At 46.8% G+C, this 71754-nt stretch overlaps 4 protein-coding genes and 1 pseudogene across 4 annotated transcripts; 1 reads left to right on the forward strand and 4 right to left on the reverse strand.

The window, feature by feature from the left end:
• Positions 1 to 8274: 8274 nt before the first annotated feature.
• Positions 8275 to 9221, reverse strand: LOC120394215 (annotated as a pseudogene).
• A 14134-nt stretch (positions 9222 to 23355) lies between these two features.
• Positions 23356 to 24303, reverse strand: LOC120394218 (olfactory receptor 52R1-like). The gene has a single exon (XM_039518447.1). It carries the CDS (start codon positions 24301 to 24303, stop codon positions 23356 to 23358), a length of 948 nt encoding a protein of 315 aa, XP_039374381.1.
• A 14128-nt stretch (positions 24304 to 38431) lies between these two features.
• Positions 38432 to 39379, reverse strand: LOC120394217 (olfactory receptor 52R1-like). The gene has a single exon (XM_039518446.1). The coding sequence runs from the start codon at positions 39377 to 39379 to the stop codon at positions 38432 to 38434; it is 948 nt and encodes a 315-aa protein (XP_039374380.1).
• Positions 39380 to 52134: 12755 nt separating this feature from the next.
• Positions 52135 to 53081, reverse strand: LOC120394195 (olfactory receptor 52R1-like). The gene is given in 2 exon segments (XM_039518429.1): positions 52135 to 52958; positions 52961 to 53081. Coding segments are annotated over 2 exon segments (945 nt in total).
• A 14881-nt stretch (positions 53082 to 67962) lies between these two features.
• LOC120394220 (olfactory receptor 52M1-like) lies at positions 67963 to 68908 on the forward strand. The gene is given in 2 exon segments (XM_039518449.1): positions 67963 to 68150; positions 68152 to 68908. Coding segments are annotated over 2 exon segments (945 nt in total).
• The last annotated feature ends 2846 nt before the right edge of the window (positions 68909 to 71754 follow it).

Consider the following 71754-nt stretch of genomic DNA (forward strand, 5'->3'; position numbering starts at 1 on the left):
GATCTAAACTAGGATTTAAGTTTAGAGGAGCCCATGCAGGTCCCCATCTTGTGAACGCTAAAGTTCCAAGTGGGGAATAAACCTATGATAGCATCACAGTCACTGGCGTCTCTTTGGGGGAACAGACTCAGTAAAAGCAACACCAACAGAATGTTCCTGTGAATAGTGGGCAGCCGGGGGCCTGTCCTGGGGGCAAAGGCTTCACCCTCCACCCCAAAGCTGCTCCATGAAAACGGGGGCTCTTTAGGCAGGCTAGAGACTGGATCAGTGTTTGCACTGGATTTCTTCTCTCACTCTTGGTTCATTTCCTCCCAGTCTCTCCCAGGGGGAACTGAAATCGAATGTTCCAGGCTGAGTCAGACTTTCGAGCACTGCCCCGGCTGGAGGGCGCTTGGATTCCCACAGCTGAACTCGCTGCCTGCGCCTCTGGCTAATTGAGGGTATTCCTCCCCATGCGAACCACCTGGGCTTTTAAGCCCTGAAAGGCGACTGAATGAATTCTCCTGTCTGAGCCAAACAGGGGCAGCTTGTCAACCTGTGTGTAACAAACCAGAAAGGAAGTAGGCAGGAGATGGAGCAGTAACAGCAGTAAGAACGGCTGTTTCCATAGGCTGCTGGGTGGGTCTGAGAGAGGTAAAATGCACAGCCCTGCCCTGGCTCTGAGAAGCATGTCCTGGGCCGTTAAGAGCAGAGTGCATGTTCCAGGGCACTAGCTTAGGGTCAGGCATGAGTGCTGTTTTAAGCTGTGTAAAGGCCTTCTGACACTCTTCAGTCAAGTGAACTGCATGTGGCTGTGTCTTTCTGGTCAGGTCTGTCAGTGGGGCAGCGATTTGGTTGTAGTGTGGCACAAATCACCTGTAATATCTGGCCAGGCCTCAGAAGGATTGGACCTGTTTCTTTGACTTTGGGACAGGCCACGTTTGGATAGCATCTACCTTGGCCTGTAGGGGGTTGACAGTTCCTTGACTCACCTGGTGTCCAAGGTAAGTCACTCTGTTTAGGCCTATTTGACACTTTTCAGCCTTAACAGTGAGTCCTGCCTTCCTTAGGCACTGAAAGACTTTCCCGAGATGTTCCAGGTGTTCTGCCAATGAATCAGAAAATATGGCTGTAGCGGGGCGGTCACCCCGCTCCAGATCAGAAAGGGTTAAAATCCAGCCCTTGGAGAGGGCTGGGGCTGAGAGTAAAGGCGAGGCTACTGGGAAAGCAGCCACAGTTGGGCTGTGAACCAGCAGCTGAGTCAGTCTCTCTCCAGCTCTTGAGAGAGAAGGACCAGGCTGCCTGGGAGAGAAGGGTACATGAGACAGAGCAGGGCTGAGGAAAGGGATGGGGAGCTGGGGAGCTCCAGCCTGGGAAATCCCCAGGCTGTGAGCCTGTTTAAAGTCCAAACCAGGTACTGGAGTTGCAAAGGTGCAGCCCGGGGTTAGGCACAGGCAGCAGGTCCAAACCCTCCTTGCCAGTGATGAGTGGTTTACAGACCCCAGTCTGCCCCAGTAAGCGGGGGCTGGGGGCTGACTGGCAGTAGCCACTGAGGCAAGCTGTTACTGCTAGGGACAGAACCCTGAGATAAAGGGGCACCGGGCTCCAGGAAGGACACGGGGGCCAGAGGCAGGCGAGACACCAGCCAGGATAACTCCCAGAATAATTCCCAGGATAACCAGCAGGAGGCACCCCACTGGTGAGTCTCAACTTTGCTACATTGGCCACATCATCAAGATAGGTGACTGCAGATTCTCCCAATCCCGCTAGGAGACCATCTACATGTTTCTGGAAGGTGGCGAGTGCATTTTGCAGCCCAAAAGGGAGCACATTAAATTCATACACCCCTGCATGGGTGATGAAGGCTGACCTTTTCTTGGCAGGTTCATTTAGCGGTGCTAGCCAGTGCCGCTTGGTTAAGTCTAAGGTAGAGATGAACTGGGCACTTCCCAGTTTCTCCAATAGCTCATCTGTGCGTGGCATTGGATAGTTGTCTCAGTGAGTCACAGCATTTAGCTTACGATAGTCCATGCACAAGCGTATTTCCCCATCCAGTTTGGCAACTAGAACCACTGGAGATGCCCATGCACTGTTAGAGGGGTGGATTACACCCATTTGTAGCATGTCCTGAATCTCCTGTTTTATAGCAATTTTGGCTTGAGGAGTCACCCGGTCAGGTTGGGCTCTAATTGGGTGAACATTACCTGTGTCAATGGAGTAGGAGAGGGCTGGGGCTGTGAGCTAGAGGCTAGGCTGATGGGGAAGGCAGCCACAGATGGGGCCACGCTCCAATGAGGCCACAGGTGGCCTTATAAAAGCCTGTGAGCCAGGAGCTCAGACATTCTCTCTCTAGCTATTGAGAGAGACGGGCCTGGCTGCTGGGGAGCTCACCGGGGTACCTAGAGTGGAGCTGGGCTGGGGAAGGCCAGAGGAGCTGGGAAAATCCAGGCTGGAAAACCCCCAGGCTGCAGGCCTTGCTGATGGCCTAAAGCAGGTACTGGGGTTGCAGAGGGGCAGCCCAAAGGTAGGTCCAAACCCTCCTTGCCGACGATGAGTAATGCGGACTGCAGTCTGCCCCAGTGTGTGGGGCCTAGGTGAGGACTGGCAGGACAGGCTGAGGCAAGATGGGGATAGAGGGTGGGGATTCCCTGGGGAAGGGAGACTCAGACTGTGGGGGTATTGCAGGGGGCAGAACCCTGATGTAGAGAGACACTGGGGTCCGGGAGGGATGCGGGGCCTAAAGCAAGCGAGACACTGGACACCAGAGGGTGCTCCAGAGGCTGGAAAGCTAATTCCCAGGATAACCAGCAGGAAGCGCCGTGCTGGTGAGTCGTTGCTACACTACAGCACTGCTTTTCTCTGGGGGTCTTTTTCGGAAAAGGACTCAGAATATCCACAGCTACTCGCTGAAATGGAATCTCAATTATGGGGAGTGTCTGGAGAGGGGCTTTGACCTGGTCTTGGGGCTTTCCCACTCTTTGGCACACCTCACAAGACCGGACAAGAGTAGAAATGTCCATGCCCATCCCCTCCCAGTGGAAGGAGTTCCCCAAACCATCTTTGGTCCTGTTCACACCACCCTGGACACTAGGATGATCGTGGGATAAACTCGAGAGCTTAGTTGGAACTACCAACTGTCTCTGAGGATGCCAGTCTTCCCGGGGTCCACCAGAAAGAGTTTCCTTGTATAAAAGTCCTTGTTCTACAACAAACCTGGATTGATTAGAAGAGCGGAGAGGTGGTGGGTTGCTCTGTGCCACTGTCCAAGCTCCCTGGAGACTGTCATCTGCTTCCTGCTCAGCCTGGAACTGTTCCCTTGACACTGGAGACATCAGTTCCTCACTGGATTGTGGACATGGGCTTAGTCCCTCTGGAAGCGATGTAGCTGATGGGGCTGTTTCCATTGACTGTGAACCGCTCTCCGCTGGTGCATTATATTGTATTCCAGGCTCAGGCTGAGCCTCTTGCATAGGTTTATCTGCTGCTGCCAGAGCAGTCTCGGTGGTGCCCTCTGGCGTTGGAGTTTTAGATGGGGTTGCAAGCACTGGACTCAGTGCTGGCAATGGTTTTGGTGTTGGTTGCTCCACCAGTTCCAGTTCCAGGACTGGTTCTGGCTGGGTCTCTGCAACTGGATCCACTACTGCTGTCACAGATGTTGGCATGGGGTCTGGTTCCACCACCTCAGTCTGAGTCTCTGGTAACACAGATGGGGCCCTTGTAGAAAGCTCAGGAACAGGGATAGGAGTGAAGGCTTGCTTAGCCTGGCTGTGGGTGACCATTTCCACCCTCTTGGCTAACTTCACATGGTTGGCTAAGTCTTCCCCCAGCAGCCTGGGAATGGGATAATCATCATAGACTGCAAAAGTCCATGTTCCTGACCAGCCCTTGTACTGGACAGACAACTTGGCTGTAGGCAAGTCAAAAGAGTTTAACCTGAAGGGTTGAATCATCACTTGGGCCTCTGGGTTGATGTATTTGGGGTCCACTAAGGATTGGAGGCTAGCTTACACCTGTGCTCCAGCGTCCCAGTCTTCCCGCCCACGCTCACAGTTTCCCTTCGCTCTGAGGATATCTGGGAGGCATCTGGGCCTGAGGGCCTTTGGCATGACCCCAGTGCAATGAACTGTAATGTGTTGGGATTCTTGAGGCAGTTGGCCTTTACATGCCCCAGCTTGTTACATTTAAGACATCGCCCAGCTGACTGGTCACTGGGGCAAGGTGAGTTGCTGGAGAATTGTGTGGTGGGACGATAAGGTGTCTGGGTTTTCCTTGGGGTGTAAGTGGGGCATGGGACTGCCCCCGGTGGTAGGGTGTGGTCTCGAGGTGTCCCTTCCGGTAATCACCCAAACTGCGACCCAGGTTGTTCCTCTTTGCTACTTCCACCCGTTTTGTTCCGATTTGCTCCACCCCTCTGGCGGTCTGGGACTGGTCATATTGATCAGCATAAGAAGCAAGACTCTCTGCTGAGTCCATTTTCTTATCCCACAAACACTGTTTTACATCATCATTGATCATAGTCAGGAACTGCTCCTGGACAACCAAATCAGACATTCCTGCAAAGCTAGTTACACCCCTTCCTTTGACCCATTTATCCAAAAGACCCTTCATCTGATTGACATCAGCCACATTACTTAATACAGCCCCTCTCTGAAGGGTTCTAAATTTCACTCTGTAAGTGTCAGGTGTAACTTGAAATTGTTTTAAAACCAAATCTTTAAATCTACCCTCATCAGAAGCATCCTCAATAGGCATCTTGTTGACTATATCCAGAGCTCTTCCAGTCAATTTTGCTACCAATGTGGTCATCTTGTGATCTCGAGGCGTTGCATGGAGGGTGCACAGTCTCTCAAAGGTGATGAAATATTTGGCAGTATCACTGGATTCATCATATTGTGGACATAGTCGCTCCCATTTCTGGACTTTTGGGGACGTGGAGCCAGCTGCTGAAGGGTTCCGTCTTTTCAACTCCATAACAGCACGCTCAGGCTTCTGGGCCTCAGTCTGGGCCTAAGTCTGGGCCTGTATTACTCTGTCTTTTGACTCCAGGGCTCTTTTATGGGCAGCCTCTTCCCTGGCTGCCTCTGCCTCCAAGTGTTTTGCTTCCTTCGTCTCCTCTGAGTCCAACTTCAAGCCCTTTAAGACCAGAAAGATCCCCTCAGATTATATTCCACCAGTTTAGGTTAAAAACTTTCCCAAGGCACAAATTCCTTTCCTTGTCCTTTGATGGTATTGCTGCCACCACCAAGTGATTTAAACAAACATTCAGTGAGGGACCACTTGCAGCCCTATTCCCTCTAAAATATCCCCCCAATCCCCTTCACCCCCTTTCCTGGGGAGGCTTGAGAATAATACACCAACCAATAGGTTAACAAAGTGAGCACAGACCAAATCCCTGGTTTTTAGGACACTGAAAATCAATCAGGTTCTTAATAGAAGTTTTTTATTTAAAAAAAAAAAGGAAAAGAATCGCAAGTGTAAAATCAGGATGGAAGATAACTTTACACAGTAAATAAAAAGATTTAAAACTCAGAGGATTCCCCTCTGACTCCTTCCGAATTACAAAACTGGAATAAAATTACCTTTTAGCATAGAGAAAATTTACAAGCTAAAACAAAAGATAATCTATTGCATTTCCTTGCCTTCCTTACAATTTTTGTAATCTTAGATGCTTATTTCAGGTATGTTTTTAGGAGATTTTTTTTCTTGCTCTGGTTCCTCTCTGTCCAAGAGGGAACAAACAAAGAGAGCACAAACAAAATCTCCCCCACCCCCCAGATTTAAAAGTATCTTATTTTCCCATTGGTCTTTCTGGTCAGGTGCCAGCTAGGTTAATTGAACTGATTAACCCCTTACAGGTAAGGGGATTCTTTATATTTGGCCAGGATAGATTTTATGTTACTCCATACATAAAGGCTGTTACCCTACCCTTTATATTTCTGACAGCATATCTGGTCACCACATTTCAAAAATATATATTGGATTTGGAAAAGGTACAGAGAAGGGTAACAGAAATGATTAGGGGTATGGAACACCTTCCATGTGAGGAAAGATTGAAAAGACCGGGACTTTGACGTTTGGAAAAGGTATGATTAGGGGGAAGGGGGAGGAATTATAGAAATTCTATAAAACCATGAATGGTGTGGAAAAATAAATAAGGAGGGTTGGACTAGATGACCTCCTGAGGTCCTTCCAACCCTGAGATTCTATGAAAAGTTATTTACTCCTTCACATAACACAAAAACTAGGGGTCACCCAATGAAATTAATAGGCAGCAGGTTTAAAACAAAATAAAGTATTTCTTCATAGTCACCCTGTGGAATGCTTTGACAGGTGATGTTGAAAAGGCCAAAACTATAACAGGGGTCCAATAATAACTATATAAGTTAATGGACAATAGGTCCATTAATGGCTATTAGCCACGATGCGCATGGATCCAGCACCATGTTCTGAGTGTCCCTGGCCTCTGTTTTCCAAAAGCTGGGAGTGGGTGACAGGGGATGAATCACTTGATGATTTCCTGTTCTATTCATTCCCTCTAGAACACCTGCTATTGCTCACTGTCGGAAGACAGGATACTGGGCTAGATGGACCAATGGACCAATGGCCATACCCAGCATGGCCATTCTGATGTTCTTACATAGACCCCACTTTGCAGCCCAATGGGCTAGCTTCCCTTTATTATATTCACTGCTTTGCATTATATTCATGAGTTCTGATAAATGAAGGGGGTGGGGATAGCTCCATTTTATGGACCCAGCAAGCTAGTTAGCTCTAAAATCCGTCTTTGTAGCTGTTCGCTAAATTGCCTAGCTTCATACCCTTTTAAACTTAACAGGCACACTACAAATTGGAACTTGGAAAGAACCAAAATAACCACTTAGGACAAAAATGACAAATGTAATAGCTAACAACAAAAGGGCCATGGTAACAAACTGACATACATGATAATAAGTTAAAATCATTAATACTTTAGGAAAAAGACAACCCAACATTGGTAAGATGAGGAAATACAAAAAGCGAAAAAAATCCCCTACCGAATATGCATCAAACATTATCACATCATAATCACATCAGCATAACATATTGTAAAAGTAGCATTACAGCCTAGGGCCATTTTGAGAAGGAGATGTTGTCCTTAGGAGGTGTGAGAATGATGGCCACTGGTGATGGGGGGAACATGATGGTGTAACAATGCTGGTTCTGGCGGGACCCAACTGAGATTGCCAATTCAGGACAAATTGCTTAAAGGAAGGTAGTTACAGCCCAAGGCTGGGGTTTTTCCACCTCAACCAGGCAGACAAAGAGGACTTTGGTCTTACCCCACTGGCTAACCACAAGTCACACAAGCAATTCCTTCAGGCACTCCAGTTTCCCAGTATCACCACCAGTGCCACTCGTCATGGGGATGAATGGTTATGAAAACTAATACCCCAGTAAAAGAAAAAAGGTTCTCCTGATCCCAAAGGACCAAGCCCCAGACCCAGGTCAATATACAAATCAGATCTTGCACATAAATCACACTCTTGCCAATCCTTTAGAATCTAAAATATAAAGATTTATTCATAAAAGGAAAAAGATACAGATGAGAACAAGAATTGGTTAAATGGAATCAATTATATACAGTAATGGGAAAGTCCTTGGTTCAGGTTTGTAGCAGTGATAGAATAAACTGCAGGTTTAAAGCAAGTCTCTGGAATATCCCCAGCTGGGATGGGTCATTCAGTATTTTGTTCAGAGCTTCAGTTTGTAGCAAAGTCCCGCCAGAGGTAAGCAGGATTGAAGACAAGATGGAGAGGAGGCATCAGCCTTTTATAGTCTTTTCCAGGTGTAAGAACATCTCTTTGTTCTTACTGTGGAAAATTACAGCAAAATGGAGTCTGGAGTCACATGGGCAAGTCCCTGCATACTTTGCTTCTCTCCATGGGTCAATTGTGTAGCTGATGGTCCTTAATGGGCCATCAAGCAGGCTAGGCAGAGCTAACACCAACTTGTCTGGGGTGTTACCCAGAAGCATAGCAGAAGGAAGAGCAGGGGCAGAGCCTTGGGAGAAGAGATGGAGCAAGGGGTGGGTTTTCCGGGTGTCCAGTTACCAGCAAATAGAAAGGAGGCAACCCAGTGAATTGTAAATGAGCTGATTCCCCAGTCTGTCATGCTGACACAGCACAGTAATCTCAGGACAAGGTTCCATGTCTCTCTTACTATTCAACAAGTGTGTCAGGAAGAGGGCCCAGCAACATGTCCCTTGTTAGCTCTGCACAGAGCTCAATCTGAGAACCAGAGCACCAGGAGAAAGATTTAGGTTCCTTTATGAGTAAAGAGCCAGAGCAGCCTGTTCTGGATTGGTTTGGTTCTCACCCCGTAGATGATGGGGTTCAGCATGGGTGGCACGAGAAAGTACACGTTGGCCATGAGAATGTGGAAATGCAGGGGCACATTGTGGCCAAACCGGTGCGTGAGGAAGGAGAAGAGACCTGGGATGTAAAAGGCTAAAATGACACAGAGGTGGGAGCTGCAGGTCCCAAAAGTCTTAAGCCGGGCGTCCTTTGTGGGGAGGCTGAAAATGGCTCTCAGGATCTGGATGTAGGACACAGCGATAAAAATCATATCCAGACCCCTCACCAAGAATGCCACAAAGAGACCGTAGTAACTACTGACACTGATGTCGGCGCAGGCCAGCTTCACCACGGCTATGTGCTCACAGTACGAGTGGGGGATGATGTTGGTTCTGCAATATGGCCACCGTTTGCCCAGTAAGGGTTGGGGCAGTATGAGCACGATTCCACGCAGCATCACAGCCAGACCGATCTTGGCTACCACAGAATTTCTCAGGATGGTGGAATGTCTCAGGGGATGGCAGATGGCCACATAGCGATCAAAAGCCATGGCCATGAAGATCCCAGACTCTATCACTGAGAAGCAGTGAATGAAGTACATCTGGATGAAGCAGGCACTGAAATCAATCTCCCTGTAACTGAACCAGAAGATGCTCAGTGTTTTGGGCAGAATGGACGTGGACAGGACCAGGTCCGTGACGGCCAGCATGCAGAGGAAATAGTACATGGGCACATGGAGCTTTGGCTCCATCTTCACAATAAACAGAATGGTGATGTTCCCCAAGATGGCTATGGTGTACATGGTGCAGAAGGGATGGAAATCCAGACATGGGCCATCTCCAGGCCAGGAATGCCCAGCAGGATGAAGATGGAGGGGTTGGTGAAGTCAGTGGTGTTGTAATCTGACATGGAGTAGGGGAGAAGGTGTCCAACTCTGAGGCAGAACGGTGTCTCCTGCACGTACCGTATGTTCTCCTGACTTCCTGTATGTGCCCAGGCTCTAGGGTGATGATTGAAGTACAAATGCCTGGATGAAGAGACAATGTTAATGTGAGACACTACATGCACAACTGGAGGCTGTTCTCATGGGTAAAGCAGTTTTGTCACCTTCACACACTGAAAAATGACACTTTCATTATTCAGAGAAATGAAATGTGAAAAATTGACCCTACTAATGCCATTTCCCTATTTTATGGTGCTCCTAGCATTAATAATTCCTACACATCTGGGACTGTTTAGTTTAGAGAAGAGAGAAAGGATGGGGTATATGATAGATGAGAACAAAATAAAAGAATGGAATGGATTACATTGAAATGGAGAAAGAGAAAACAGTTTCCAACCGGTGCTATCTATAGACCCTTACTGCTCCGAAAGGGCTAACTCCCCAAAGCTGAGGCAAATTATCAGCAAAACTGACTGGGAGGAATATTAGAGAGAAAAATGGGAATGAAAATTGGGAATTTTTCAAGAAGAGTTTATTAGATAGCTAAAAATCCATGATTCCACCATCAAGAAAGTGGACAACTTTACCTAAAAGCCCAGTTCTGTGGCAAAGGGAAAGAAACAGGTTTTTGGGGTGGGAGGAAGCAGTATATAAAAATGGGGAAAAGGGAATATAGACAGCGAGCAATACGAATTGGAAGTTATGAAAATTGATAAGGGATGTTAAAGACATCAGAGAAAATCTATGCCTGGCAAGGCTAAAGGCAGGGTCGGGTCCAGGCAGCAGCCAAGTAAACAGGTGCTTGGGGCGGCCAATGGAAAGGGCAGCACGTCTGGGTCTTTGGCGGCTATGCGGCGGCGGGTGCCTCAGTCCCTCTCTTCCTCTATGATCTGCAGCCGAGGAGGAAGAGAGGGAGCAAAGGCCCACCACCAAATTGCCCCGAAGAATGAAGCGGCATGGTTGAGCTGCCACTGAAGTACTTCCGATCGGCTTCATCTTTTTCCCGGCTTCACCGCTTGAGGCGGCAAAAAAGCTGAAACCGGCCCTTACCTGAAAGTTTAGATGTGTTCATGAAATAGATTTGTTCTGTATTTGGAAAGAAGTAGTATGAGGCACTCCTATGACATGAGGGATGGAATACTTTCCAGTCCATCAGTTGTCAGGGAGGTTGTTTAACAGCATCTACAGTAGAACCTTAGAGAGACGAACACCAGAGTTATGCACTGACCGAACAACCACACATCTCACTCGGAACCGGAGGTATGTGATAAGGCAGCAGCAGAGCCAAAAAAAAAAAAAGGGCAAACTCAGGACAGTTCTGTGTCAATTTTTTTTTAATACTTTAAATTTAAGGTCAATTTAAAAAAAATTGAGAAGCTTAGTAAACAATGGAAAAGCTTTTAGGGGATTTGTTAAAAAAAGTCTAGGAATATGATTAATGCCAGTCAACAACATGGTTTATGAAAAACTTGTCTTGTCAAAAAAACCTTGATTTTGTCCTTTAATGAGCGTATATGATTGGTAGATCAAGGGAACAATGTAGATGCAAGAAACTTCAATTTCTCTCATGCATTTCATTGAGTAGTGGAAAATATTGAGATAAAAACTGAACACTGCACAATATCAGTAGGGTGTACAGGGTCAGTTTTAGGCCTGAAGCTATTCAATATTTTCATGAACGATATGGAAGCAAATATAAAATCACTGCAGATAACATTTGTGGATGAATCAAAGATTGGCAGAGTGTGTGCAATGAGGAGGCCAGGGCAGGCAGACAGATTCATCAGGAGCATTTGGTAAGCATGGCCCATGCAATCAAAATATTTTAATACAGTCACATGCAAGGTGATCCTCTTGGAACAGGGAATAAAGGCCCGACCCATAGACTACAGCAGTGTATTATGGAACTCAGGGACCCTGAAAAGGATTTTGGAGTCATTGTGGACAATCAACTCATCATGACCTACCTGTATGATGCTGTGGCCAAAAGGGCTAATGCGATCTTTGGATCTTTGGATCTTTGGAGTGGTGAGTTGGAGCAGAGAAAGTATTTTACCTCTGCACATGGCATTGGTAAAACTGACTGCATCCCGTTCTGGGGTCCACATTTCAAAATGGATGTTGAAATTTGGAGAGAGTGCAGAAAAGAGCCCCCCAAAAGAGTGGAGGCTGGAGAAAATGCTGGACAGTAAGAGACTTCAAGAGCTTCATCTATTTATCTTCTGAAAAAAAACCCAAAAAACAATCAAGCGAGACATTCCTGGTCAGAAAGAATGGGTCATAAAGGGTTCTTTATAAAAGGCAAAGAATGTAAGTCACGGGAGGTGATAGTATTCCTCTACTCAGTGTTGGTTAGGCCTCAGCAGGAGCACTGTGTCCAGTTTGGGTCACCACTGTACAGGAAGGATGTAAAGAAAATGGAAAGGATCCAGAGGCGACAGCCGAACATGGTCCAAGGGATGGAATACAAACCAGATGAGCAAAGACTGAGGGAACTGGATATGCTTAATTTGGAAAAGGAGAGATTGAGGGGGACATGACAACAGTCTTCAGCTGCTTGCAAGGCTGCCATAAAACAGATGGAGAAAAGTTGTTCTGTCTCACCACAGTGGGTGGGACAAGAGTCAATGGGTTCAAACTACAGCACAGCAGATTTAGATGAAATCTGAGGAAAAAACTTCCTAACTTTAAGAACAGGAGTAGAATGGTACAGATACCCCAGCAGGCCATGGAAGCACCTTCACTGGAGGTTTTCCAAAGGGGTGTGGATAGCCATTAGTCTTGGATGACTAAGACACAACAAATCCTGCATCTTGGCATGGGGTTAGAGTAACTGACCCTTGCCATCCGTTCTCTTTGGGCTCAATATCCTTCTACTCAGCTACTGGATCTGTGGATGAGGGGAAAGCAGTGGATGTGTTATTCCTTGATTTTAGCAAAGCTTTTTATATGGTCTCCCACAGTATTCTTGCCACTAAGTTAAAGAAGTATGGGCTGGATGAATGGACTATAAGGTGGATAGAAACCTGGCTAGATCATTGGGCTCAACGGGTAGTGATCAATGGCTCCATGTCTAGTTGGCAGCCAGCATCAAGCAGAGTGCCCCAAGGGTTGGTCCTGGGGCCGGTTTTGTTCAATATCTTTATTAATGATCTGGAGGATGGCGTGGACTGCACTCTCAGCAAGTTTGCAGATGACACTACGCTGGATGGTAGGGATAGGGTAGAGAGGGAATTAGAAAAATTAGAGAATTGGGCCAAAAGAAACCAGATGAGGTTCAACAAGGACAAGTGCAGAGTCCTGCACTTAGGACGGAAGAATCCCATTCACTGTTACAGATTAGGGACCGAATGGCTAGGAAGCAGTTCTGCAGAAAAAGACCTATGGGTTACAGTGGACGAGAAGTTGGATATGAGTCAACAGTGTGCCCTTGTTGCCAAGAAAGATAACATCATTTTGGGCTGTGTAAGTAGGGGCATTGCCAGCAGATTGAGGGACATGATCGTTGTCTTCCATTCGACATTGGTGAGGCCTCATCTGGACTATTGTGTCCAGTTTTGGGTCCCACACTACAAGAAGGATGTGGAAAAATTGGAAAGAGTCCAGCAGAGGGCAACAAAAATGATTAGTGAGCTGGAACACATGATTTATGAGGCGTGGCTGAGGGAACTAGGATTGTTTAATCTGCAGAAGAGAAGAATGAGGGCGGATTTGATAGCTGCTTTCAACTACCTGAAAGGTGGTTCCAAGGAGGATGAATCTAGACTTTTTTCAGTGTTACCAGACGACAGTACAAGGAGCAATGATCTCAAGTTGCAGTGGGGGAGGTTTAGGTTGGAAATTCAGGGAAAAAAATCACTAGGAGGGTGGCGAAGCACTGGAATGGGTTCCCTAGGGAGGTGTGGAATCTCCTTCCTTAGAGGTTTTTAAGGCCTGGCTTGACAAAGCCCTGGCTGGGATGATTTAGTTGGGTTTGGTCCTGCTTTGAGCAGGGGATTGGACTAGATGACCTGCTGAGGTCCCTTCCAACACTAATATTTTGAAGGCTCTTTGATTAGGCCTCCTTACTTTCCATCGGATACAAGTCAGGTAACAGCCCCCATGTTAACAGCCATAGCCCTGAAATTGAAGAGTAGGAGGTGGCAGTGTTTGTGCATTAAAACACAGCTGGCTTCTGCGATCTTTATTCAGTTCCTATTCCATGGGGAGATTTACCTCAGTGGGGTCTGAGCAAAGTAGGCTTGTGTCAGTGGAATGCAGCCACCTCGGGCTGGCGGCCATCAGCCGGGGAGGAACAAGAAAGAGGGACATATTTCCTCAGCATATTGGTGCAAACTCATCCCCTGTGGCCAGGGAACTGGGATGTTTAATGGCTGTGCAGAGCAGAAAGGACCACAAAATTACTCTCTATCCCATCATTCCCACGTTGCACTGGGTTTGTTGAGCAGGTGAGCTACTCAGCGAGAGACGGTACCTGTGAATCCTGCGACGGAAGTGTCTTCCCTGGGAATCCCCCTCAGGTAGCCGTGTCCCACACCTCTCTCGCCAGCACATCTGCAGCCACATCCCATGCCCAGAGCCGACACAGGGGCGTGCACCATTTATAATATAGCTCTGTGCAATCCCAGTGGGATTCACTCAACCTCTAGAGGCATCTGAATGTAAACAGGCTGGAGACAAACATTTCTGTGCTCCCCATTCCTGTGAGGTGTGAACTCCGAGATTCCACTTCTGCTGCCCCTCAGAGACCTGCCAACCCATCACAGTCACTGGGGTCGCTTTGGGGGAACAGACTCAGTAAAAGCAACACCAACAGAATGTTCCCGTGGACAGAGGGCAGCCGGGGGCCTGTCTTGGAGACAAAGGCCTCACCCTCCACCCCAAAGCTGCTCCATGAAAACGGGGGCTCTTTAGGCAGGATAGACACTGGTTCAGTGTTTGCACTGGATTTCTTCTCTCCCTCTCGGTTCATTTCCTCCCAGTCTCTCCCAGGTGGAATTGAAATCGAATGTTCCAGGCTGAGTCAGACTTTCCAGCACTGCCCTGTCTGGAGGGCACTTGGATTCCCACAATTGAACTCTCTGCCTGCTCCTCTGGCTAATTGAGGGTATTCCTCCCCATGCGAACCATCTGGGCTTTTAAGCTCTGAAAGGCGACTGAATGAATTATCCTGTCTGAACCAAACAAGGGCAGCTTGTCAACCTGTGTGTAACAAACCAGAAAGGAAGTAGGCAGGAGATGGAGCAGTACCAGCAGTAAGAACGGCTGTTTACATAGGCTGCTGGATGGGTCTGAGAGAGGTAAAATGCACAGCCCTGCCCTGACTCTGAGAACTATGTCCTGGGCCGTTAAGAGCAGAGTGCATGTTCCAGGGCACTAGCTTAGGGTCAGGCATGAGTGCTGTTTTAATCTGGTTAAAGGCCTTCTGACACTTTTCAGTCAAGTGAACTGCATGTGGCTGTGTCTTTCTGGTCAGGTCTGTCAGTGGGGCAGCGATTTGGCTGTAGTGTGGTACAAATCACCTGAAATATCTGGCCAGGCCTCAGAAGGATTGGACCTGTTTCTTTGACTTTGGACAGGCCATGTTTGGATAGCATCTACCTTGGCCTTTAGGGGGTTGATAGTTCCTTGACTCACCTGGTGTCCAAGGTAAGTCCCTCTGTTTAGGCCTATTTGACACTTTTCAGCCTTAACGGTGAGTCCTGCCTTTCTTATGCACTCGAAGACTTTCCCGAGATGTTCCAGGTGTTCTGCCAATGAATCAGAAAATATGGCTGTAGCGGGGCGGTCACCCCGCTCCAGATTAGAAGGGGTTAAAATCCAGCGCTTGGAGAGGGCTGGGGCTGAGAGTAAAGGCGAGGCTACTGGGAAAGGAGCCACAGTTGGGCTGTGAACCAGCAGCTGAGTCAGTCTGTCTCCAGCTCTTGAGAGAGAAGGACCAGGCTGCCGGGGAGAGAAGGGTACTTGAGACAGAGCAGGGCTGAGGAAAGGGAGTCCAAACCCTCCTTGCCAGTGATGAGTGGTTTACAGACCCCAGTCTGCCCCAGTAAGCGGGGGCTGGGGGCTGACTGGCAGTAGCCACTGAGGCAAGGTGTTACTGCTAGGGACAGAACCCTGAGATAAAGGGGCACCGGGCTCCGGGAAGGACACGGGGGCCAGAGGCAGGCGAGACACCAGCCAGGATAACTCCCAGAATAATTCCCAGGATAACCAGCAGGAGGCACCCCACTGGTGAGTCTCAACTTTGCTACATTGGCCACATCATCAAGATAGGTGACTGCAGATTCTCCCAATCCCGCTAGGAGACCATCTACATGTTTCTGGAAGGTGGCGAGTGCATTTTGCAGCCCAAAAGGGAGCACATTAAATTCATACACCCCTGCATGGGTGATGAAGGCTGACCTTTTCTTGGCAGGTTCATTTAGCGGTGCTAGCCAGTGCCGCTTGGTTAAGTCTAAGGTAGAGATGAACTGGGCACTTCCCAGTTTCTCCAATAGCTCATCTGTGCGTGGCATTGGATAGTTGTCTCAGTGAGTCACGGCATTTAGCTTACGATAGTCCATGCACAAGCGTATTTCCCCATCCAGTTTGGCAACTAGAACCACTGGAGATGCCCATGCACTGTTAGAGGGGTGGATTACACCCATTTGTAGCATGTCCTGAATCTCCTGTTTTATAGCAATTTTGGCTTGAGGAGTCACCCGGTCAGGTTGGGCTCTAATTGGGTGAACATTACCTGTGTCAATGGAGTAGGAGAGGGCTGGGGCTGTGAGCTAGAGGCTAGGCTGATGGGGAAGGCAGCCACAGATGGGGCCACGCTCCAATGAGGCCACAGGTGGCCTTATAAAAGCCTGTGAGCCAGGAGCTCAGACATTCTCTCTCTAGCTATTGAGAGAGACGGGCCTGGCTGCTGGGGAGCTCACTGGGGTACCTAGAGTGGAGCAGGGCTGGGGAAGGCCAGAGGAGCTGGGCAGCTCCAGGCAGAAAAACCCCCAGGCTGCAGGCCTTGCCAATGGCCTAAAGCAGCTACTGGGGGTTGCAGAGGGGCAGCCCGAAGGTAGGCAAGGGCAGTAGGTCCAAACCCTCCTTGCCGACGATGAGTGATGCGGACTGCACTCTGTCCCAGTGTGCGGGGCCTAGGTGAGGACTGGCAGGACAGGCTGAGGCAAGATGGGGATAGAGGGTGGGGATTCCCTGGGGAAGGGAGACCCAGACTGTGGGGGTATTGCAGGGGGCAGAACCCTGATGTAGAGAGACACTGGGGTCCGGGAGGGATGCGGGGCCTAAAGCAAGTGAGACACTGGACACCAGAGGTTGTTCCAGAGGCTGGAAAGCTAATTCCCAGGACAACCACCAGGAAGCGCCATGCCGGTGAGTCGTTGCTACACTACAGCACTGCTTTTCTCTGGGGGTCTTTTTCGGAAAAGGACTCAGAATATCCACAGCTACTCGCTGAAATGGAATCTCAATTATGGGGAGTGTCTGGAGAGGGGCTTTGACCTGGTCTTGGGGCTTCCCCACTCTTTGGCACACCTCACAAGACCGGACAAGAGTAGAAATGTCCTTGCCCATCCCCTCCCAGTGGAAGAACTTCCCCAAACCGTCTTCTGTCCTGTTCACCCTACCCTGGACACTAGGATGATCGTGTGATAAACTCGAGAGCTTAGTTTGAACTACCAACTGTCTCTGAGGATGCCAGTCTTCCCGGGGTCCACCAGAAAGAGTTTCCTTGTATAAAAGTCCTTGTTCTACAACAAACCTGGATTGATTAGAAGAGCGGAGAGGTGTTGGGTTGCTCTGTGCCACTGTCCAAGCTCCCTGGAGACTGTCATCTGCTTCCTGCTCGGCCACGAACTGTTCCCTTGATGCTGGAGACATCAGTTCCTCACTGGATTGTGGACATGGGCTTAGTCCCTCTGGAAGCGATGTAGCTGATGGGGCTCTCCGCTGGTGCATTATATTGTATTCCAGGATCAGGCTGAGGCTCTTGCATAGGTTTATCTGCTGCTGCCAGGGCAGGCTTGGTGGTGCCCTCTGGCGTTGGAGTTTTAGATGGGGTTGCAAGCGCTGGATTCAGTGCTGGCAATGGTTCTGGTGTTGGTTGCTCCACCAGTTCCAGTTCCAGGACTGGTTCTGGCTAGGTCTCTGCAACTGGATCCACTACTGCTGTCACAGATGTTGGCATGGGGTCTGGTTCCACCACCTCAGTCTGAGTCTCTGGTAACACAGATGGGGCCCTTGTAGAAAGCTCAGGAACAGGGATAGGAGTGAAGGCTTGCTTAGCCTGGCTGTGAGTGACCATTTCCACCCTCTTGGCTAACTTCACATGGTTGGCTACGTCTTCCCCCAGCAGCCTGGGAATGGGATAATCATCATAGACTGCAAAAGTCCACGTTCCTGACCAGCCCTTGTACTGGACAGGCAACTTGGCTGTAGGCAAGTCAAAAGAGTTTAACCTGAAGGGTTGAATCATCACTTGGGCCTCTGGGTTGATGTGTTTGAGGTCCACTAAGGACTGGAGGCTAGCTTACACCTGTGCTCCAGCGTCCCAGTCTTCCCGCCCACGCTCACAGTTTCCCTTCGCTCTGAGGATATCTGGGAGGCATCTGGGCCTGAGGGCCTTTGGCATGACCCCAGTGCAATGAACTGTAATGTGTTGGGATTCTTGAGGTAGTTGGCCTTTACATGCCCCAGCTTGTTACATTTAAGACATCGCCCAGCTGACTGGTCACTGGGGCAAGGTGAGTTGCTGGAGAATGGTGTGGTGGGACGATAAGGTGTCTGGGTTTTCCTTGGGGTGTAAGTGGGGCATGGGGCTGCCCCGGTGGTAGGGTGTGGTCTCAAGGTGTCCCTTCCGGTAATCACCCAAACTGCGACCCGGGTCATTCCTCTTTCCTACTTCCACCCGTTTTGTTCCGATTTGCTCCACCCCTCTGGCGGTCTGGGACTGGTCATATTGATCAGCATAAGAAGCAAGACTCTCTGCTGAGTCCATTTTCTTATCCCACAAACACTGTTTTACATCATCATTGATCATAGTCAGGAACTGCTCCTGGACAACCAAATCAGACATTCCTGCAAAGCTAGTTACACCCCTTCCTTTGACCCATTTATCCAAAAGACTCTTCATCTGGTTGACATCAGCCACATTACTTAATACAGCACCTCTCTGAAGGGTTCTAAATTTCACTCTGTAAGTGTCAGGTGTAACTTGAAATTGTTTTAAAACCAAATCTTTAAATCTACCCTCATCAGAAGCATCCTCAATAGGCATCTTGTTGACTATATCCAGAGCTCTTCCAGTCAATTTTGCTACCAATGTGGTCATCTTGTGATCTCGAGGCGTTGCATGGAGGGTGCACAGTCTCTCAAAGGTGATGAAATATTTGGCAGTATCACTGGATTCATCATATTGTGGACATAGTCGCTCCCATTTCTGGACTTTTGGGGATGTGGAGCCAGCTGCTGAAGGGTTCCGTCTTTTCAACTCCATAACAGCACATTCAGGCTTCTGGGCCTCAGTCTGGGCCTGTATTACTCTGTCTTTTGACTCCAGGGCTCTTTTATGGGCAGCCTCTTCCCTGGCTGCCTCTGCCTCCAAGTGTTTTGCTTCCTTCGTCTCCTCTGTGTCCAACTTCAAGCCCTTTAAGACCATTTGTTTCTTTCTGTTTCTCCTCAGCTTCTAATCTGGCTAAATCCAGCTTCTTTTTTACCTCATTTTCTGTCACTCCAGCAACCTCCAGCTGTTCTCACCTAAAAAAAAGTATCCTTTAAAAAAAACCTCCTTGTTTTTCAAGCAGCCAAAAGGAAAAAAAATGTGTCCTTTTAAAATCCTGCGGTCTTTGCTTCTGGTTCAAAATGATCCCACCGCGCTGCCACAATCTCAGGGTTCCTCCCCACTCTGAACTCTGGGGTACAGATGTGGGGACCCCCATGAAAGATCCCCTAAGATTATATTCCACCAGTTTAGGTTAAAAACTTTCCAAAAGCACAAATTCCTTTCCTTGTCCTTCGATGGTATTGCTGCCACCACCAAGTGATTTAAACAAACTTTCAGTGAGGGACCACTTGCAGCCATATTCCCTCTAAAATATCCCCCCAATCCGCTTCACCCCCTTTCCTGGGGAGGCTTGAGAATAATATACCAACCAATAGGTTAACAAAGTGAGCACAGACCAAATCCCTGGTTTTTAGGACACTGAAAATCAATCAGGTTCTTAATAGAAGTTTTTTATTTAAAAAAAAATAAGGAAAAGAATCACAAGTGTAAAATCAGGATGGAAGATAACTTTACACAGTAAATAAAATGATTTAAAACTCAGAGGATTCCCCTCTGACTCCTTCCGAATTACAAAACTGGAATAAAATTACCTTTTAGCATAGAGAAAATTTACAAGCTAAAACAAAAGATAATCTAGGGCATTTTCTTGCCTTCCTTACAATTTTTGTAATCTTAGATGCTTACTTCAGGTATGTTTTTAGGAGATTTTTTTTCTCGCTCTGGTTCCTCTCTGTCCAAGAGGGAACAAACAAAGAGAGCACAAACAAAATCTCCCCCACCCCCCAGATTTAAAAGTATCTTATTTTCCCATTGGTCTTTCTGGTCAGGTGCCAGCTAGGTTAATTGAACTGATTAACCCCTTACAGGTAAGGGGATTCTTTATATTTGGCCAGGATAGATTTTATGTTACTCCATACATAAAGGTTGTTACCCTACCCTTTATATTTCTGTCAGCATATCTGGTCACCACATTTCAAAAATATATATTGGATTTGGAAAAGGTACAGAGAAGGGCAATAGAAATGATTAGGTGTGTGGAACACCTTCCATGTGAGGAAAGATTGAAAAGACCGGGACTTTGATGTTTGGAAAAGGTATGATAAGGGGGAGGAATTATAGAAATTCTATAAAACCATGAATGGTGTGGAAAAATAAATAAGGAGGGTTGGACTAGATGACCTCCTGAGGTCCTTCCAACCCTAAGATTCTATGAAAAGTTATTTACTCCTTCACATAACACAAAAACTAGGGGTCACCCAATGAAATTAATAGGCAGCAGGTTTAAAACAAAATAAAGTATTTCTTCACAGTCACCCTGTGGAATGCTTTGACAGGTGATGTTGAAAAGGCCAAAACTATAACAGGGGTCCAATAATAACTATATAAGTTAATGGACAATAGGTCCATTAATGGCTATTAGCCACGATGCGCATGGATCCAGCACCATGTTCTGAGTGTCCCTGGCCTCTGTTTTCCAAAAGCTGGGAGTGGGTGACAGGGGATGAATCACTTGATGATTTCCTGTTCTATTCATTCCCTCTAGAACACCTGCTATTGCTCACTGTCGGAAGAGAGGATACTGGGCTAGATGAACCAATGGACCAATGGCCATACCCAGCATGGCCATTCTGATGTTCTTACATAGACCCCACTTTGCAGCCCAATGGGCTAGCTTCCCTTTATTATATTCACTGCTTTGCATTATATTCATGAGTTCTGATAAATGAAGGGGGTGGGGATAGCTCCATTTTATGGACCCAGCAAGCTAGTTAGCTCTAAAATCCCTCTTTGTAGCTGTTCGCTAAATTGCCTAGCTTCATACCCTTTTAAACTTAACAGGCACACTACAAATTGGAACTTGGAAAGAACCAAAATAACCGCTTAGGACAAAAATGACAAATGTAATAGCTAACAACAAAAGGGCCATGGTAACAAACTGACATACATGATAATAAGTTTAAATCATTAATACTTTAGGAAAAAGACAACCCAACATTGGTAAGATGAGGAAATACAAAAAGCGAAAAAAATCCCCTACCGAATATGCATCAAACATAATCACATCATAATCACATCAGCATAACATATTATAAAAGTAGCATTACAGCCTAGGGCCATTTTGAGAAGGAGATGTTGTCCTTCGGAGGTGTGAGAATGATGGCCACTGGTGATGGGGGGAACATGATGGTGTAACAATGCTGGTTCTGGCGGGACCCAACTGAGATTGCCAATTCAGGACAAATTGCTTAAAGGAAGGCAGTTACAGCCCAAGGCTGGGGTTTTCCCACCTCAACCAGGCAGACAACGAGGACTTTGGTCTTACCCCACTGGCTAACCACAAGTCACACAAGCAATTCCTTCAGGCACTCCAGTTTCCCAGTATCACCACCAGTGCCACTCGTCATGGGGATGAATGGTTATGAAAACTAATACCCCAGTAAAAGAAAAAAGGTTCTCCTGATCCCATAGGACCAAGCCCCAGACCCAGGTCAATATACAAATCAGATCTTGCACATAAATCACACTCTTGCCAATCCTTTAGAATCTAAAATATAAAGATTTATTCATAAAAAGGAAAAAGATACAGATGAGAGCAAGAATTGGTTAAATGGAATCAATTATATACAGTAATGGGAAAGTCCTTGGTTCAGGTTTGTAGCAGTGATAGAATAAACTGCAGGTTTAAAGCAAGTCTCTGGAACATCCCCAGCTGGGATGGGTCATTCAGTCCTTTGTTCAGAGCTTCAGTTTGTAGCAAAGTCCCGCCAGAGGTAAGCAGGATTGAAGACAAGATGGAGAGGAGGCATCAGCCTTTTATAGTCTTTTCCAGGTGTAAGAACATCTCTTTGTTCTTACTGTGGAAAATTACAGCAAAATGGAGTCTGGAGTCACATGGGCAAGTCCCTGCATACTTTGCTGAGTCACAAGGCATGTCTGCCTTCTCTCCATGGGTCAATTGTGTAGCTGATGGTCCTTAATGGGCCCTCAAGCAGGCTAGGCAGAGCTAACACCAACTTGTCTAGGGTGTTACCCAGAAGCACAGCAGAAGTTTGAAATACAGACAGTAATTTTAACTAGAAAAATGACACTCATATAAAGACAGCATAACCAGCAACCCATACCTTCTCTTAGACACCCTATTTGACCCTCTTTATAGAAGATTTGGTGCCACTACAGGACTTTGGTTGCAACAATGATCTATATGGTACCAGATTAGACTAATAACATCGCAAATGGTAATGAGGAAGGTGATGGCCAACATTTCAGGTTGTCGTACAGGAGAAGGTGTGAGTATATGGATGTGCAGATGTACATTCTGTAGTATCTCTATCTACTTTACTGAGCTGGGGTGTTTGTGACTGTGCTAAATGTATTAATAAAGTATATTTGTAAAAAAATAAAGAATTCCTATAGTTTGAGTGTTGCAACTGCGCACATTGGGGTTCTCCGCAATATAATAATTTGAATAATACCGGGCCTGATCTTGGGGCAAGAACCTGTCAACTCTCAAAGTGATATTTGGGGATTCTTAAATAATCAATATTATTAATATATAATCCAGAGATCGGGCAACAAGATGTATCTGCCCCTTGCTGTAACCAACTTGTCCCCACTCCCCTCCCAGAGCTGAGATAGAACCCAGGAGTCCTGATAGGGTCACTATCTCCACAAAGTAACTAATGAAGTAAGAATGTACATTAACATTTTAAAGCTAACCAATGTCCCTTAACTGATTTGCCACAGGATGTGAGAACAACTTAGTACTAGAGCTGAGTGAGTGTAATATATATTTTATTTTATTTCTTTGTTACAGGAATTAGACACAGTGCTCCTGTCAGCTGATTGCTCAGCTGTCTGCCAAAAAACTAGAGTTTTCAAAGGTCTAAGTAGCCACTGGAATCACGGTTAAAGTTGCCACCCCCACCAAAATCTGAAATGGCTCCTTTGTAGCTGGGGTGGAGGAGGGTTGTGGAAATGATCCAGCGAGTGACAGGGGGAGGGGAATAGAGGAGCAAGTGATAAGCGTGGGGCCTTGGGACGAAGAGGAAGAGCAGGGGCAGAGCCTTGGGAGAAGAGATGGAGCAAGGGGTGGGTTTTCCGGGTGTCCAGTTACCAGCAAATAGAAAGGAGGCAACCCAGTGAATTGTAAATGAGCTGATTCCCCAGTCTGTCATGCTGACACAGCACAGTAATCTCAGGACAAGGTTCCATGTCTCTCTTACTATTCAACAAGTGTGTCAGGAAGAGGGCCCAGCAACATGTCCCTTGTTAGCTCTGCACAGAGCTCAATCTGAGAACCAGAGCACCAGGAGAAAGATTTAGGTTCCTTTATGAGTAAAGAGCCAGAGCAGCCTGTTCTGGATTGGTTTGGTTCTCACCCCGTAGATGATGGGGTTCAGCATGGGTGGCACGAGAAAGTACACGTTGGCCATGAGAATGTGGAAATGCAGGGGCACATTGTGGCCAAACCGGTGCGTGAGGAAGGAGAAGAGACCTGGGATGTAAAAGGCTAAAATGACACAGAGGTGGGAGCTGCAGGTCCCAAAAGTCTTAAGCCGGGCGTCCTTTGTGGGGAGGCTGAAAATGGCTCTCAGGATCTGGATGTAGGACACAGCGATAAAAATCATATCCAGACCCCTCACCAAGAATGCCACAAAGAGACCGTAGTAACTACTGACACTGATGTCGGCGCAGGCCAGCTTCACCACGGCTATGTGCTCACAGTACGAGTGGGGGATGATGTTGGTTCTGCAATATGGCCACCGTTTGCCCAGAAAGTAATGGGGCAGTATGAGCACGATTCCACGCAGCATCACAGCCAGACCGATCTTGGCCACCACAGAATTTCTCAGGATGGTGGAATGTCTCAGGGGATGGCAGATGGCCACATAGCGATCAAAAGCCATGGCCCTGAAGATCCCAGACTCTATCACTGAGAAGCAGTGAATGAAGTACATCTGGATGAAGCAGGCACTGAAATCAATCTCCCTGTAACTGAACCAGAAGATGCTCAGTGTTTTGGGCAGAATGGACGTGGACAGGACCAGATCCGTGACGGCCAGCATGCAGAGGAAATAGTACATGGGCACATGGAGCTTTGGCTCCATCTTCACAATAAACAGAATGGTGATGTTCCCCAAGATGGCTATGGTGTACATGGTGCAGAAGGGGATGGAAATCCAGACATGGGCCATCTCCAGGCCAGGAATGCCCAGCAGGATGAAGATGGAGGGGTTGGTGAAGTCAGTGGTGTTGTAATCTGACATGGAGTAGGGGAGAAGGTGTCCAACTCTGAGGCAGAACGGTGTCTCCTGCACGTACCGTATGTTCTCCTGACTTCCTGTATGTGCCCAGGCTCTAGGGTGATGATTGAAGTACAAATGCCTGGATGAAGAGACAATGTTAATGTGAGACACTACATGCACAACTGGAGGCTGTTCTCATGGGTAAAGCAGTTTTGTCACCTTCACACACTGAAAAATGACACTTTCATTATTCAGAGAAATGAAATGTGAAAAATTGACCCTACTAATGCCATTTCCCTATTTTATGGTGCTCCTTGCATTAATAATTCCTACACATCTGGGACTGTTTAGTTTAGAGAAGAGAGAAAGGATGGGGTATATGATAGATGAGAACAAAATAAAAGAATGGAATGTATTACATTGAAATGGAGAAAGAGAAAACAGTTTCCAACCAGTGCTATCTATAGACCCTTACTGCTCCGAAAGGGCTAACTCCCCAAAGCTGAGGCAAATTATCAGCAAAACTGACTGGGAGGAATATTAGAGAGAAAAATGGGAATGAAAATTGGGAATTTTTCAAGAAGAGTTTATTAGATAGCTAAAAATCCATGATTCCACCATCAAGAAAGTGGACAACTTTACCTAAAAGCCCAGTTCTGTGGCAAAGGGAAAGAAACAGGTTTTTTGGGGTGGGAGGAAGCAGTATATAAAAATGGGGAAAAGGGAATATAGACAGCGAGCAATACGAATTGGAAGTTATGAAAATTGATAAGGGATGTTAAAGACATCAGAGAAAATCTATGCCTGGCAAGGCTAAAGGCAGGGTCAGGTCCAGGCAGCAGCCAAGTAAACAGGTGCTTGGGGCGGCCAATGGAAAGGGCAGCACGTCTGGGTCTTTGGCGGCTATGCGGCGGCGGGTGCCTCAGTCCCTCTCTTCCTCTATGATCTGCAGCCGAGGAGGAAGAGAGGGAGCAAAGGCCCACCACCAAATTGCCCCCGAAGAATGAAGCGGCATGGTTGAGCTGCCACTGAAGTACTTCCGATCGGCTTCATCTTTTTTTTTTCCCGGCTTCACCGCTTGAGGCGGCAAAAAAGCTGAAACCGGCCCTTACCTGAAAGTTTAGATGTGTTCATGAAATAGATTTGTTCTGTATTTGGAAAGAAGTCGTATAAGGCACTCCTATGACATGAGGGATGGAATACTTTCCAGTCCATCAGTTGTCAGGGAGGTTGTTTAACAGCATCTACAGTAGAACCTTAGAGAGACGAACACCAGAGTTATGCACTGACCGAACAACCACACATCTCACTCGGAACCGGAGGTATGTGATAAGGCAGCAGCAGAGCCAAAACAAAAAAAAAGGCAAACTCAGGACAGTTCTGTGTCAATTTTTTTTTTAATACTTTAAATTTAAGGTCAATTAAAAAAAATATTGAGAAGCTTAGTAAACAATGGAAAAGCTTTTAGGGGATTTGTTAAAAAAAGTCTAGGAATATGATTAATGTCAGTCAACAACATGGTTTATGAAAAACTTGTCTTGTCAAAAAAACCTTGATTTTGTCCTTTAATGAGTGTATATGATTGGTAGATCAAGGGAACAATGTAGATGCAAGAAACTTCAATTTCTCTCATGCATTTCATTGAGTAGTGGAAAATATTGAGATAAAAACTGAACACTGCACAATATCAGTAGGGTGTACAGGGTCAGTTTTAGGCCTGAAGCTATTCAATATTTTCATGAACGATATGGAAGCAAATATAAAATCACTGCAGATAACATTTGTGGATGAATCAAAGATTGGCAGAGTGTGTGCAATGAGGAGGCCAGGGCAGGCAGACAGATTCATCAGGAGCATTTGGTAAGCATGGCCCATGCAATCAAAATATTTTAATACAGTCACATGCAAGGTGATCCTCTTGGAACAGGGAATAAAGGCCCGACCCATAGACTACAGCAGTGTATTATGGAACTCAGGGACCCTGAAAAGGATTTTGGAGTCATTGTGGACAATCAACTCATCATGACCTACCTGTATGATGCTGTGGCCAAAAGGGCTAATGCGATCTTTGGATCTTTGGATCTTTGGAGTGGTGAGTTGGAGCAGAGAAAGTATTTTACCTCTGCATATGGCATTGGTAAAACTGACTGCATCCCGTTCTGGGGTCCACATTTCAAAATGGATGTTGAAATTTGGAGAGAGTGCAGAAAAGAGCCCCCCAAAAGAGTGGAGGCTGGAGAAAATGCTGGACAGTAAGAGACTTCAAGAGCTTCATCTATTTATCTTCTGAAAAAAAACCCAAAAAACAATCAAGCGAGACATTCCTGGTCAGAAAGAATGGGTCATAAAGGGTTCTTTATAAAAGGCAAAGAATGTAAGTCACGGGAGGTGATAGTATTCCTCTACTCAGTGTTGGTTAGGCCTCAGCAGGAGCACTGTGTCCAGTTTGGGTCACCAGTGTACAGGAAGGATGTAAAGAAAATGGAAAGGATCCAGAGGCGACAACCGAACATGGTCCAAGGGATGGAATACAAACCAGATGAGCAAAGACTGAGGGAACTGGATATGCTTAATTTGGAAAAGGAGAGATTGAGGGGGACATGACAACAGTCTTCAGCTGCTTGCAAGGCTGCCATAAAACAGATGGAGAAAAGTTGTTCTGTCTCACCACAGTGGGTGGGACAAGAGTCAATGGGTTCAAACTACAGCACAGCAGATTTAGATGAAATCTGAGGAAAAAACTTCCTAACTTTAAGAACAGGAGTAGAATGGTACAGATACCCCAGCAGGCCATGGAAGCACCTTCACTGGAGGTTTTCCAAAGGGGTGTGGATAGCCATTAGTCTTGGATGACTAAGACACAACAAATCCTGCATCTTGGCATGGGGTTAGAGTAACTGACCCTTGCCATCCGTTCTCTTTGGGCTCAATATCCTTCTACTCAGCTACTGGATCTGTGGATGAGGGGAAAGCAGTGGATGTGTTATTCCTTGATTTTAGCAAAGCTTTTTATATGGTCTCCCACAGTATTCTTGCCACCAAGTTAAAGAAGTATGGGCTGGATGAATGGACTATAAGGTGGATAGAAACCTGGCTAGATCATTGGGCTCAACGGGTAGTGATCAATGGCTCCATGTCTAGTTGGCAGCCAGCATCAAGCAGAGTGCCCCAAGGGTTGGTCCTGGGGCCGGTTTTGTTCAATATCTTTATTAATGATCTGGAGGATGGCGTGGACTGCACTCTCAGCAAGTTTGCAGATGACACTACGCTGGATGGTAAGGATAGGGTAGAGAGGGAATTAGAAAAATTAGAGAATTGGGCCAAAAGAAACCAGATGAGGTTCAACAAGGACAAGTGCAGAGTCCTGCACTTAGGACGGAAGAATCCCATTCACTGTTACAGACTAGGGACTGAATGGCTAGGAAGCAGTTCTGCAGAAAAAGACCTAGGGGTTACAGTGGACGAGAAGTTGGATATGAGTCAACAGTGTGCCCTTGTTGCCAAGAAAGATAACATCATTTTGGGCTGTGTAAGTAGGGGCATTGCCAGCAGATTGAGGGACATAATCGTTCTCTTCCATTCGACATTGGTGAGGCCTCATCTGGACTATTGTGTCCAGTTTTGGGTCCCACACTACAAGAAGGATGTGGAAAAATTTGAAAGAGTCCAGCGGAGGGCAACAAAAATGATTAGGGCGCTGGAACACATGACTTATGAGGAGAGGCTGAGGGAACTAGGATTGTTTAATCTGCAGAAGAGAAGAATGAGGGGGGATTTGATAGCTGCTTTCAACTACCTGAAAGGTGGTTCCAAGGAGGATGAATCTAGACTTTTTTCAGTGTTACCAGATGACAGTACAAGGAGCAATGATCTCAAGTTTCAGTGGGGGAGGTTTAGGTTGGAAATTCAGGGAAAAAAATCACTAGGAGGGTGGCGAAGCACTGGAATGGGTTCCCTAGGGAGGTGTGGAATCTCCTTCCTTAGAGGTTTTTAAGGCCTGGCTTGACAAAGCCCTGGATGGGATGATTTAGTTGGGAATTGGTCCTGCTTTGAGCAGGGGGCTGGACTAGATGACCTGCTGAGGTCCCTTCCAACACTAATATTTTTGAAGGCTCTTTGATTAGGCCTCCTTACTTTCCATCGGATACAAGTCAGGTAACAGCCCCCATGTTAACAGCCATAGCCCTGAAATTGAAGAGTAGGAGGTGGCAGTGTTTGTGCATTAAAACACAGCTGGCTTCTGCGATCTTTATTCAGTTCCTATTGCATGGGGAGATTTACCTCAGTGGGGTCTGAGCAAAGTAGGCTTGTGTCAGTGGAATGCAGCCACCTCGGGCTGGCGGCCATCAGCCGGGGAGGAACAAGAAAGAGGGACATATTTCCTCAGCATACTGGTGCAAACTCATCCCTGTGGCCAGGAAACTGGGATGTTTAATGGCTGTGCAGAGCAGAAAGGACCACAAAATTACTCTCTATCCCATCATTCCCACGTTGTATTGGGTTTGTTGAGCAGGTGAGCTACTCAGCAAGAGACGGTACCTGTGAATCCTGCGACGGAAGTGTCTTCCCTGGGAATCCCCCTCAGGTAGCCGTGTCCCACACCTCTCTCGCCAGCACATCTGCAGCCACATCCCATGCCCAGAGCCGACACAGGGGCGTGCACCATTTATAATATAGCTCTGTACAATCCCAGTGGGATTCGCTCAACCAATCTGAATGTAAACAGGCTGGAGACAAACATTTCTGTGCTGCTGCATTCTGAATCCTTCTTTAGGAGTAAACAGTAATTAAGGGACCTTCCCAAAGGGAGATGAGAACTCCTGGGCTCTGTGCTGAGTCACAAAGGAATTGCCTGTGTATCTGTGTATTTTTAAAAACTACAGTTAATTAGTAAAAAAAAAATTGTGGATAATTCCTGGATCTCTATAGGGTCTGAATCATGTAAATACCTAGGATGGCTCGGATGATAGTAGACAGACAGATCTGGAGACAGATGACTGAGGGGAGATGTGAACACTTTCTGCAGGCACACAGGGCTGTCGATCAGGGATCAGAGATTAATTATTCTCAGCAGTAACTATCATCATACTGTGCAGCACCTTCCATGGAAGGGTCTTCAAAACTCCTATCAAAGGAAAATCCCTATGAACATATCCCCATTATACAGATAGGTAAACTGAGGTACTGGGAGATATGAATGGGCCACGGTCGTATAGAGATTGGGTGGCAGGATGCGAGACAGAACCCAGGAGTCCTGACTTCCCTGCCATAACCATGGTCTGTCCATTACAGCAAGAGGGAAATTGACTCCTGCTCTGGCTTGGACTGTTCGTTGGGTGGGACGCAGTGGAAAGGCTGGAAAAGGAGCCTGAGCCTTCGCCATAGTCTCAAGGTGAATCTGAGGCTTTCAGAACTAGTTGGAGTTTGTGAGCTCCCCACTCCTGTGAGGTGTGAACTCCGAGATTCCACTTCTGCTGCCCCTCAGAAACCTGCCAACCCATCACAGTCACTGGGGTCGCTTTGGGGGAACAGACTCAGTAAAAGCAACACCAACAGAATGTTCCCGTGGACAGAGGGCAGCCGGGGGCCTGTCTTGGAGACAAAGGCCTCACCCTCCACCCCAAAGCTGCTCCATGAAAACGGGGGCTCTTTAGGCAGGATAAACACTGGTTCAGTGTTTGCACTGGATTTCTTCTCTCCCTCTCGCTTCATTTCCTCCCAGTCTCTCCCAGGTGGAAGTGAAATCGAATGTTCCAGGCTGAGTCAGACTTTCCAGCACTGCCCCGTCTGGAGGGCACTTGGATTCCCACAATTGAACTCTCTGCCTGCTCCTCTGGCTAATTGAGGGTATTCCTCCCCAGCTGAGTCAGTCTGTCTCCAGCTCTTGAGAGAGAAGGACCATGGCTGCCGGGGAGAGAAGGGTACTTGAGACAGAGCAGGGCTGAGGAAAGGGACGGGGAGCTGGGGAGCTCCAGCCTGGGAAATGCCCAGGCTGTGAGCCTGTTTAAAGCCAAACTAGGTACTGGGGGTTACAGAGGGCAGCCCGGGGTTAGGCAAAGGCAGCAGGTCCAAACCCTCCTTGCCAGTGATGAGTGGTTTACAGACCCCAGCCTGCCCCAGTAAGCGGGGGCTGGGTGCTGACTGGCAGTAGCCACTGAGGCAAGGTGTTACTGCTAGGGACAGAACCCTGAGATAAAGGGGCACCGGGCTCCGGGAAGGACACAGGGGCCAGAGGCAGGCGAGACACCAGCCAGGATAATTCCCAGAATAATTCCCAGGATAACCAGCAGGAGGCACCCCACTGGTGAGTCTCAACTTTGCTACATTGGCCACATCATCAAGGTAGGTGACTGCAGATTCTCCCAATCTCACTAGGAGACCATCTACATGTTTCTGGAAGGTAGCGAGTGCATTTTGCAGCCCAAAAGGGAGCACATTAAATTCATACACCCCTGCATGGGTGATGAAGGCTGACCTTTTCTTGGCAGGTTCATTTAGCGGTGCTAGCCAGTGCCGCTTGGTTAAGTCTAAGGTAGAGATGAACTGGGCACTTCCCAGTTTCTCCAATAGCTCATCTGTGCGTGGCATTGGATATTTGTCTCAGTGAGTCACGGCATTTAGCTTACGATAGTCCATGCACAAGCGTATTTCCCCATCCAGTTTGGCAACTAGAACCACTGGAGATTCCCATGCACTGTTAGAGGGGTGGATTACACCCATTTGTAGCATGTCCTGAATCTACTGTTTTATAGCAATTTTGGCTTGAGGAGTCACCCAGTAAGGTTGGGCTCTAATTGGGTGAACATTACCTGTGTCAATGGAGTGGGAGAGGGCTGGGGCTGTGAGCTAGAGGCTAGGCTGATGGGGAAGGCAGCCACAGATGGGGCCACGCTCCCATCAGGCCACAGCTGGCCTTATAAAAGCCTGTGAGCCAGGAGCTCAGACATTCTCTCTCTAGCTATTGAGAGAGACGGGCCTGGCTGCTGGGGAGCTCACCGGGGTACCTAGAGTGGAGCAGGGCTGGGGAAGGCCAGAGGAGCTGGGAAGCTCCAGGCTGGAAAACCCCCAGGCTGCAGGCCTTGCTGATGTCCTAAAGCAGGTACTGGGGTTGCAGAGGGGCAGCCCGAATGTAGGCAAGGGCAGTAGGTCCAAACCCTCCTTGCCGACGATGAGTGATGCGGACTGCAGTCTGCCCCAGTGTGCGGGGCCTAGGTGAGGACTGGCAGGACAGGCTGAGGCAAGATGGGGATAGAGGGTGGTGATTCCCTGGGGAAGGGAGACGCAGACTGCGGGAGTATTGCAGGGGGCAGAACCCTGATGTAGAGAGACACTGGGGTTCAGGAGGGATGCGGGGCCTAAAGCAAGCGAGACACTGGACACCAGAGGGTGCTCCAGAGGCTGGAAAGCTAATTCCCAGGACAACCAGCAGGAAGCGCCGTGCTGGTCAGTTGTTGCTACACTACAGCACTGCTTTTCTCTGGGGGTCTTTTTCGGAAAAGGACTCAGAATATCCACAGCTACTTGCTGAAATGGAACCTCAATTATGGGGAGTGTCTGGAGAGGGGCTTTGACCTGGTCTTGGGGCTTCCCCACTCTTTGGCACACCTCACAAGACCGGACAAGAGTAGAAATGTCCATGCCCATCCCCTCCAAGTGGAAGGACTTCCCCAAACCGTCTTCTGTCCTGTTCACCCCACCATGGACACTAGGATGATTGTGGGATAAACTCGAGAGCTTAGTTGGAACTACCAACTGTCTCTGAGGATGCTAGTCTTCCCGGTGTCCACCAGAACGAGTTTCCTTGTATAAAAGTCCTTGTTCTACAACAAACCTGGATTGATTAGAAGAGCGGAGAGGTGGTGGGTTGCTCTGTGCCACTGTCCAAGCTCCCTGGAGACTGTCATCTGCTTCCTGCTCAGCCTGGAACTGTTCCCTTGAGGCTGGAGACATCACTTCCTCACTGGATTGTGGACATGGGCTTAGTCCCTCTGGAAGCGATGTAGGTGATGGGGCTGTTTCCATTGACTGTGAACCGCTCTCCGCTGGTGCATTATATTGTATTCCAGGCTCAGGCTGAGCCTCTTGCATAGGTTTATCTGCTGCTGCCAGGGCAGGCTCGGTGGTGCCCTTTGGTGTTGGAGTTTTAGATGGGGTTGCAAGCGCTGGACTCAGTGCTGGCAATGGTTTTGGTGTTGGTTGCTCCACCAGTTCCAGTTCCAGGACTGGTTCTGGCTGGGTCTCTGCAACTGGATCCACTACTGCTGTCACAGATGTTGGCATGGGGTCTGGTTCCACCACCTCAGTCTGAGTCTCTGGTAACACAGATGGGGCCCTTGTAGAAAGCTCAGAAACAGGGATAGGAGTGAAGGCTTGCTTAGCCTGCCTGTGGGTGACCATTTCCACCCTCTTGGCTAACTTCACATGGTTGGCTAAGTCTTCCCCCAGCAGCCTGGGAATGGGATAATCATCATAGACTGCAAAAGTCCACGTTCCTGACCAGCCCTTGTACTGGACAGGCAACTTGGCTGTAGGCAAGTCAAAAGAGTTTAACCTGAAGGGTTGAATCATCACTTGGGCCTCTGGGTTGATGTATTTGGGGTCCACTAAGGATTGGAGGCTAGCTTACACCTGTGCTCCAGCGTCCCAGTCTTCCCGCCCACGCTCACAGTTTCCCTTCACTCTGAGGATATCTGGGAGGCATCTGGGCCTGAGGGCCTTTGGCATGACCCCAGTGCAATGAACTGTAATGTGTTGGGATTCTTGAGGCAGTTGGCCTTTACATGCCCCAGCTTGTTACATTTAAGACATCGCCCAGCTGACTGGTCACTGGGGTGAGGTGAGTTGCTGGAGAATGGTGTGGTGGGACGATAAGGTGTCTGGGTTTTCCTTGGAGTGTAGGTGGGGCATGGGGCTGCCCCCGGTGGTAGGGTGTGGTCTCGTGGTGTTCCTTCCGGTAATCACCCAAACTGCGACCCAGGTTGTTCCTCTTTGCTACTTCCACCCGTTTTGTTCCGATTTGCTCCACCCCTCTGGCGGTCTGGGACTGGTCATATTGATCAGCATAAGAAGCAAGACTCTCTGCTGAGTCCATTTTCTTATCCCACAAACACTGTTTTACATCATCATTGGTCATAGTCAGGAACTGCTCCTGGACAACCAAATCAGACATTCCTGCAAAGCTAGTTACACCCCTTCCTTTGACCCATTTATCCAAAAGACCCTTCATCTGGTTGACATCAGCCACATTACTTAATACAGCCCCTCTCTGAAGGGTTCTAAATTTCACTCTGTAAGTGTCAGGTGTAATTGAAATTGTTTTAAAACCAAATCTTTAAATCTACCATCATCAGAAGCATCCTCAATATGCATCTTGTTGACTATATCCAGAGCTCTTCCAGTCAATTTTGCTACCAATGTGGTCATCTTGTGATCTTCAGGCGTTGCATGGAGGGTGCACAGTCTCTCAAAGGTGATGAAATATTTGGCAGTATCACTGGATTCATCATATTGTGGACATAGTCGCTCCCATTTCTGGACTTTTGGGGACGTGGAGCCAGCTGCTGAAGGGTTCCGTCTTTTCAACTCCATAACAGCACGCTCAGGCTTCTGGGCCTCAGTCTGGGCCTCAGTCTGGGCCTGTATTACTCTGTCTTTTGACTCCAGGGCTCTTTTATGGGCAGCCTCTTCCCTGGCTGCCTCTGCCTCCAAGTGTTTTGCTTCCTTCGTCTCCTCTGTGTCCAACTTCAAGCCCTTTAAGACCATTTGTGTCTTTCTGTTTTTCCTCAGCTTCTAATCTGGCTAAATCCAGCTTCTTTTTTACCTCATTTTCTGTCACTCCAGCAACCTCCAGCTGTTCTCACCTAAAAAAAAGTATCCTTTAAAAAAAAACCTCCTTGTTTTTCAAGCAGCCAAAAGGAAAAAAAAATGTGTCCTTTTAAAATCCTGCGGTCTTTGCTTCTGGTTCAAAATGATCCCACCGCGCTGCCACCATCTCAGGGTTCCTCCCCACTCTGAACTCTGGGGTACAGATGTGGGGACCCCCATGAAAGATCCCCTAAGATTATATTCCACCAGTTTAGGTTAAAAACTTTCCCAAGGCACAAATTCCTTTCCTTGCCCTTCGATGGTATTGCTGCCGCCACCAAGTGATTTAAACAAACATTCAGTGAGGGACCACTTGCAGCCCTATTCCCTCTAAAATATCCCCCCAATCCCCTTCACCCCCTTTCATGGGGAGGCTTGAGAATAATACACCAACCAATAGGTTAACAAAGTGAGCACAGACCAAATCCCTGGTTTTTAGGACACTGAAAATCAATCAGGTTCTTAATAGAAGTTTTTTATTTAAAAAAAAAAAGGAAAAGAATCACAAGTGTAAAATCAGGATGGAAGATAACTTTACACAGTAAATAAAAAGATTTAAAACTCAGAGGATTCCCCTCTGACTCCTTCCGAATTACAAAACTGGAATAAAATTACCTTTTAGCATAGAGAAAATTTACAAGCTAAAACAAAAGATAATCTAGTGCATTTCCTTGCCTTCCTTACAATTTTTGTAATCTTAGATGCTTATTTCAGGTATGTTTTTAGGAGATTTTTTTTCTCGCTCTGGTTCCTCTCTGTACAAGAGGGAACAAACAAAGAGAGCACAAACAAAATCTCCCCCACCCCCCAGATTTAAAAGTATCTTATTTTCCCATTGGTCTTTCTGGTCAGGTGCCAGCTAGGTTAATTGAACTGATTAACCCCTTACAGGTAAGGGGATTCTTTATATTTGGCCAGGATAGATTTTATGTTACTCCATACATAAAGGTTGTTACCCTACCCTTTATATTTCTGACAGCATATCTGGTCACCACATTTCAAAAATATATATTGGATTTGGAAAAGGTACAGAGAAGGGTAACAGAAATGATTAGGGGTATGGAACACCTTCCATGTGAGGAAAGATTGAAAAGACCGGGACTTTGACGTTTGGAAAAGGTATGATTAGGGGGAAGGGGGAGGAATTATAGAAATTCTATAAAACCATGAATGGTGTGGAAAAATAAATAAGGAAAAGTTATTTACTCCTTCACATAACACAAAAACTAGGGGTCACCCAATGAAAGTAATAGGCAGCAGGTTTAAAACAAAATAAAGTATTTCTTCACAGTCACCCTGTGGAATGCTTTGACAGGTGATGTTGAAAAGGCCAAAACTATAACAGGGGTCCAATAATAACTATATAAGTTAATGGACAATAGGTCCATTAATGGCTATTAGCCATGATGCGCAGGGATCCAGCACCATGTTCTGAGTGTCCCTAGCCTCTGTTTTCCAAAAGCTGGGAATGGGTGACAGGGGATGAATCACTTGATGATTTCCTGTTCTATTCATTCCCTCTAGAACACCTGCTATTGCTCACTGTCGGAAGACAGGATACTGGGCTAGATGGACCAATGATCATACCCAGCATGGCTAGTCCGATGTTTTTACATAGACCCCACTTTGCAGCCCAATGGGCTAGCTTCCCTTTATTATATTCGCTGCTTTGTATTATATTCATGAGTTCTGATAAATGAAGGGGGTGGAGATAGCTCCATTTTATGGAACCAGCAAGCTAGTTAGCTCTAAAATCCCTCTTTGTAACTGTTCGCTAAATTTCCTAAATTCATACCCTTTTAAACTTAGCAGGCACACTACAAACTGGAACTTGGAAAGAACCAAAATAACCGCTTAGGACAAAAATGACAAATGTAATATCTAACAACAAAAGGGCCATGGTAACAAACTGACATACACGATAATAAGTTAAAATCATTAATACTTTAGGAAAAAGACACCCCAACATTGGTAAGATGAGGAAATACAAAAAGCGAAAAAAATCCCTTACCGAATATGCATCAAACATTATCACATCATAATCACATCAGCATAACATATTATAAAAGTAGCATTACAGCCTCGGGCCATTTTGAGAAGGAGATCTTGTCCTTAGGAGGTGTGAGAATGATGGCCACTGGTGATGGGGGGAACATGATGGTGTAACAATGCTGGTTCTGGCGGGAACCAACTGAGAGTGCCAATTCAGGACCAATCGCTTAAACAGGACAGTTACAGCCCAAGGCTGGGGTTTTTCCACCTCAGCCAGCCAGACAAAGAGGACTTTGGTCTTACCCGACTGGCTAACCAGAAGTCACACAAGCAATTCCTTCAGACACTCCAGTTTCCCAGTATCACCACCAGTGCCACTCGTCATGGGGATGAATGGTTATGAAAACTAATACCCCAGTAAAAGAAAAAAGGTTCTCCTGATCCCAAAGGACCAAGCCCCAGACCCAGGTCAATATACAAATCAGATTTTGCACATAAATCACACTCTTGCCAATCCTTTAGAATCTAAAATCTAAAGGTTTATTCATAAAAGGAAAAAAGATACAGATGAGAGCAAGAATTAGTTAAATGGAATCAATTATATACAGTAATGGGAAAGTCCTTGGTTCAGGCTTGTAGCAGTGATAGAATAAACTGCAGGTTTAAATCAAATCTCTGGAACATCCCCCGCTGGGATGCGTCATCAGTCCTTTGTTCAGAGCTTCAGTTTGTAGCAAAGTCCCTCCAGAGGTCAGAAGCAGGATTGAAGACAAGATAGAGAGGAGGCATCAGCCTTATATAGGCTTTTCCAGGTGTAAAAACATCTCTCTATTCTTACTGTGGAAAATTACAGCAAAATGGAGTCTGGAGTCACATGGGCAAGTCCCTGCATACTTTGCTGAGTTACAAGGCGTATCTGCCTTCTCTCAATGGGTCAATTGTGTAGCTGATGGTCCTTAATGGGCCCTCAAGCAGGCTAGGCAGAGCTAACACCAACTTGTCTGGGGTGTTACCCAGAAGCATAGCAGAAGTTTGAAATAAAGACTAGAAAAATGACACACATATAAAGATAGCATAACCTTAAGCAGCAACCCATACCTTCTCTTAGACACCCTATTTGACCCTCTTTATAGAAGATTTGGTGCCACTACAGGACTTTGGTTGCAACAATGATCTATATGGTACCAGATTAGACCAATAACATCACAAATGGTAATGAGGAAGGTGAGGCCAACATTTCAGGTTGTTGTACAGGAGAAGGTGTGAGTATATGGATGTGCAGATGTACATTCTGTAGTGTCTCTATCTACCTTACTGAGCTGGGGTGTTTGTGACTGTGCTAAATGTATTAATAAAGTATATTTGTAAAAAATAAAGAATTCCTATAGTTTGAGTGTTGCAACTGCGTACATCAGGGTTCTCGACAATATAATAATTTGAATAGTACCAGGCCTGATCTTGGGGCAAGAATCTGTCAACCCTCAAAGTGATATTTGGGGATTCTTAAATAATCAATATTATTAATATATAATCCAGAGATCGGGCAACAAGATGTATCTGCCCCTTGCTGTAACCAACTTGTCCCCACTCCCCTCCCAGAGCTGAGATAGAACCAGGAGTCCTGATAGGGTCACTATCTCCACAAAGTAATGAACAAAGTAAGAATATACATTAACATTTGTAAACCAAACCAGTGTCCTTTATGTGATTTGCCACAGGATGTGAGAAAAAGTAAGTATTAGAACTGAGTGAGTGTAATGTTTATTTTATTTTATTTCTTTGTTACAGGAGTTATACAAAGTGCTCCTGTCAGCTGATTGCTCAGCTATCTGCCAAAAAACTAGAGTTTTCAAAGGTCTAAGTAGCCCCTGGAATCACGGTTAAAGTTGCCACCCCCACCAAAATCTGAAATGGCTCCTTTGTAGCTGGGGTGAGGGAGGGAGGTGGAAATGATCCAGCGAGTGACACGGGGAGGGGAATAGAGGAGCAAGTGATAAGCGTGGGGCCTTGGGGTGAAGAGGAAGAGCAGGGGCAGAGCCTTGGGAGAAGAGGTGGAGCAAGGGGTGGGTTTTCTGGGTGTCCAGTTACCAGCAATTAGAAAGGAGACAACCCAGTGAATTGTAAATGGGCTGATTCCCCAGTCTGTCATGCTGACACAGCACAGTAATATCAGGACAAGGTTCCATGTCTCTCTTACTATTCAACAAGTGTGTCAGGAAAATGGCCCAGCATCATGTCCCTTGTGAGCTCTGCACAGAGCTCAATCTGAGAGCCAGAGCACCAGGAGAAAGATTTAGGTTCCTTTATGAGTAAAGAGCCAGAGCAGCCTGTCCCGGATCTGCCTGGTTCTCACCCCGTAGATGATGGGGTTCAGCATGGGGGGCACCAGGAGGTACACGTTGGCCATGAGAATGTGGAAATGCAGGGGCACATTGTGGCCAAACCGGTGCGTGAGGAAGGAGAAGAGACCTGGGATGTAAAAGGCTAAAATGACACAGAGGTGGGAGCTGCAGGTCCCAAAAGTCTTAAGCCGGGCGTCCTTTGTGGGGAGGCTGAAAATGGCTCTCAGGATCTGGGTGTAGGACACAGCGATAAAAATCATATCCAGACCCCTCACCAAGAATGCCACAAAGAGGCCATAGTAACTACTGATGCTGATGTCAGCGCAGGCCAGCTTCACCACGGCTATGTGCTCACAGTACGAGTGCGGGATGATGTTGGTTCTGCAATATGGCCACCGTGTGCCCAGGAAGGGATAGGGCAGTATGAGCACGATTCCACGCAGCATCACAGCCAGACCGATCTTGGCCACCACAGGATTTGTCAGGATGGTGGAATGTCTCAGGGGATCACAGATAGCGACGTAGCGATCAAAAGCCATGGCCACGAAGATCCCAGATTCTATCACTGAGAAGCAGTGAATGAAGTACATCTGGATGAAGCACGCACTGAAATCAATCTCCCTGTAACTGAACCAGAAGATGCTCAGTGTTTTGGGCAGAATGGACGTGGACAGGACCAGATCCGTGACGGCCAGCATGCAGAGGAAATAGTACATGGGCCCATGGAGGTTTGGCTCCATCTTCACAATTAACAGAATGGTGATGTTCCCCAAGATGGCTATAGTGTATATGGTGCAGAAGGGGATGGAGATCCAGACATGGGTCATCTCCAGGCCAGGAATGCCCAGCAGGATGAAGATGGAGGGGTTGGTGAAGTCGGTGGTGTTGGAATCTGACATGGAGTAGGGGAGAAGGTGTCCAACTCTGAGGCAGAACTGTGTCTCCTGCATGTACCGTATGTTCCACTGACTTCCTGTATGTGCCCAGGCTCTAGGGTGATGATTGAAGTACAAATGCCTGGATGGAGAGACAATGTTAATGTGAGAAACTACATGCACAACTGTAGGCTGTTCTCAGGGGTAAAGCAGTTTTGTCACCTTCACACACTGAAAAATGACACTTTCATTATTCAGAGAAATGAAATGTGAAAAATTGACCCTACTAATGCCATTTCCCTATTTTATGGTGCTCCTAGCATTAATAATTCCTACACATCTGGGACTGTTTAGTTTAGAGAAGAGAGAAAGGATGGGGTACATGATAGAGGAGAACAAAATAAAAGAATGGAATTGATTACATTCCAACGGAGAAAGAGAAAACAGTTCCCAACCAGTACTATCTATAGACACTTACTGCTTCAAAAGGGCTAACTCCCCAATGCTGAGGCAAATTATCAGCAAAACTGACTGGGAGGAATATTAGAGAGAAAAATGGGAATGAAAATTGGGAATTTTTCAAGAAGAGTTTATTAGATAGCTAAAAATCCATGATTCCACCATCAAGAAAGTGGACAGCTTTACCTAAAAGCCCAGTTCTGTGGCAAAGGGAAAGCCACAGTTTTTTTGGGGTGGGAGGAAGCAGTATATAAAAATGGGGAAAAGGGAATATAGACAGCGAGCAATACGAATTGGAAGTTATGAAAATTGATAAGGGATATTAAAGACATCAGAGAAAATCTATGCCTGGCAAGGCTAAGGGCAGGGCCGGGTCCAGGCACCAGCCAAGGAAACAGGTGCTTGGGGCGGCCAATGGAAAGGGCAGCACGTCCGGGTCTTTGGCGGCTATTCGGCGGCGGGTCCCTCAGTCCCTTTCTTCTTCTTTGAGCTGCCGCCGAAGTGCGGCTGAGGAGGAAGAGAGGGAGCGAAGGCCCATCGCCAAATTGCCACTGAAGAATGAAGCGGCATGGTTGAGCTGCCGCTGAAGTACCGCCGATCGGCTTCATCTCTTTTTTTTTTCCCGCTTCACCGCTTGAGGCGGCAAAAAAGCTGAAACCGGCCCTTAACTGAAAAGTTAGATGTGTTCATGAAATAGATTTGTTCTGTATTTGGAAAGAAGTAGTATGAGGCACTCCTATGACATGAGGGCTGTGTTAATTTTTTTTAATACTTTAAATTTAAGGTCAATTTAAATTTTTTTAATACTTTAAATTTAAGGTCAATTTAAAAAAAAATTTAATACTTTAAATTTAAGGTCAATTTAAAAAAAATTGAGAAGCTTATTAAACAATGGAAAAGTTTTAGGGGATTTGTTAAAAAAAGTCTAGGAATATGATTAATGCCAGTCAACAACATGGTTTATGAAAAACTTGTCTTGTCAAAAAAACCTTGATTTTGTCCTTTAATGAGCGTATATGATTGGTAGATCAAGGGAACAATGTAGATGCAAGAAACTTCAATTTCTCTCATGCATTTGATTTAGTAGTGGAAAATATTTAGATAAAAACTGAACACTGCACAATATCAGTAGGGTGTTCATAAAATGGATTAAAAATGGAGTGACAAATCTCAGGAAGCAGTTGTCAATAGGCCATTGTCAGTGAATGTTTCTAGTGGTGTTCTTCTAGACCTGATGCTATTCAATATTTTCATGAACGATATGGAAGCAAATATAAAATCACTGCAGATAACATTTGTGGATGATTCAAAGATTGGCAGAGTGTGTGCAATGAGGAGGCCAGTGCAGGCAGACAGATTTATCAGGAGTATTTGATAAGCTTGGCCCATGCAAACAAAATATTTTAATACAGTCACATGCAAAGTGATCCTCTTGGAAGAGGAACAAAGAATTCTGTGGCACCTTATAGACTAACAGACGTTTTGCAGCATGAGCTTTCGTGGGTGAATACCCACTTCTTCGGATGCAAGACTTGATTCACCCACGAAAGCTCATGCTGCAAAACGTCTGTTAGTCTATAAGGTGCCACAGGATTCTTTGTTGCTTTTACAGATCCAGACTAACACGGCTACCCCTCTGATTCTTGGAAGAGGGAATACAGGCCCGACCCATAGACTACAGCATCGTATTATGGAACTCAGGGACCCTCAAAAGGATTTTGGAGTCATTGTGGACAATCAACTCATCCTGACCTACTTGTATGATGCTGTGGCCAAAAGGGCTAATGCGATCCTTGGATGCATAAACAGGGGAGTGGCGAGTTGGAGCAGGGAAAGTATTTTATCTCTGCACATGGCACTGGTGAAACCGACTGTGTCCAGTTCTGGGGTCCACATTTAGAAATGGATGTTGAAAAATTGGAGAGGGTGCAGAAAAGAGCCACAAAAATGAGTGGAGGCTGGAGAAAATTCCGGACAGTAAGAGACTTCAATTGCTTCATCTATTTATCTTCTAAAAAAAAACAAAAAAACAATCAAGTGAGACGTTCCTGGTCAGAAAAAATGGGTAATAAAGGGCTCTTTATAAAAGGAATAGAATGTAAGTCACGGGAGGTGATAGTATTCCTCTACTCAGTGTTGCTTAGGCCTCAGCAGGAGCACTGTGTCCAGTTTGGGTCACCAGTGTACAGGAAGGATGTAAAGAAACTGGAAAGGATCCAGAGGCAACAGCCGAACATGGTCCAAGGGATGGAATACAAACCAGATGAGCAAAGACTGAGGGAACTGGATATGTTTAATTTGGAAAACGGGAGATTGAGGGGGACATGACAACAGTCTTCAGCTACTTGCAAGGCTGCCATAAAACAGATGGAGAAAAGTTGTTCTGTCTCACCACAGTGGGTGGGACAAGAGTCGATGGGTTCAAACTACAGCAGAGCAGATTTAGATGAAATCTGAGGAAAAAACTTCCTAACATTAAGAACAGCAAGAGATGGTACCTGTGAATCCTGCGACGGAAGTGTCTTCCCTGGGAATCCCCCTCAGGTAGCCGTGTCCCACACCTCTCTCGCCAGCGCATCTACAGCCACATCCCATGCCCAGAGCCGACACAGGGGCATGCACCATTTATAATATAGCTCTGTGCAATCCCAGTGGGATTCGCTCAACCTCTAGAGGCATCTGAATGTAAACAGGCTGGAGACAAACTTTTCTCTGCTGCTGCATTCTGAATCCTTCTTTAGGAGTAAACAGTAATTAAGGAACCTTCCCAAAGGGAGATGAGAACTCTTGGGCTCTGTGCTGAGTCACAAAGGAATTGCCTGTGTATCTGTGTATTTTTAAAAACTACAGTTGATTAGTAAAAATAAACTTTGGATAATTCTTGGATCTCCATAGGGTCTGAATCATGTAAAGACTTAGGATGGTGCGGATGATAGTAGACAGACAGATCTGGAGACAGATGACTGAGGGGAGATGTGAACACTTTCTTCAGGCACACAGGGCTGTCAATCAGGGATCAGAGATTAATTATTCTCAGCAGTAACTATCATCATACTGTGCAGCACCTTCCATTGAAGGGTCTTCAAAACTCCTATCAAAGGAAAGTCCCTATGAACATATCCCCATTATACAGATAGGTAAACTGAGGTACAAGGAGATCTGAATGGGCCACAATCATATAGAGATTGGGTGTCAGGATGCAAGACATAACCCAGGAGTCCTGACTTCCCTGCCATAACCATGGTCTGTCCATTACACCAATATTCTGGGAAATTGACTCCTGCTCTGGCTTGGACTGTTCATTGGGTGGGATGCAGTGGAAAGGCTGGAAAAAGGAGCCTGAGCCTTCACCATAGTCTCAAGGTGAATCTGAGGCTTTCAGAACTAGCTGGAGTTTGTGAGCTCCCCGTTCCTGTGAGGTGTGAACTCCGAGATTCCACTTCTGCTGCCTCTCAGAAACCTCCCAACGCATCACAGTCACTGGGGTCGCTTTGGGGGAATAGACGCAGTGAAACCAACACCAACAGAATGTTCCCGTGGACAGAGGGCAGCCGGGGGCCTGTCCTGGGGACAAAGGCTTCACCCTCCACCCCAAAGCTGCTCCATGAAAACGGGGGCTCTTTAGGCAGGATAGAGACTGGATCAGTGTTTGCACTGGATTTCTTCTCTCCCTCTCGGTTCATTTCCTCCCAGTCTCTCCCAGGTGGAATTGAAATCGAATGTTCCAGGCTGAGTCAGACTTTCCAGCACTGCCCCGGCTGGAGGGCGCTTGGATTCCCACAGCTGAACTCGCTGCCTGCGCCCCTGGCTAATTGAGGGTATTCCTCCCCATGCGAACCACCTGGGCTTTTAAGCCCTGAAAGGCGACTGAATGAATTCTCCTGTCTGAGCCAAACAGGGGCACCTTGTCAACCTGTGTGTAACAAACCAGAAAGGAAGTAGGCAGGAGATGGAGCAGTAACAGCAGTAAGAACGGCTGGTTCCATAGGCTGCTGGGTGGGTAAAATGCACAGCACTGCCCTGGCTCTGAGAAGCATTTCCTGGGCCGTTAAGAGCAGAGTGCATGTTCCAGGGCACTAGCTTAGGGCTAGCGGGAATGGGGTATTTAGTGGCAGCTACACCAGACAGACAGCTGGAATCGCTTGGCTCTGTGTTAGCTTTTGGAACTGTGCTGAAGCCATCCTGGAGATCAAACAACTGAAAGCCCCCAAGGAGTTGAGACTCTCGGGTAATGCAGCAGACTCTGGGAAAAGACTCAGACAGAGTTTTGAGATATGTCTATGCAAGCAGCTGGGTTTGGTGAGAAAGACCAGGAGAAAACAGCAATCTTCTCCAAAATTGCAGGACTTGAGGGCCTCTTTACTGTCATACAACTCAGGTTTTGTTTGCACTGGCACTTTTGTCGGTAAAACTTTTGTCAGTCAGGGGTGTGAAAAAACACCTCTTTGACTGGCAAAAGGGCCGGTGCGGACATCACTATGTCATCAGGAGATACTCGCTTGGGATGGTTTAACTATGCCGTCAGGAGAGATCTCTCACATCGGCATAGAGTGAGTACAGCGGAGATGCTGCAGCTGTGCTGCAGAAAGGTCTGTAGTGTAGACAGTGCCTCAGTCATGCGGAGAGCCGGTTATTACATGTTTTGCAGAAATGTGAAGAGCCTTGTGTAGTGCAAAATAGCAAAACATTCCAAGGGTAAAAGTTACACCTTAGAAGAGAAAAGTAAGGCGAGTTTGTGATGCTCTGTACCGCGGGGAAACACCCAGCACAACCATGCTCATCCTTTTAAAATGGTTGTGTGATATGCAATTCAAAGTTTGTCATTTCGGGTGTCTTCGGAAGGTTCATGATGCACTGAGCATGGTTGTTATAGAATCATAGATTCATAGAAAATTACAGTTGGAAGAGACCTCAGGAGGTCACCTAGTCCAACCCCCTGCTCAAAGCAGGACCAACACCAACTAAATCATCCCAGCCAGGGCTTTGTCAAGCCTGACCTTAAAAACCTCTAAGGAAGGAGATTCCACCACCTCCCTAGGTAACCCATTCCAGTGATCACCACCCTCCTAGTGAAATAGTGTTTCCTAATATCCAGCGCAGACCTCCCCCACTGCAACTTGAGACCATTACTCCTTGTTCTGTCATCAGCTACCACTGAGAACAGCCTAGATCCATCCTCTTTAGAACCCCCCTTCAGGTAGTTGAAGGCTGCTATCAGATCCCCCTAACATATCTCTTCTGCAGACTAAGTAAGCCCTGTTCCTTTAGCCTCTTCTCAGAAGTCATGTGCCCCAGCCCCCTTATCATTTTTATCCGGGGGGGGGGGGCGGGAATCTGATGCAATACTCTAGATGTACAGTGGCAACCAAAAATCGAACAGAATGTTTGGAATCAATTAAGAAAAGGATAGATAATAAGACAGAAAATATCATATTGCCAGTTTATAAATTCATAGTATGACAATATAAAATCATAGAATCATAGAAGATTAGTGTTGGAAGTTATGTGCCCCAGCCCCCTAATCGTTTTCGTTGCTTTCCACTGGACTCTTTCCAATTTGTTTGTCTTCTACTGATGTTATTGTTACAGTAATGTTATAATGATGTTATAGGTGATAATTTCATATATATCGGTATGAGGCTGAAAAATCTGTCCTCATGGCTTAAAACAACCCCAGGCAAAAAAAGAATCTCCAAGAGCAGAGGGGCAGTTCACACCTCATCAGGGCATGTATGGGACAAACCCAGCCCAGCCTCACAGGAACAAAAGACACTGGCCAAGGCAACAACAAAAGGATCTGTTAGCTTCTCAAGTTAGTCGCCCCCCTTCCTTTAATCAGTTTGGGACTGTGATGAGGTAATGCTCACCTGACTCTGAAGGGGTGGTGAGGGGGACAAAGCCAAGAGGGAAGAAAAAACATGATAAAAGGGAGAAACTTTGCCATGCTCTTTCTCTCTCTTCCACCTACATCTACAGACACCAACCAAATGACTGAAGTGCTGATCAAAGGGGAGAGCTGGGCTGAAGGGCAACCAGCCAGCCTGTGGTGAGAAGCATCTAAGTTTGTAAGGATATTGAAAGTGTTAAGATCAGCTTAGAAAGCATTTTGCTTATATTTCATTTGAACAAATCTGACTTGTTATGCTTTGATTTATAATCTCTTTAAATCTATCTTTCATAGTTAATACATTTGTTTGCTTATTCTACCTGAAGCAGTGTGTTTGGTTTGAACCATGTCAGAGACTCCCCTTGGGATAACAAGCCTGGTACAAATAAATTTCTTTGTTAAATTGATGAACTCATATAAGCTTGCAGTGTCCAGAGGGCATAACTGGACACTGCAAGGCGGAGATTCCTATGGTTTTGTCTGGGACTGGAGATACTGGCTAGTGTCATTTGGTTGCAAGTAGCTGGAAGCAGCTTACATGGCAGAGGCTGTGCGTGAACAGCCCAGGAGTGGGGGTTCTCACTGCAGAGCAGGGTCAGGCTGGCTCCCAGAGTCAAGGATTGGAGTGGCCTAGCAGATCACCAGCCTTGATAGCAGCAGGGGAACGTCACAATGACACCTTCACTGCTTACAAAACCCCAACTAGTACCGAAGGCTGCAGAGAGTCTCCTCAGAAACACAGGCCACTGCGAGCACATCAGACCTGTCCTCCACGCTCTACACTGGCTTCCCAGAGAACATTCAATCAAGTTCAAGGTCTTGGTTCTCATCTTCAAGATCATCTGCAAGATACTCAATGGCCTGGGGACTCACAGACTCTAAAGTTCCAGCAATGGCACAATGGGGCTCTCGACAGCAGGGGTAAAGCTTGTCTGTGCAGGAGACAGGACTTTCTCGGGGGCCAGAGCAAGGCTGCCCCAGGAACTCAATGAACATGTGAGGTGTCCTGGGAACATTCAAACTAACATAAACAATGGCGTTGGCCTGCAAAAAGCTGAATCATTCATGGACATGTGACTTGCCCAGGTGGCTACGAACTCCATCTTGTTGCTGTGATTCTGCATAGGAGAATAAAGGGGTTTCTGCCCACAAGACAAAGACTATAAAAGGCCCTGGAATCCCCTCCATTTTGTCTTCAGCTGGCTCAAGACATGGCCTCTCCACCCCAAAGAGATGCCTGAAAGAAACTGGAACAAAGGACAGTAACTATGGGGGTGTGAGTGATTGCTGGACCCAGACTTGGAAGGAGAAGCTTATTGGAACATCTCTGGGGGTGAGATTTCATCTGTAATCAGGTTCTTAATGTATTAGGCTTAGACTTGCGTGTGTTTTTTTGTTTGTTTTTTGGTAACTTACTTTGTTCTGTCTGTTATTACTTGAAACCACTTAAATCCTACTTGTTATGCTTAATAAAATCACTTTTGTTTATTAATTAACCCCAAGTAAGTAATTAAAACATTGGGGAGCAAACAGCTGTCCATATCTCTCTATCAGTGTTATAGAGGGTGGACAATTTATGAGTTTACCCTGTATAAGCTTTATACAGAGTAAAATGGATTTATTTGGGGTTTGGATCCCATTGGGAACTGGGAATCTGGGTGCTGGAGACAGGAGCACTTGCTAAGTAGTTTTCAGTTAAAGCCTGCAGGTTTGGGGGACATGGCTCAGACCTGAGTCTGTGTTTGCAGCAGGCTAGCGTGTTTGGCTCACAAAGGCAGGGTTCTGAAGTCTCAAGCTGACACGGAAAATGGGCTCAGAGGTAGTCTCAGCACATCAGCTGGCAGTCCCAAGGGGATCTCTGTGACCCAACCCATTACACTGGTGCTCTTGGATACTTTGGCATACTAATTGGGATTTTTTATTTCATCACCTCGTTCATCACTTTCAACATCTCCTCCTGTTGGACCACCAGTTTTTGGAAAGCTTCACTTAAACTTTCCTATGTTAATGGTGTTTGGAGGAGGGTCTTTTCCACAGTAGTTGCATTCACTAGGCCCCCTCCTCGTGTACGGGGATTGGGCTAGGCCATCTGTTCCACAGGGACTTCCTCTTCATCGGACCACATAATAGCAGCCTGCATAAATTCATGGAACTTCTTACTGGGCTCTTCCTTAAACCTCCTTTTCATTTCACGGCGGAGGGAATCATCCCTGAATGCCAGCACTGACTGCCCTTTCAGAACCATGTCTGGGTCTGGAACTCGATGAGAGTCTCATCACCCTACTTTGCTCATTCTCTCCTGGAGGTCATGGGCGTATGCCTGGACGGTTTCACCAGGCTTCTGCTTTCTCTCAAAGAAATCCTTTAGTTGGGTTCCAATAGGTACCTTGTCTCCGTACACTTCTAGGAGGAGTTAAAATATCTCTTCCACTTCTTTCTTGTCCGCCATGGCCATGGACTTTACGTGGCCTTCTCCTGGTTCTTGAGGTGCTCCTCTATGAGTCCACAAAATCTTCTTCAGGTACCCATAGCCGCCTTCACAGACTGACCTGCTCCTCTACCGTAATGTCTCCTGGTCTAATTGTAAAGCCATCAAATTCTGTGGCTTTCTGCTCCCTGGGACATTAATAGTAGGGGTTTTCTTAGCTTCTGCTGCCTGTTGGCCTAATACTGCCTTAGCCAGTGACAAGGTTTCTCTCTGTTCAGTTCTAGCTTGTTGTAATACCTCAGCTTCCTCTGATAATCTGCACTGAAGTTCGGCAAACTGGGTCTGTAGTTCTTCAATTCCAGACATAGTAGGGTTCTTGACCAGGCCCGGACAGTGCTACCAGAATTCAACTAGTAAACCATTGGGGCGGACCCTGTGGATAGGATTCTCTTCATGATGCCAATTATGTTAGTGGTGGAAAGGTCCCGCTATTGTGGGGAACTTCCCTGGCTTATACATGACCCTGGTGGAATTGGCAAGCAAAAGGATCTACGTCCTTGCTCCCACTCCCTTTCCCCAGAGGCCTCCCTGCCCTTGAGGGCTCCCCTTCCACTCTCCTGTGCGGCAGAGTGCTCATAACCCCAAGGATTCCTGGGGGCTCAATCTTGTCATGGTCACTTGGGAGAGGGGCTAGGGTGTCGCCACTCTGGGGTGCTCTCTCCGCTCTGGGCACTTCCCTGGCCCACTGATCATCACATATACAATGTTCAATCCAATACAATTTATTAAACACAAATCAATTGCAAATGAGGAAAAATGACAAAGTTTAAAGGCAAACAAAACCCTGCTCTGTGGGCAAGGGACATCACAAGCAGCCGTCTCTGGAATGCAAGGGGAGTTCAAAGCCTGTTCCTCACATGTGCCAGGCCTCCCTGCCGGGCCCTGGCTGGGCTGCCCTGGTGGTGGTCACACACCATCAGGCTTCAGGTGGCAGGACCCTTCTTCCCAGCGTCAGACCCCCAGTCCAGCCTGCAAGACATTTTGGCTGCCTCTGCCGAGAGTCGCCATCACTCTCCTCAGCTGCTAACAGCATGTGGCCCCAGAATGCTCCAGCCCCAGCCCCACTCTTCCTCAGCACTGCTGCAGCTACTCTGCCTCCAGCTCCCCGGCTGCTTCTCCCCAGGCCTCTCCCCACTGCCCCTGGGGCCTCTTAGTCTCAGTCTCCTCTTTCCCATCGACCATTCCTTTCGGTACTGGGAGCTACCAGTACCAAAAACCCTCACTAAGTTTTACGAAGGCGCCAACAGTCCCCTTACATGGAGCTGAAGCTAATGAGACCAACCTGCAACTATGCACAGGCGCCAACTTTCGTTGGCACCGGTGGGTGCTCGTGCCCCTGGCCCCACCCACAGCCCCTCCCTGACCCGTCCCCCTCCCTGCCCCTATTGACCCCTCCCCAAATCCCCGACCCGGCTCTGCCTCTTCCCCGAGCGTACTGCATTCCTCCTCCTCCCCCTCCCTCTCAGCACTTGCTGCGTGAATCAGCTGTTTCACAGTGCAAGCGCTGGGAGGGAGCTGGGAGATACAGGATGTGGCGGCACGTTCAGGGGAGGAGGTGGAGGTGGAAGTGAGCTGGGGCAGGAGGGCGGGGCGAGAAGCTGCCGGTGGGTGCAGAGCAATTTTTCCCCGTGGGTGCTCCAGTCCCAGAGCACCCACAGAGTCGGTGCCTATGCAACTATGGACAGTTAACTGAAGACTTCATTACTCAGATTAATGGGGTTGGAGCAGGAGATGGCACCCATCCCATTCCTCAGTCACACACTGGAGTTCAGCCCAAATTCAGTGCACCTGGAATGATAGATACAAAGCACCAGACACACAGCGGTTTGGTTCGTGCACTGAAGGACGCTGGGAGTGTTATGTAGAGAGACGTAGGGGTGCACAAAGAATCACAGGGAGTCGGTTCGTTTCCTAGCAGCAGCATTGAGTAGGAAGCACCATTGAGCTTTGAATTTCCTGTGTTCCCTTCACCCTGCCCAGACCTGAAATGTGGCACCCAGGCTGTGACAAGGACCCAGACTGAGGCCCACACAAATATTATCCTTGCAGGGGACTCTAGAGAGATTTGTAGATTTTATGGCCAGGAGGGACGATGGTGATCTTCTTCTCTGACCTCCTGCATTGCACAGGCTGTAGGACTGCCCTGGATAAATTCTTGTTTGAACTCGAGCAGATCTTTGAAAAAAACATCCCATCTTGATTGAAACATGGCCAGTGATGGAGACACAACCTGGTCCTTGCTAAATTGTTCCAATGGTCAATTACCCTCAGTCTAAAAAATGTCCACTTTGTCTCTAGTCTCAATTTGTCTGCCTTCAATCCCCAGCCACGTACTCTTGTTAGACCTTTGCTTGCTAGCTTTATGATCCCGCTGTTACCAAGTTTCTATTCTCTGTTATAAGTCCTGAATAAATGCAATCACATCACTCCATAACCTTCTCGTGAAGCAATTGAGCTCATTGAGGAATTTGTGCCTTGGGGAAGTTTTTAACCTAAGCTGGTAGAATATAAGCTCAGAGGGTCTTTCATGCAGGTCCCCACATCTGTACCCCAGTTCAGAGTGGGGGGAACCCTGACAACCCCAAATCCCACTTTCCCTCCAGCCTTTACAATGGTGTTAATTATATAAAAACGCGTTTTTAATTTCTAAGGGGGTCACACTCAGAGGATTGTTATGTGAAAGGGGTCACCATTACAAAAGTTTGAAAACTACTGCACTACACAGTCAGAGCTGTTTGATACAGGTCACAGCAAAAGGGCTTTCCAGAAAGTTGGAAGAAGATATAAAAGGGGGTGTAGTGAAGCGGTGTGGTTCACCACCACCCCGGAAAGACACAAGCCCCAGCTAACCTCTCTACAGGGGAAAATAACATAATGATGGGACCCTCGTTCTCCCTACAACAACACACCTGAAAGTACCGGAGGGAAAAGACTGAACTGGGGGAGGTGCTGATCTGAGGCAGGAAAGAAGGAAGCCTGCCTGAAAAGGCCAACCTGCTGGTTACTATCTAACTGGGTGAGACCCTGCTTGATTCAAATACTAACTAGCACAGTAGCCTTAGATTGTGGTTTCGTTTTATTTCTTATGGTAATCTACTTTGATCTGTTTGCTATCACTTATAATCACTTAAAATCTAACTTTACATAGTTAATTGGCCTATTTTATATTTTACCTAAATCACTATGTGTTGTTTAAAGTCCAAAGGGGAAAAATCTCAGCTCATGAACAAGAGTTGGTGCACATCCACTTTCCATTGTGGAAGTGGCAGACTGGGTCGGGTTTTGACCATGGCAGGACAGTAGAGCTCTGGGGTTTTAGGCTGGGGAGCTGGGAGTATTTTGGCTGTAGCCTCTCTATTGTGGATTCATGCAGTGGCTGGAAAGAGCATTCATGGACACAGCTGGGTGGGGTCTCTGCCTGTGGATGTCAGTGTGAGTGTAATCTTGGAGTGCTCTGCAGCTTGTCACAATGTCCCAGTGCAAGAGGGATCCGAGATTGTCAAGACAGAGGGGTCAGCTGTACCCCAGTTCCAGGTTGCACCCCAGGAGGGACCCGTGAAAGATAATCCAGAGAGTGTCGCGGGGAGGAGGAGTGAATGACAGGGGCAGGGCCTTGGGAGAAATGACAGAGAAGTGGGAGGGACCTTGAGGGAAGATGCAGAGTGGGGTGGAGCCTTGGGGAAAGAGGCAGGGCAGGGTGAAGGTCCTCAGGTGTCCAGTTACAATTAGAATTACAATTAGAAAGGTGGAAACCCTATAAGTTAATGAGTTGTACACAGACCGATTCCTCAGCTTGTCACACTGACACAGCACAGTACGGTCAGGAAAGGATTTAATGTCTCTTTGACTGTCCAGTCAGTGATTGAGGGAAGGGGTCCCAGCACCATGTCACCAGCCAGCTCTGTACAGAGCTCGGTCTGAGAGCCAGAGAACCAGGAGAAAACTTTAGGTCCCTTTATGAGTAAAGAGCCGGAGCAGCCTGTCCCGGATCTGTTTGGTCCTCACCCCATAGATGATGGGGTTTAACATGGGGGGCAACAATAAGTACACGTTGGCAAGGAGAATGTGGAAATGCAGGGGCACATTGTGCCCAAACCTGTATGAAAGAGAGGAGAAGAGACCTGGGATGTAGAAGGCTGAGATGGCACAGAGGTGGGAGCTGCAGGTCCCAAAAGTCTTGAGCCGGGCGTCCTTTGTGGGGAGGCTGAAGATGGCCCTGAGGATCTGGATATAGGACACAGTGATAAAAAACAAATCCAGACCAACCCTAAAGGATAGTGCAAAGAGGCCGTAGTAATTACTGATGCGGGTGTCGGCGCAGGCCAGCTTGACCACGGGCATATGCTCACAGTGCGTGTGGGGGATGATGTTGGTTCTGCAATATGGCCACCGCCTCGCCAGGAAGGGATAGGGCAATGCGAGTATGACACTGCGCAGCACCACGGCCAGGCCGATCTTGGCCACCATGAGATTTGTCAGGATGGTGGAATGTCTCAGGGGATCACAGATGGCCACGTAGCGATCCAAAGCCATGGCCACGAAGATCCCAGACTCAATCCCTGAGAAGCAGTGAACAAAGAAGAGCTGGGTAAGGCAGGCACTGAATTCTATCTCCCTTGAATTAAACCAGAAGATGATCAGCAGTTTGGGGAGGGTAGATGTAGTCAGGACCAGGTCACTGATGGCCAGCATGCAGAGGAAATAGTACATGGGCCCATGGAGGCTCGGCTCCGTCCTCACGATGAACAGGATGGTGAAGTTCCCAAGATGGCTATGATGTACATGGTACAGAAGGCGATGGAGATCCAGACGTGGGCTGCCTCCAGGCCAGGAATGCCCAGCAGGATGAAGGTGGAGGGGTTGGTGAAGTCGGTTTTGTTGGAATCTGACATGGAGTAGGGGAGAAGGTGTCCAACTCTGAGGCAGAATAGTGTCTAGTGCATGTACTGTATGATCCCCTGACTTCATGTATCTGCCCAGTGTCTAGGGTGATGGTCGCAGTACAAATGCCTGGATGGAGAGACAATATGAATATGAGACACTGCACACACTACTGGAGGCTGTTCTCATGGGTGAAGCAGATTGGTCGCTCTTCACACACTGAAAAATGTTATTGAGAGAAATGAACTATGTTCAACTGACCCTACTAATGCCAATTCCATATTTTATGGTGCTCCATGCATCAAAAACCTGTGTAAAACATTAATAGGCACCATCAGGAAACACGAGTGTGAATACTGGTTATCCCTCATTGTTCCTTAATGCAAAGAAACCAAGGCTACAGAGTCCATGTTCCCTGTTCCTGTTACAAGGCTTTCCTGTCACCTTCTTCCCTGGTTCTTGTTACACAGACAGAAAGCAGAAGACCCGCATTCCGAAGTGCAAGCCGAAGTGTAGGCAATCCAGTGCTTATTGGGGTTAGTTCCAAGCTAGCGTATCCAGAGCGCGACACACCGGCAGCGTCTGTTTCCCAGTGTTCAGTTCCCAGCTCTGACCCCACTTCCCTAGTCCACATTCCCTCTTCCTATTTCCCTGTCCCCACCTCCTCCTCCTTAGCAGGCCCAAATATACCTGCAGTGCACGCCCCTAGTCACACCTCTTACAACTTATGGTCATGTTCTGTTTTCGAGGGTCGTGAGCTGATGTCTTCGTCCCACCCCTTTTGTTTCCTATGGGAGGGGTGAGGAGTGAGATTGTGTTCTGGACAAGGCCAGGCCTTTCTTCAGCTTCTAGGGTGTTTTATGCCTGCCCCACACCCTCCCTTGCACCTCCTAACTGCTTGCTTGACCTTGCTTTGAAATAAGGAGTTGAGGAGTCTTTATCTGTGTGCTCGTATATTGTATCCCACTGTGCCCAGTAACATGTTAGCTGTATCCCTTATCTTTTCCCATTGTACAAAAAGCCCCATCTGGTTGTGGGAAATGCAACACACAGTCTCTTTGTTCATTGTTCTTCACACATATTAGTATAAGATATAAGAAAATCAAAACGTCAAAGCAAAGTTCTATCTCAGGCTGAAAAACAAGCCTATATACTAACAGTTCCCCATTCACCTGATAGCTCAGAATCTGAGAGTGGAAAACAGCCAAACATTTGCCAAGATATGCACCGGGGGAAATATCCCAACTACAACAGACTTCAGGGAAAAGACCCAGACATCATTAATAGCAACACAATGGAAACATCAGCTCATTCACAGCAGTGGACAAAAAAAGACAATGTTCGGATGCCTAAGGAATGGGATGTAGAGGAACCTGCTCTGGACATGCGCTCAGTTTTGGTCACTCAGTCTCTCTAAAGGATACAGCAGATAGAAAGGAGATTTCTGAGACAAACTAAGAATTTGGGAGGCTGCCATAGTCAGACAGACTGAAAAGTCTGGGACTGTTTAGAGAAGAGATAAATAAGGGGGATATGACAGAGGAGAATAAAATAAAGACTGGAACTGATTGCATTCAAATGGACAAATAGAGAAGAGTTCCCAACCTGGAATAAGATAGACACATAATGCTTCAAAGAGACTAATTTCCCAAAGCTGAGGCAAATTATCAGCAAAACTGACTGGGAGGAAAAAAATAGACAGAAAAATGGGAATGAAAATTGGAAGTTCTTCAAGAGGAGATTATTCGATAGCTAAAAAGCCACAATTCCACAATCAATAGAGTAGAGAATTTTGGACAAAAACCCAGTTTGGTGGCAAAGTGAAGGCATCAGCTGGGGGGAGTGGAAACAATTTATAACAAATGGGAAAAGGGTAAATAAATAGCAAATAATATTAATTGGAAGCTATGAAAATGGATAAAGAATGTTAAAATTATCAGGAAAAACTCTATGCTTGGCACAGCTAAGAATAACACAAAAGAGTTTCCTAGGTATATTAAGAACAAAAGAAATCCTAGAAAAGTTTTAGGCCTGTTGTGGAAAAAGTAACCACACGGTTGATTTTAGATCAGACAGCCTGAGGCACCTTTACTGTTATACAAGCATGCATGCAAGGAGTGTCAGCATGGCCCCACGCAAGGGGTTAACTGCCCTGTCTTTAACAGATTTCACCAAGCTTATAAAGGCTAAAACCGCAAATTAATACTTATTTCGATTCCCTTATTTGGGATTATCAATGGCAAATTAAGCAAGCTAGCTCAGTACTTTTCCATACTTGGTTTTTCCTGTTATTGTACTTTAGGAGTTTCGTTGATGGTCTGCCTATCTTTGGACCCCTGCTTGCGGTTACTTCTGCAAAAGCTCTTGCTAGACTCTGCATATTACAGCTGGGCATCTTAGGGCCGCTTGGTTCCTCTTTTCTGCTTTTACTCCCTGGTGCCCTTTATGCAGACAAACATATTTTGCAGAAGTATTAAACCTATTGCTCATATATGCTAGTAGGCCAAGGGGTTAAGGCCTACAAATTATGCCAAGCAGCAATGGGGAGGGGGGAGTGGGCATTGATCACTATCAGGCCAATAAAAAGAGAAAGAGAAACTTTATAATATTTCAGAAAAAGATGTGTTCAAGAAATATTTTTTTCTGCATATGGAAAGAAGCAGCATGAGGTACTCATGTCACCTAAGGTGACAAAACACTTTCCAGTCCATTAGCAGTCAAGGATGATGTTAAACAGTATCTATAGTAAAACCTTGGAGTTACGAACACCAGAGCTACGAACTGACCAATCAACCACACATCTCATTCGGAATCACAAATAGGCAATCAGGCAGCAGCAGAGCCAAAAAAAGAGGCAAATACAGGACAGTTCTGTGATAAATGTTATTACACCCACATTGCACTGGGTTGTCGACCAGAGAGCTCCTCAGCAAGAGGTGGGTACCTGTGAATCCTGAGACAGAAGCGTCTTCCCTGGGAATCCCCTTCACATAGCTGTTTCCAACACCTCTTTCACGCCAGCATCTGCAGCAAGAACCCACGCTGAGAGCTGACACAGGGGTGTGCACTGTTTATAATATAGCTCTGTGCATTCCCGGGGGGGGGGGGTCACTCAGCCTCTAGCTGGTAAGCGAGCACCTTGATGTAAACAGAATGGAGCCAAGCCTGTCTGCGCTTCTGTGCTCTTTATCCACCTTTAGGAGTAATCAGTAATGAAGGGAACTTCCCAACAGGAGATGAGAACTCTTGGGCTCTGTGCTGAGTCAGAGGGGAATTGGCTGCTCTGTGCATTTGTGTATATTTAAAAATTATAGTTTATTAGTAGGGATCCATAGGGCCCATTAGCAGGGAAAACTAGGGATTCATAGGGTCTGCTACTATGTAAATGCCCAGGATAGATGGGTAGGTATTAGACAGAGAGATCTGGAGAAAGGTGACTTAGGGGAATCATGAGCACTTTCTGCAGGCTGACGGGGCTGTCACTAAGGGATCAGAGATCAGTAATTCTCATCACTAACTATCAACATACTGTGCAGCACCTTTCAATGAAGGATCTTCAAAACACCTTGCAAACGAAAGTCACTATGAACATATCCCCATTATATAGATAGGTAAGCTGAGGCACAGGGAGACGTGACTTGGCCAAGGTCACACAGAGATTGAATCCTGTGGCACCTTATAGACTAACAGACGTTTTGCAGCATGAGCTTTCGTCGGTGAATACCCACTTCTTCTCTTGCATCCGAAGAAGTGGGTATTCACCCACGAAAGCTCATGCTGCAAAACGTCGGTTAGTCTATAAGGTGCCACAGGATTCTTTGCTGCTTTTACAGATCCAGACTAACACGGCTACCCCTCTGATACAGAGAGTGAGTGGCAGGATTACATAATCCAGGAGACCTGACTTCCCGAGGAAACCATGGTCTGTACATTACGAAGAGGGAAATGGTCTCCCTCTCTGACAGGGGCTGTTTGTTGGGTGGGATGCAGAAGAAAGGCTGGACAAGTGGAGCCTAAGTCCTCGCCAGCCTCTCCAGGTGAATCTGTAGATTTTCAGAACTAGCTGGAGTTTATGAGCTCCCCGCTCCTGTGAGGCGTGAACTCTGGGACTCCACTTCCGCTCCCACTCAGAAACCTGCCAACGCATCACAGTCACTGGGGTCGCTTCAGGGGAACAGACTCAGTAAAACCAACACCAGCAGAATGTTCCTGTTGATTGAGTGCTGTAAATCAAATTAAAGCAAGACCCAGCTACTGAGTGTAACACACCAGAGAGGGGGCAGGCGGGAGATGGGGGAGGAGCAGCACTCAGAACGGGTGGTTCCATAGGCTGCTGGGTGGGCGTGAGACAGCAGAAATGCACAGCTGGGCCCTGGCCGTTGGAAGTGTGTCCTGGGCCGTTAAGAGCAGATCACGTGTTCGGGGAACTAGACTGGGGCGAGCGAGAACCGGCCATTGGGTGGTGGCTGCAGCAGACACACAGCTGGGAGCGCGTGACTCTCCGTTAGCTTTTGTAACCTGCTTTAGTTCTACTCACGCCTCCCTCCATCCAGTGCAGACTGAGCCTCCTGATGAATTCACCAGACAACCGGTGCGTACGTCTGGGGAGCCCTTTTGTAATTGCACATACACGGATTTCATCCACATTGGCATCCCCGATGATACCAGCAGCAGGGGTCGCTCTGCCCTGGCATGAAGTTGCCTACAGCTGGGATGAGCAAGGTCTGCTTAGGCACTCGGATACCACAGTGTAGAAAAGCCTCTAGAGAGACAGGGGGAGAGCGCTTGCTAGCACAGGGTCATGTACCCAACCTGTTCCCCAGAAGAGGAGAGCTCCCAATCGTCTGCACCAACTCCATGGGTGCTGCGGGGCTGGAGAACCCACAGAAAAAATAGTGGGTGCTCAGTATCCACGGGCAGCCCTGTCAATCAGCTCCCGCCCCTCTCCCCAGCTCCTCCCACCCGCAGTGATCAGCTGTTCAGCAGCATGCAGGAGGTGCTGGAGGTGGGGGTGAGGGTGTAATGGGGCAGAGTTTGGGCAGGGGAGAGGAGGAGCTCAGGACTTAAGGGAAGCGGTGGAGTGGGGTCAGGGCCTGGGGCAGAATGAGGGTCGAGCACTCCTGGGAACTGGGGAAGTTGGCACCCCAGCTGCCAGTGAGCCTCAAGTGTGTTGGGCACTCACTGGTCGTCTGCAAACACCAACTGGTCACTCGGTTCTGTCTCCACCGCTGTTTCCCTAAATTGCATTGGCAGACCACTAAAAATACACACTATACTCAATGCTTAATTTGGAATGAAAGAGGTGCCAGGCTCAAGGAATTTTTTTATGTTCAATTTTAAAATGTATAATTTATTTATATATATATATTTGTTTATATTCATAACTGATGCATCAAGGCGAGAGGCGCCTGGTGTCTGAACTGCCAGGCCAGAGATGCACAAGCCCTGGCACAAATTAAGCACTGAACATACTGCCCTGACATTCCCTTTCCTTCTCAGCAATTGCTGTCATCACCACAGGCATGCACTGTGTGAACTGGAGGGGAGGTCCCCCTGGAGGTGCTGAGTTGACAAGGAGGTCTCCCTGGTGATGGTGAATGGGAGGAGAGGGGTCCATGAGACAATCTCTCCATTAACATGTTCTTCCCCCTAAGAAATAGCCTGAAAGCCCCTGGTTTAGGGGACCCTGAGAACCCTCGGTGGATCTTTTTGGTTCTGACCCCATGGACGATGGGACCAGCAGATATGTTGGCTACAATGATGTACACATGGGAGCCATGCTGTGACCAAATTGATGGGTGAGAAAGGAGGAAAACGCTGGTGTGTAAGACACTAGGATGACGCAGGTGTTGAGAGACTTGAGACACACCTCTTGGGAGGCAAGCTTGAAGATTGCCCAGAGGATCAGGATATAGGACCGGACAATCAGGATAAAATCTAATCCACCCCACCCCTTGAGAAACGCTACGGTCAGAATATAGGATTTTGTGACAATCGTGTCCGCACATTCCAGTTTCACCAGTGGCATGAACTCACAATAGGTGTGAGAAATGATATTGGTCCTGCAGTATGGGAGCTGCTTCAGCAGAAATGGGTGAGGGCCCGGTAACACGTCCCATCTCATCATAATGCCCAGCCCTATTTGGCTATGGCCCGATTGGTCAGGACTGCTGAATATGGAGGCCATGTCCAGCATGGACCCGGACTCCATGGTAGTCTGAGTCCAACTGAGTGAATTAAAAACTAGACAAAGCTAGTGTTTATATGAATGGCCTGGTCCCTGAACCAGAAAATGCAGAGGGTTTTGGGCAGGGTGGTGGTGGAGACGACCAGTTCGGCGAGCGCCAGCATGGAAAGGAAAAGGTACATGGGCTCATGGAGGCTCAGTTCGGTCTTGATAACAGCCAGGAGGAGGCTGTTCCCAGGAGGGACAGAATGTAGACGGAGCAGAAGGGGATGGAGATCCAGACATGCGCCGCCTCCAGCCCCGGGATGCCCAGGAGGATGAAAGTGGAGGGGTGGGGCATGGTCCAGTTGGAAGCTGCCATGGTGGGGCCAGTTGGGTGAGTTTAGTTCAACGGCACGGCTGCTTCCTGCCCCTGTAACTAACCATTAAAACAATCATTAACCATCTAATGGGAACATGACAAGGCGACGTTTTCTCAGCATTAGCTCTTCACCTCTCCTGTGCTAACAGCTCATGAAGAGTGAGTCACAAATAACCTATTCCTGGCTCCTGCACTGCAGCCATTCCACCTTCATAGATTCATAGATTCATAGACTCTAGGACTGGAAGGGACCTCGAGAGGTCATCGAATCCAATCCCTGCCCTCATGGCAGGACCAAATACTGTCTAGACCATCCCTGATAGACATTTATCTAACCTACTCTTAAATATCTCCAGAGATGGAGATTCCACAACCTCTCTAGGCAATTTATTCCAGTGTTTAACTACCCTGACCCTGACAGTTAGGAACTTTTTCCTAATGTCCAACCTAAATCTCCCTTGCTGCAGTTTAAGCCCATTGCTTCTTGTTCTATCCTTAGAGGCTGAGGTGAACAAGTTTTCTCCTTCCTCCTGATGACACCCTTTTAGATACCTGAAAACTGCTATCATGTCCCCTCTCAGTCTTCTCTTTCCAAACTAAATAAACCCAATTCTTGCAGCCGTCCTTCATAGGTCATGTTCTCAAGACCTTTAATCATTCTTGTTGCTCTTCTCTGGACCTTCTCCAATTTCTCCACATCTTTCTTGAAATGTGATGCCCAGTACTGGACACAATACTCCAGTTGAGGCCTGACCAGCGCAGAGTAGAGCGGAAGAATGACTTCTCGTGTCTTGCTCACAACAGACCGGTTAATGCATCCCAGAATCACATTTGCTTTTTTTGCAACAGTATCACACTGTTGACTCATATTTAGCTTGTGGGCCACTATAACCCCTAGATCCCTTTCTGCCGTACTCCTTCCTAGACAGTCTCTTCCCATTCTGTATGTGTGAAACTGATTGTTCCTTCCTAAGTGGAGCACTTTGCATTTGTCTTTATAAACTTCATCCGGTTTACCTCAGACCATTTCTCCAATTTGTCCAGATCATTTTGAATTATGACCCTATCCTCCAAAGCAGTTGCAATCCCTCCCAGTTTGGTATCGTCTGCAAACTTAATAAGCATACTTTCTATGCCAACATCTAAGTCGTTGATGAAGATATTGAACAGAGCCAGTCCCAAAACAGACCCCTGCAGAACCCCACTTGTTATATCTTTCCAGCAGGATTGGGAACCATTAATAACTACTGTCTGAGTACGGTTATCCAGCCAGTTATGCACCCACCTTATAGTAGCCCCATCTAAATTGTATTTGCCTAGTTTATCGATAAGAATATCATGCGAGACCGTATCAAATGCCTTACTAAAGTCTAGGTATACCACATCCACTGCTTCTCCCTTATCCACAAGACTCGTTATCCTGTCAAAGAAAGCTATCAGATTGGTTTGACATGATTTGTTCTTTACAAATCCATGCTGGCTATTCCCTATCACCTCACTACCTTCCAAGTGTTTGCAGATGATTTCCTTAATTACTTGCTCCATTATCTTCCTTGGCACAGGAGTTAAACTAACTGGTCTGTAGTTTCCTGGGCTGTTTTTATTTCCCTTTTTATAGATGGGCACTATATTTGCCCTTTTCCAGTCTGCTGGAATCTCTCCCGTCTCCCATGATTTTCCAAAGATAATAGCTAGAGGCTCAGATACCTCCTCTATTAGCTCCTTGAGTATTCTAGGATGCATTTCATCAGGCCCTGGTGACTTGCAGGCATCTAACTTTTCTAAGTGATTTTTAACTTGTTCTTTTTTTATTTTATCTTCTAAACCTACCCCTTCCCATTAGCATTCACTATGTTAGACATTCCTTCAGACTTCTCAGTGAAGACCAAAACAAAGAAGTCATTAAGCATCTGTTAATTTGGAACACTTGTGTTAGCTACTTTCAGGTAAACCTGCAGCTTTGGGGCAAGTGGTTCAGACCCTGGGTCTATGTTGGAGCAAACGGGAGTGTCTGGCTCAGCAACACAGGGTGCTGGGGTCCCGAGCTGCCAGGGAAAGCAGGGGCAGAAGTAGTCTTGGCACATCAGTTGGCAGTTCCCAAAGGGGTTTCTGTTATCCAACCCATCAACCCCCTTTCAGGTAGTTGAAAGCAGCTATCAAAGCCCCCTTCATTCTTCTCTTCTGCAGACTAAACAATCACAGTTTCCTCAGCCTTTCCTCATAAGTCATGTGCTCCAGCCCCCTAATCATTTTTGGTGCCCTCTGCTGGACTCTTTCCAATTTTTCCACATCCTTCTTGTAGTGTGGGGCCCAAAACTGGACACAGTACTCCAAATGAGGCCTCACCAGTGCTGAGTAAAGGGGAGTGATCACATCCCTCGATCTGCTGGAAATGCCCCTACTTATACAACCCAAAATGCCATTAGCCTTCTTGGCAACAAGGGCACACTGTTGACTCATATTCAGCTTTTCGTCCACCGTAACCCCTAGGTCCTTTTCTGTAGAACTGCTGCCCAGCCATTCAGTCTCTAGTCTGTGGCAGTGCATGGGATTCTTCTGTCCTAAGTGCAGGAGTCTGCACTTGACCTTGTTGAACCTCATCAGATTTCTTTTGGCCCAATCCTCTAATTTGTCTTTGTCTTCCAGCAGAAAGGAATCTGAGCAGTGTGTGCCTGTCCAATTTAATCTAGGAATGTAAAACATTCATCGCCATGGCCTCTGACCCATTCATGATCTGCCATCACTCACATTGGTATGTGATCATAGAGATGTCACCATGGACTCCAGGTAGGCTCCACCTTCCCTTCCTGCCTGAGGAAGGCATCTGGTCAGATCACCTCAGTGGTATCTCCAAGGACAAATGTGAGAGGGAAACGTCGTCCCCCTGCTTCCATGATACCCTCAGCCTGGGTGCTGGATGGTTTATTGGTGGGGATCTCTGTGGATCTCTATCACCCATCACTCTGAATGGTTTATATCAGCTTTTAGCAACAGTTTGTTGTACAACAAAAATAATGTGAAGAAATCACATGGGCACAGCTGGGTCCCAAACCGCTATATATACCCCACAATCCAGCATTCAGAAACTGGCTGGTTTCTAGTGGCTTCTGAAATGTAAAACACATTGAGCACTATTACAAGGCCCAAACTTATTGAAAGGTAAGATACTTTAATCCTATAAACTACAGTTATTAATGTTTGGTATCCATTATACATCTGCATAGCAGCATACGTAGACCAGAAACCATCCAAAACAAAACAAGAACCAATTTCTTCCCTGAAGAGATCATGGTTTAATTCCCAGACAATCCCCTGAAACAACTGGCAACACTGTGGACGGAAATGGACTGCAAGTTGCAAGCAGCCCTACTTGGTGAAGGATTCAGCCCAAGAAACACATCATCTGTTAAATAGATGAAGCTCTAAGCCTCACTCCCTGTCTGGCATTTTCTCAAGCTTCTAATCATTTTTGTGTCTCTTTTCTGCACTCTCTCCAATTTTTCAACATCCTTTTTTGAAAGATGGACCCCAGAACCGGATGTGGTCGGATTCACAAATGCCATTTCCAGAGGTAAAATCCTTCCCCTGCTCCAACTCACCACTCCCTTCTTTTTGCATCCAAGGTTCACATTCGCCCTTTTGGCAACAGCATTGCACTGGAGTTCACACCTCACAGGAGTGGGGAGCTCACAAACTCCAGCTAGTCCTGAAAGCCTCAGAATCACCTTGAGAGGAGGGCAAAGGTGAAGACTCCCTCTTCCAGCCTTTCCTCTGCATCCCACCCAGTGAACACCCCCTGCCAGAGCGGGAGTCCATTTCTCTCTTGGTGTAAGGGAGAGACCAAAGTGATGGTAGGTAAGTCAGGACTCCTGGGTTCTGTCTGTCATCTTGCCACTCATTCTCTGTGTGACTTTGACCAATTCATGTCACCCCGTGCCTCAGTTTACCTATCTGTATAATGGGGATATGTTCATAGTGACTTTCTTTTGCTAGGTGTTTTCACATTCCTTCAATTAAAGGTGCTACACACTATGATGATCTGATCTCTGATCTCTTAGCAATAGCCCTGTGTGTCTGCAATGAGTATTCTTGTCTCTGTTCAGTCATCTGTCTCCAGATCTGTCTGTCTACTATCTACCCATCAATCCTGGGCATTTACAGGGTATCACACCCCATGGAGATCGAGGCATTAGCCCTAGTTTTCTTAATAGTTCACTATAATTTTTAAATATACACAAATACACAGATCAGCCAATTCCTCTCTGCCTCAGTGGAGAGCTCATGATTTCTCATCTCCCTTTGGGAAGGTCCTTTAATTACTGTTTACTCATAAAACTGGATAGAGAGCACAGAAATGCAGACTGGCTTGTCTCCAGCCTGTTTACATTCAGATGCTGCTTCTCCCCTAGAGGCTGAATGAATCCCACTGGGATTGCACAGAGCTATATTATAAATGGTGCACACTCCTGTGTCGCTCTCAGCGTGGGATGCTGCTGCAGATGCTGGGTCACAGAGGTGTGGGATACGGCTACCTGAGGGGGATTCCCAGGGAAGACGTTTCCATCTCAGGATTCACAGGTACCATCTCTCGCTGAGGAGCTCACCTGCTCGACAAACCCAGTGCAAGGTGAGCGTGGTGGAATAGACAGTAAGTCTGGGGTCCTCTCTGCTCTGCGTAGCTATTAAACATCCCAGGGCCCTTGCCATACGGGATGAGTTTTCTCCAGTATCACTGGCCAAAATCTTACTCTTTTGTATGTACTGGCCTGGCTCGTGGCATCCAGCCCCAAAGTGGCTGCATTTCAGTGGCACAGTGGATCCTTCAGGAAGAAAGGTGTTAGTAGATGTACAATACAAGTCCCAATTCTGAGGCTGTGGCCTGTACTTTGCTCAGGCCCCACTGAGGCAAAACTCCCCTTGGAGTGAGAACTGAGTAAAGACCTCAGGAGCCAGCTGTGTGCTAATGCACAGTGATTCTCACCTCCTCCTCTCCCATCTTAGGACTCTGGCTGTTAACGGGGTTGGCGGCTGTTATCTGATGTTTATCTATTGGAAAGCATGCAGCTGCTAGGGGTAGCCACTGGAAAAATTATAAGAATTTTTCAACATGAGCAAGATGTCTTTTCTCCTAGCTTCATTCAAAGGTCGGCTGAACTGTTATGCCTGAAATGTTAAAAAAAACATGGGAAATTTCAGTCCAAACACTTAAAGTTTGTCAAACGTATAAGCAACTGAAAATACATTGTTGACTCAAATTGGACACAATACTTCAGGTAAGACCTAACCAGCACTGAGTAGAGGAATGCTATCACCTCCTGTGACTTGCATGCCATGCCTCTGTTAATGCAACCCAAAACTGCATTTTCTTTTTCAGCAGACTGCAATAGCAAAAATTTCCACAACCCTGACAGATGTAGCTATATCAACCTAACTCCTGTGTAGACAGCATGTCTCGCTACCAGCTGTCAGGGAGGTGGGTTACGTATGGTGATGGAAGAACCCCTGCTGTCTGTGTAAGTAGTGTCTACACTGGAGCACTATGGCAGTGCTGTTTTAGCATTTTAGATGTAGACAAGCCCTCAAGCAGATCTTACCGAAAACCATCGATTCTGGATCTGCAGAACGGGGAGTTGGAGAATCCACCATTTCCCTCTGCACTCTTATTGAACGGTTAATCACCCTCAGTACTAAACATTTGGCCCTAACTTCCACCTGGAATTTGTCTGGCTTCAGTTTCCAGTGATTGGGCCTTGCTCTGCCTTTCTCCACTAGCCCATTAGTATCCACTTTTTTCTCCCCATGAAAAGTCTCACTTGATAGTTTTTTTTATATGATAAATAGATGAATCACTCTTACTCACTCACTGTCCGGTATTTTCTCCAGCCTCCAATCATTTTTGTGGCTCTTTTCTGCACCCTCTCCAATTTTTCAACATCCTTTTTGAAATGTGGACCCCAGGACTGGACACAGTCAGTTTCACCAATGCCTTGTGCAGAGCTAAAATGCTTCCCCTGCTCCAACTCACCAACCCCCTGTTTATACATCCAAGGGTCACATCACCCCTTTTGGCTGCAGCATCGCACTGGGAGCTCACAATGAGTTGGTTTTCCACAGTGACCCCAAATCCTTTTCAGGGTCCCTGCGTTTCATAATACAGAGCCCCAATCTCTGGGCCGGGCCTGCGTCGCCTGTTCTGTGAGGATCACTTCGCATGTGACTGTATTAAAACATTTTGTTTGCAGGGGCCTCAATTTCCAAATGCTCCAGATCAATATGCTTTCCCTGGCCTCCTCTGCCAGTCTTTGTGCCATCCACAATTTTTATCTGCAGTGATTTTCTATTTGCTTCCCGATCATTTATGTAAATAACGAATCTCATTCTGTCTAGAACTGGTCCCTACAGAACCCCACAAGAAACAGCCCCCTTCACTGCCAGTGGCCCACTGACAACGGCTTTCTGAGATCTGTCACTGAGCCGCCCTTTAGCCCATTTAACGTGTGTGCTACTGGTATTGTAGAGTGCTCATTTTTGTATCTGACGGTTTTCTTCACTAAATCAAATGCCGCAGAGAGATTGAAGTGCATTGCATCTGTGCGGTTCTCTGGATCAGCCAAACGTGCACTTTCATTAAAGGATGAAATCAGGTTTATTTGAGAAGACTGGTTTTCCATAAACCATGTTGTTGACTGGTGTAATTTATATTCCTAGACTTTTGTTTGAACTAATCCCATACAAGTTTTTTCCATTATTTCACAACCATGTCATGGAGCATGAGCTTTCGTGGGTGAATACATTTCGTCATGCATCCGACGAAGTGGGTATTTACCCACAAAAGCTCATGCTCCAATACGTCTGTTAGTCTATAAGGTGCCACAGGACTCTTTGCTGCTTTTTCTGGTGTTCATAACTCTAAGTTTCTACTCTATATGATGTTTAAAATCCTCTCTGACTGCTAATGTGAATGTGTTTCATCACCTCAGGTGAGATGAGTGCAATATACTGCTTCTTTCCAAATGCAGAACAAAACTATTTCCTGAATCTTTTCTACCTTTTCTGCAACATTAACAAATTTCCTTTCTTCCTCTAGGAATTGGCCTAAACCTTTTCTAGGATTTCTTTTGTTCTTAATATACTTAATATCCTCCTTTCTGTGATCCTTAGCCCCACCAAGCATGGAGTTTTCCCTGATGCCTTTAACGTCTCTTCTCAATGTTCATAACCTCCGATTTGTATTGCTTGCTATTTTTCCATTTTCACATTTGTTATGTATTGCTTCCCCAACTGCAGCCTTTGCTTTGACACCGAACTGCGTTTTCTCCAAAGTTGGCCACTTTCTGGACTGTGGAATTGTGACTTTTTAGCTATCTAATAAAATCTCCTTAAAGAACTCCCAAATTGAATTCCCAGTTTTCGGTCTACATATTTCCACCCAATCAGTTTTGTTCATAATTTTCCTCAGCTTTGGGGACTTAGCCCTTTTGAAGCACTAAGTATCCATAGATGTTACTACTTGGGAACTCTTTTCTGTTTGTCTATTTGAATGTAAACCCTTCCATTCTTTGTCTCTTCTCTAAACTAAACAGTCCCAGAGTTTTCAGTCTGTCCATATATAGCAGCCTCCCCCATTCTCATAGTATGTCTCAGAAATCCACTTTCTATTTTCTATATACTTTATAGCGTCTGGGTGACCAAAATTGAGCATATATCCAGAGCAGGTTATTCTCCATCCCATTCCTTAGAAATCCGAACATTCTCTTTGTTTTTGCCACTGCTGTGAATGAACAGGTGTTTCTGTGAAGATGCTATCAATGATGCCCAGGTGTCTTCCCTGAGGTGTGTCCTAGCTGGAATGTTTCACCCTGGCACATGTGGTTTTTTTCCACTCAGATTTTCAGTTCCTGGGTGAATAGGGATCTCCCTACAGCATGGTCTCTCTAGCCTGGTTTTCATTAAATTAAGGAATAATCATGGATAACCATTACCCACACTTGTGTTTCCTGCTGGTGCCTCTTAACGGTTTCCCACACAGTGCTATGTAGGAATTATTGAGGCACAGAGCACCATAAAATATTGAATTGGCATTAGTAGGGTGAGTTAATAATTCATTTCTCTGAACAGACAAAATGTTATTTTTCAGTGTGTGAAGAACAATCAATCTGCTTCACCCATAAGAACAGCCTCCAGTTGTGCCTATAGTGTCTTAAATTAACTTTGTTTCTCTATACAGGCATTTGTACTGCGACCATCACCCTACACCCTGGGCAGATACAGGAAGTCAGAGGAACGTATGGTACATGCAAGAGGCACCGTTTGCCTCAGAGTTGGGCACCTTCTTCCCTACTCCATGTCAGGTTCCAACACAACTGAATTCACCAGTCCCTCCACCTTCATCCTGCAGGGCATTCCTGGCCTGGAGAGAGCCCATGTCTGGATCTCCATCCCCTTCTGCACCATGTACATCATAGCCATCTTGGGGAACTTCACCATCCTGTTCATTGTGAAGATGGAGCCAAGCCTCCATGGGCCCATGTACTTTTCTCTGCATGCTGGCTGTCACCGACCTGGTCCTGTCCACGTCCACCGTGCCCAAAACACTGAGCATCTTCTGGTTCAATTCCAGGGAGATATATTTCAGTGCCTGCCTTACCCAGATGTATTTTATCCACTGCTTTTCAGCAATGGAGTCTGGGATCTTTGTGGCCATGGCTTTTGATCGCTATGTGGCCATCTGTGATCCCCTGAGACATTCCACAATCCTGACAAACCCTGTGGTGTCCAAGATTGGACTGGCCGTGGTGCTGCGTGGCAGCATGCTCTCACTGCCCTGTCCCTTCTTGGTAAGGCGGTGGCCATATTGCAGAACCAACATTATCCCCCACTCATACTGCGAGCACATCGCCGTGGTGAAACTGGCCTGTGCCGATATTCGTGTCAGTAGTTACTATAGTCTCTCTGTCGCTTTCTTGGTGACTGGTGTGGATGTGTTTTTTATCACCATGTCCTATATCCAGATCCTCAGGGCCATCTTCAGCCTCCCCACAAAGGACGCCCGGCTAAAGACATTTGGGACCTGCGGCTCCCACCTTTGTGCCATCTTAACCTTTTACATCCCAGATCTCTTCTCCTCCCTCACACACCGGTATGGTCACAATGTGCCCTTGTATTTCCACATTCTCATTGCCAACGTGTACCTCCTCGTGCCCTCCATGCTGCACCCCATCATCTATGGGGTGAGGACCAAACAGATCCGGGACAGGCTGCTCCGGCTCTTCACTCATAAAGGGACCTAAAGTTTTCTCCTGGTGCTCTGGCTTTCCGAACATGCTCTGTTCAGAGCTGGCTGGTGACTTCGTGCTGGGCCCTCTTCCCTGAATCACTTACTGGACAGTCACAGAGACATTAATTCCTTTCCTGACCTCACTGTGCTGTGTCAGTGTGACAAACTGAGGAATCGGTCTATGTACAATTCAGTGGGTTTCCACCTTTCAAATTGCTGGTATCTGGACCCCCGAAACCCCACCCCTTGCCCTGCCTCGTCTGCCAAGACACTGTCATTGGTTTACCTCTTCCCCTCCAAGGCCCCGCCCCTGTCCTCGGTCCTCTTTTCCTCTGCCCTGTCACTCGCTGGATCATTTCCACATCCCTCACCCCAGCTGCAGCTACAAGGGAGCGTTCTCAGATTTTGGTAGGGGTGACAACCATAACCGTGATTCCAGGGGCTACTTAGGCTCTTGAAAACTCTAGTTTATTGGCAGATAAATTAGAAATTAGCTGCCAGGAGCACAGTATCTAATTCCTATATAAAAGAAAGAAAATTAAATAACTATTAGACCCACTCAGCCCTAATACTAACATGTTCTGATATCTTGTGGCAAGTCACTTAAGGGACATTGTTTAAGTTTTAAATTTTAATGTCTATTTTTCTTTCTTACTAACTGCAGAGAGAGAGAGAGAGAGAGAGAGAGAGAGAGAGACCCCATCAGGACTCCTAGGTTCTATCTCAGCTCTGGGAGAGGAGTGCTTTCCAGTAGGTTACAGCGGGGTGGGGGGCAGATTCATCTGGGGTCTATATATGAACATCAGAATAGCTATACTGGGTAAGATCAATGGTCTCTCCAGCCCAGTATCCTGTCTCCTGACAGTGACCAATTCCAGGTGCTTAGAGGAAATGAAGAGAACGTGCAATTATCAAATAATTCGTGCCCTGTCACCCAGTCCCACCTTCCGGAAAACAGAGGCTAGGGACACCTTCCTTGCTGATCCTGGCTTATAGCCATTGATGGACTTATGCTCCATGAACTTATCTAGTTCTTACTGGAACCATGTTATAGTTTTGGCCTTCACAACATCCTCTGGCAAAGAGTTCCACAGGTTGACTCTGAAGAAATACTTCCTTTTGTTTACTGTAACTCTGCTTCCTATTAATTTCATTTTGTGACCCTTAGTTATTGTGTTATGTGAGAGTAAATAACATTTCCTGATTCAATTTTTCCAGATCCATCGTGATTTTATAGACCTCTCTCATGTCCCTCCTTAGTCATGTCTTTTCCAAGCTGAAAAGTCCCAGTCGTTTAAATCTCTCCTCATACACAAAGTGTTCCATGTCTTTAATTGTTTATTTTGCCCAAGCCAGCAACAAAACAGCTCTCACAAATGCCCGCCGCTGCAAGCTTATGTGAGTTTGCCAATTTAGCAAAGAAAGTGATATGTACCAGGCTTATCTTCCCATGGAGAGTCTCTGACATGCTTCAAACCAAACATACTGCTTCAGGTAGAATAAACAAACCAATTTATTAACTACACAGATAGATTTTAAGTGATTACAAGTCAAAGCACAACAAGCCAGATTAACACTTTCAGTACCCTTACAAACTTAAATGCTTTTCACCACAGGCTGGCTGGTTGCCCTTCAGCCCGGCTCGCCCCTTTGATCAGTGCTTCAGTCACTTGGTGGTGGTGTCTGTAGATGGAGGTGGAAGAGAAAGGAAGAGCCTGGCAAACGTCTCTCCCTTTTATCATGTTCTTTCTTCCCTCTTGGCTTTGACCCCTCCCCACCCCGTTCAGAGTCATGTGAGCATCACCTCATTGTAGTCCCAAAATGACCAAGTGAAGGGAGTGACTCACTGGAGAGTCCAACAGATCCTTTGTTGCTGCCTAGGCTAGTGTCCTTTGTTCCTGTGAGGCTGGGCTGAGTTTGTCCAATACATGCCCTGATGAGGTGTGAACTGCCTCTCTGCTCCTGGAGAGTTTTGCCTGGGCTTGTTTTAAGCCATGAGGACACATTTTCAGCCTCATAACTATAGACATGAAATTACAACCTATAACATCACTATAACAACAATGTTCAGTGTTTCATGAGCTTTCCAAAGACACTCGACATTACAGACTTTGCATTGGATACCACACAATCATATTAGAAGGATGAACATGGCAGTATAAGGTGTTTCCCTGAGGTACAGAGCATCACACAGAGTGTCTCTCAGCCACTGTAAAACATAAGGGTTTGTTGACACTCTTAACACAGCATAGGAGTCACTCAGGGCCCTCAGGCCTAGCATCCCTCAACACAGTACATCTAGGTCTCTTCCCGCATCCAGGTGGGCGCTGGATGATCTCTCTTCCCAGTCCAGAAGCCCCCTCCTTCCAGACAACCGTACTATATCATCTCCCCCTACAACTCCTTTCCTGTCCTTTGTCTTCATTCCCAGGTAAACATGTCACCCGGGCCTCCTCTCTTCCACCCTTTGTTCCCTCACTGGCAGGAACTGGTTGATCAGGTCACTGGGGTCCTCTGTACTCAACCGTTTGTCCTCTCACTGTCAAGAACTGGCTGACTGCCAAGCTGGGGTGGTCTTCCTGGTCAACAGGTCAATGCTCACTGGGGTACCGGATCTCCAGGCAGTTGTCCGGTGTCCCGACGGCTAGGCAAGGTCACACCTAGTCCTCTGTAACAATGAACTCCCTCTTTCACCACCTAGTTCAACACTCAGCACACAGGGAAAACAGAGACCTACAGTATTCATTCAAAACACTAAGAAAATCCCACACTTTGTCACATCTGCTCAGGTAACAGGCAGTGTGTATCTTATGGAGGTTAGCTCTCGGTATTTCTCACTTTCAAGGCAGCTCTATAGCC

Source organism: Mauremys reevesii, unplaced genomic scaffold, assembly GCF_016161935.1.
Source record: "Mauremys reevesii isolate NIE-2019 unplaced genomic scaffold, ASM1616193v1 Contig42, whole genome shotgun sequence".
Taxonomy (NCBI): domain Eukaryota; kingdom Metazoa; phylum Chordata; order Testudines; family Geoemydidae; genus Mauremys; species Mauremys reevesii.

Coding starts and splice junctions, on each gene's coding strand:
- LOC120394218 (XM_039518447.1), bottom strand. CDS start 24,303: ATGTCAGATTACAACACCACTGACTTCACCAACCCCTCCATCTTCATC.
- LOC120394217 (XM_039518446.1), bottom strand. CDS start 39,379: ATGTCAGATTCCAACACCACCGACTTCACCAACCCCTCCATCTTCATC.